This window comes from Seriola dumerili, unplaced genomic scaffold, assembly GCF_002260705.1.
Source record: "Seriola dumerili isolate Sdu_G_001 unplaced genomic scaffold, Sdu_1.0 BDQW01000262.1, whole genome shotgun sequence".
Taxonomy (NCBI): Eukaryota; Metazoa; Chordata; class Actinopteri; order Carangiformes; family Carangidae; genus Seriola; species Seriola dumerili.
The window spans coordinates 561,114-632,626 of record NW_019174517.1 but is presented as its reverse complement, the minus strand read 5'-3'; the positions used below and the strand labels follow the sequence as shown (position 1 = coordinate 632,626).

Sequence of the window (71,513 nt, the reverse complement as noted above, 5' to 3'; positions counted from 1 at the left end):
GAGAGGAAAAAGGTTGGTCTAGTAAACAACTAGAGGCTGTTCAATCGTGTGCCACACGATGCCCAAATATGTGCAGGATTTCACTTAAGTACTGGTCAAGCTTTAAAAATGCTGGATACTACACTTCCCATAATGCAATTCAGAAGGATCTCTTGACTGGAAAGAGTAAACTGATCTGGAAGTTTAACAGTGCTGGAGATCCCCTAGTCCCAAAGCACTACAGCCGCTGTTGGCACCCATTAGCTCTCCACCCAGGTCAATGGCAGGTCCTGAAAAGTCTTTGAAAACATTGTATTCAGTAGTTTTAAATATTTATTATTATTATTATTATTTTTTTTTTTTTAATTTATTTATTTTCTTGCTTGCTGTAGACAGTAACATTAGTTATAACTTTTGGCTGTCAGGGATGCAGTTTCTAGGAGTGTCATCAACTGTAGTCTAGATTTTGGCAAAATCTTAAATTAACAAACTAATAATTTATTCTATTTTAATTTGTGAATCCATGCAGCATTTTTCCCCTCGGAATAGACAAGCGAAAAAGGCGCCTACTCTCCTTTATAGGACCCACAGACTGAGGGACACAAAACTTGTAATCAGTCTGAGTCTCTTTGTCATAGTTGTGTGTCTCTGTGATAGTTTAAATATTAACATTTAATTCATACAGTGTCTCAGGCCCAGGGGTAATAAATAATTAATAATAATAAAAGAAATAATTGCAGCTGTTATTGTTAATTTTTGTTTGTCATTCTTTGAATGGTATGACTGTGACACAGGTGATGAATTGTCTGCTGTGCGGCACTGAAACATTCTTAAAAAGTCTTAGATTTAATTTGGTGAACACAGTGGAAAGCGTGCATGCATAGGTGTTGTAACTGCATGTGTTACATATGTTGGGTAATGTTCTCCTATTTGTGGTTTACCTGCTTGGCTGTCATTTGTGTGTTATAGCAAGAGCAGGAAGCAGAGGGGGAGGAGGGTGCAGCTCAGAATGACCTGGCAGAGGAGAAGTTACCAGGCTCAGGATCAGAGGACAGCGATGATGAAAATTCCCAGGTAACACCACACTAATACTGTCACTTCCTCTCTGGTACCACACACACAGTTCTTAACATGCACTGCAGTAATAATTCAATTGTAATTAGTATTGTATAATATTTAATATGCATCTGTGAAGCTCCTTGTATCTCAGTTTTTTTTCTACATGGCAGTTTCTAACCAACGTTGTCATGTAGTTATTTCAGTATATTCTCTATTCAAAGCGTTCTCTTTACACTGTGTGAGCTGTTGTGATGTGTTCACAGAGGAGGAGAGCGGGTGTGGAGGGCTTGATAGAAATCGAAAACCCCAACAGAGTGGCTCAGAAGTCCAAGAAGGTGACGCAAATTGAGCTGGACGAGCCCAAGCAGTTATCACGGAGAGAGAGGTGTGTGTCCGTCAGTCTGCATATTCACTGCAGGGTAAAACTGCACAAGAAAGTGATTTTAACTTATAATTTAGAAATTAGCATGACAATGCTATAGAGGACAATGTCAGCACAGCGTCATACACACATGACTATAACTAAAAGGCTAATGAGATGGGGTTTTTTTTAAATTAACTTTCTGTTATTCCAGTCAAAAATGTTTTAAAGTAACTTTATGTCACTATCTCCACCTTGACACGCGCCCACAGAGAAGAGATCGAGAAGCAGAAAGCGAAGGAGCGTTACATGAAGATGCACTTGGCCGGGAAGACGGACCAGGCCAAAGCTGACCTCGCCCGCCTCGCCATCATCAGGAAACAGAGAGAAGATGCGGCAAGAAAGAAAGAAGAAGAGAAAAAAGGTACGCGCCTAGAGTTGGGCAAAGCATTTAATTATCAACATGCAGTAAACAATGAGTGACCTAAGCTGAACCCTGATGGTGAAATTCTCTTTCATAATATTGGCGAAACTGCAGTACTCTGTAGAAAAGTAGGGCAGGTCACCTGGCCTGTTGACACCTGTTGTCTTGTCTTGCATCCAAAATAAGTCACAGAGCAGCTGAAGCAGTCAACATTATATAAAAATGACTTTATTTATTATTTTTAGAGACTAGAATCTGGGCTGTTGTGTGTCTGTCACACCTGCCTCATTATAAACCTTCCCCTGTTAATAGAGCAATAGTTTTTCGATTGACAGCTCGCTAAACCCCTCCCCTGAACACTGATTTTCCAATCATACCTTAGCAACCGTAACTATGAACGGCAGGCCTGTCAATCTTGGCATCTCTCCACATGTTGAAGCATTGTACATGGGGTTGTTGTAAGGGAGATACTCGGTGGGTAATCTCTTGTTTTTAACCACTTTTCAAAACTACAATAACAGATGTGCAAGGAATGGATGAAACAGTGGGTTTGTCTGTTCTAACGAAAGCTGCAAATGTTAGCATGCTGCAGCTGTAACCAGGCATTAATCCCAAAGCCAAGTGGTATAACATGCTACATTATTTTGCGAGGTAACGGCCTGAGTGAGTGAACAGCTCCTTTCATGCTCTGTTGGGTATGGGGAAGTGTAGACTCTGAGTTAATGTCACACTGTCAGACTGGTTAGTCCTCATCCCAAAACTGAAACATCCTCCTTGACAGTAAAAACAATAAAGCGTAAATCCAACAGTCTAAAATCAAGGACCAATTGTTTCAGAAATTACTAAGAATTTTTGCACATGTGCCGCACCAGAGTGGGAAACTGGCAAAGCAGTAACTAAAGGGTTTAATGAATGGACAGTCGCAGAATGAGACCAGTTCCTGATCTGCCCCTCTAAACAGGGAAGTGAAACGGCAGCCAGCCTCCATACTACCACTGTGTACAGTACATGTGCATGTGGTGTGTCAAGCTGATGGTGTGTATCTTTTACTTTCTTCTTACAGCAAAAGAAGCAGCAGCAGCAGCGGCTAGAGGAATAAACTCCCTGTCACTGAAATGATGCAGATTATTTATCAGAGGCGTTTTCACATGTTCCTGGACTGGCGCAATATATATATTTGACTATTTTTAAAGGAAGAGCTATGAAGAATATTTGACATTACTGTAACATATGACCATTTGGAAAATGGTTGAGGAGACACCAGTGGAGAGGGGCTGTGTATGTTGTGGCATGGAACAGTTGCCTCGTTGATCCCTCCAGGAAGTACAGCTACAATTGAGATTACATCGGTCTTCACATACACTTGGAATGAACCCCTTCTAACCTACGAGCTTGTACATGATATTAATAATGGTTATACTTATCATTGTACAATTCCGACTTTGCTAACTGAGCTTTGCCACTATGTTTTTCTTTTGGATCTTACATTGTATATAACTGACTCATGAAAATATTTCAGATTAATATGATGAAACCAGTAAAAGATGTGTGTCCATTTCTTCATTTGCTTTATTCCTTTATGTGAGAAAGCAGGCCTTTCCAACCTCCGGTGCAAGAGTCCACGTTGGCTCCACTGATGTGAAAGATGAAATAAGTCAATATTGCAGATATTTATTTTGGAAAAGAAGGAGTTGAATCTGGCAGTTCAGAGAAGGATTCGTAACAGCTTTTAGCTTGATAAGAGTTTTAGAAAATATAACTAAACAGTTAAATCAGTTAAAATGAAAATTAGTTAATTAGATTTATTTGATGGCTTGTCAAAAATGTCTTCAGACAGTGGGGGGGGGGGGGGGGGGGGGGATTTATACAGTATAAAACCCCTTAGACTAAAACTAATTTTGCTCTTAGTTTTATGGTTAAGAATAAATAACATAATTATGAAAACATTCATTCAAGTAGATGCTGGTGCGATCTTCCCAGTAATCACATTTATATCCACTATGAAATGTGCAATATGTATTACATCAGTCAGTCATGTCAAATACAAGAGTTAAAGTGAGTTTGAAAGATAATTAATAATTGAAATGACAAATTAAAATAAAAGAATATAAACTTGACAGTAGACCTTTATGGAAATGTTCTGATCCCTCAGGTCACTGTCCTGGACAAAACACAATCAATGAAACATGATTTCACATATAAATGTTTTATAAGACCTTTAGAGATTATTCTCTTAACATGTTACCATATCCTTCTCTAACTTTTACATTTTTTTTATGAATATCCCAAATAGCATACATTGATATTGTCAGTATAACTGTAAGGAAAAAAACTTCCTCTTGCATGTTTCAATATACTGAAGCATGCAAAACTAGGATGCAGTAAAGTATCCTAGGTATTAAATGTAAAAGTAATCACTGGGCAGAATGGCACCTTTCATAGTGTGACATAATCACCATTACATCATATTATTTGAATTTTATTACTGGTGTGTAGGTGGTATTTAAATGTTACAGCTTGTGGAGGTGGAGCTCATTTTAACTGCCTTGAATTTCTTTCACCTTGGAAAAATGGTTCTTGCTTTTACTAGAAAATATCTGGTGCATTCTTCAAACATATGTTTCCTCTTCAATAGTGATGGGAAACAAATAGAAGTGAGGGTGGTTCTTTAAAATGTATTATTGCATTTTTTTATCTATAAAACTACATCCCTATATGACTAACGAAGGCTCTAGTTCAACAGAAGAGACTAATAGTTCAACATGCCATAAGTTTTTTATTTATTTATTTTTTGTTTTCCTTTCCTTTATTCTAATGTTCCACACTCCAGTTCCGGTAGGTGGCGGTAATAAGTCTGAAAGCTTGTTGCCAACCGCCAATCAAATCAAAGGAAGAAAAGAAGCAGCAAAGCGTTGATTGGTGGAAAGTTTGGCGGACTTTCTCCTCGGGAGGAGGAAGTTTTACGATGAAGCCCCGGGGTCTGGTTTCAACTCAGCTTCACCTCTGACAGCCGCAGGAGTCTGTTCTCCACGGGTGAGTTAATCTGTTCATGTTTAGTGGGAACGAACAAATAAAAAAAGAAAAATACACACAATGGAAACTATTTGTTTAATATTTGTGTTGGTAACTGGAACCGGGGTTTGAACACAAGTTAAAGCTTGCTTTTAAAACGTCTTATTTGTTTGTTTTCCCGCGGTGTTGCAACGGCAGCACGTACATGAAGGAAGTCTTCCGGACAAAAAAAAAAAAAACTAGCTAGCGAAGACGTTGTTATTACTTTTTTACACGTGAATATTTTACCGTTGCAGATAAAGTTTCATTCTTTTAAAGTTCACCTTGCTAAAAGTTTATCAGACACGTCCATTTTAAACTGTTTTCTGCCCAAACCCCCCCCCCGTCGCTGAAAACTTAATGGGTCAGTCGAGCAGAGCAGACAATAACAGTAATAAATGTCATGTGCTCGGCTCTGCTAGCTGCTCGAGCTCTGTCCTGCAGTGACTTCACTTTGTAGACAGCAGCGGCTTCAGACAAAGATTTGGCAGCTGTAAACATCACGGAGCAGTGAGCATGTTATCTGAGTTACCAAATAACCTGGAGTCATGTCTGTGTAATGGTTCAAAGTTTAACTGATGGGGACATGTCACGCCATGGCTGAGGAGTTGCGACACAGTTACTGGTGGTGGTACATGTGCCCCCCCCCTCTTTGTCTGAGGCTTTTGGACTATAATAATGGATCTGTTTGTTAGCAGCACTCACTTTATACTTTTTACACACCAATCATATCATCTTCTATGATTGTAAAATTGCTTTTTATCTTTTTTTTTTATTACTCTGCGATTCTTATCTAATCTCTCAATAATGGATGTTTTTTCAGATCTCCAATTTGTGTGACCAGAGAATCAACGACCATGTCTGTAACAAACGGCCACAGTGTGAGCAAAGACACATGGGACGCTCACAACAAGATGATGCTGGAGCCTCTGGTCATCAACGACTCTGAGGTTTGTGTTTATTGGATTTTAAAGGTAGTTCACATCTGTATACTGTACAACAACCCCTTTTTAAAAAATGTAGCTTAAAGGACTTTTAAAGCTTCAACTGATGATTACTTTCACTATTATTTAGTCTAACTAGCCAATGCATTTTCTTTCACCAAAGAGCTTGTGTGCAAATTGCTCCTTTACCCTGAAACGACAGTATTTGTTTGTTTGTGTTTCAGGTGTTTTCCATCATAAAAAAAGAGAAGCACAGGCAGACGTACGGTCTGGAGCTGATAGCGTCAGAGAACTTTGCCAGCAGAGCTGTTCTCGAGGCTCTGGGTTCCTGTATGAACAACAAGTACTCGGAGGGATATCCTGGACAGAGGTACAAGAATTCATCAAGTTTGTCAAATTATTTAGTAAATACCCCTAAACCCTACACATTTAGTAATGAATGTAAAAAAAAACAAAAAAAACAAGTGTAAAAAGTATGGTGGTAATAATAATGAGTATGATCTCTGTGTCCAGGTACTATGGTGGGACAGAGCATGTTGATGAGCTGGAGAGACTCTGTCAGAAAAGGGCGCTGGAGGTCTATGGGCTGGACTCAGAGAAATGGGGTGTCAACGTGCAGCCATACTCAGGTATCACATATATACTGATTTTAACATTTAAAAGTGAGTCAGTATTTTGACTTCTGTGTCCTTTCATCATCATCATCATCGTCCTTGTTTCTCTCTCTGACTTGTCACACTGTTGTTGATGCTTCTCTGTAAGGTTCGCCTGCTAACTTTGCCGTCTATACGGCCGTTGTGGAGCCCCACGGCAGGATCATGGGACTGGACCTTCCTGATGGAGGTCACTTGACACACGGCTTCATGACTGAGAAGAAGAAAATCTCAGCAACATCCATCTTCTTTGAGTCGATGCCGTACAAGGTACAAAGCAATCATACGCGCTTTGTCAACACACACTCGTCCAGGAATCTATGTACAAGTTGGGGACATATTTTCCAAAGATGTGAACAATAACTGTGCACTGCTAGAGATAACATACTGTAATCATTGGTTAATCAAGGCGATGGTAGCAGCACAGACTGAGAATAGTTGGACTTCTCTCAAGAATATTTATGTTTAATTTAAACGGATGAACATAATGTACACAAATTTGTAGAGTGCATAATAAATATGTCAATTTACATATTAGATTTACCCAAATGTAAACAAAGTTTGTTTATATAATATACAAAAAATATAGAGTGCACAGCAAATGTTAATTTTACAGAGCACATCTACAATAAAGGAGAAAACTGAAATTCCAAAACTTGATAGAACAAAGACATTTTTATTCAAAGTGGTTTCAGGTTGATTCAGTCCAACAACCCTATAGCTGAAGTACAATTCTTTTAATATTTAGTGTTGTGCTTGTATTGTGTGTATCACATGTAGCTGTTAGGGTGTAATTGTTATGTTGATGTGCTATGACATCGTTTCCTGTTTCTACTGTCTCTAGGTGAATCCAGAGACCGGCTACATTGACTATGACAGACTGCAAGAAAATGCACGACTGTTCCACCCCAAACTCATCATTGCAGGTCCTTTCCTTTAGTGTGTACACACACACACACACACACACACACACACACACACACACAGTTTAATATTGCAGTAATTCAAACATAAATAAAATAAAAAAACATCTTCGTCGTTTTCTTCTCCAGGAACAAGCTGCTATTCCCGCAACCTTGACTACGCCCGCTTGAAGCAGATCGCTAACGAGAACGGTGCATATCTGATGGGAGACATGGCTCACATCAGTGGTTTGGTGGCTGCTGACGTGGTGCCGACACCCTTTGAGTACTGTGACATTGTTTCCACGACAACGCACAAGACGCTGCGTGGCTGCCGCGCTGGACTTATCTTCTACAGGAAAGGTAGAACTGGAATATGACGCTTGTGTCCAAACAAACCACTTGTTTTTTAAATTTTTATTTGTCATCAGTATTTTTATTTTTTTGTCTGAATTGGTGTTCTGTCATTTATGTAATTTTGCATTTTTCTCGCCTCTGTCTCTGTTTTATTCCTCCAGGTGTGCGGAGTGTGGACGCCAAGGGGAAAGAGACCATGTACAACTTGGAGTCTTTGATCAATCAGGCTGTGTTTCCTGGGCTGCAGGGAGGACCACACAACCACGCTATTGCAGGTACCCCTCTATCATCATTTTCCTCCCTTTTGCCTTTGTTCATCAGTTTTATTTTAACAGCCACTGCAGCATGTCGGCATCGATCTTATGTCTGTCTGTGGCTGGATGTCCTCAGGTGTTGCTGTAGCTCTCAAACAAGCCATGACACCGGAGTTCAAGGCCTACCAGATTCAGGTTCTTGCTAACTGCAAAGCTCTGTCCAGTGCCCTTATTGACCACGACTACAAGATCGTCACTGGTAAGAGACACAGTGCCTCTAAATTTAATTCAAATTTATCTTCTGTGTCAGTTGCCATTGTACATTGCAGTCACCTTGGAGAAAAAATTATAGGTATAGTTGAAAAGTCGTCTGTGAAAGCACCTTAGAGCTTTATGGTCTATGTAATATCATCTCTTCCTGTGTAGGCGGCTCTGACAACCATCTGATCCTGCTGGACCTGCGCAGCAAGGGAACTGACGGAGGACGAGCTGAGAAGGTTCTGGAAGCCTGTGCCATTGCTTGCAATAAGAACACCTGTCCAGGTAGTGTGTGTGTGTGTGTGTGTGTGTGTGTGTTAGCACTCGTATGCAATGATGCATACAGCGTTGTTTGCATGATAGTGTAGCCATTTGTGTGTGTACTCTCTAGGAAAAGACTCTATCCTTTGACTCTGAATTTAGCTTGAGATGTAGACGTTCATAATCACTGTAATTCTTCCCATTCGTCTTTACATAGGGGATAAGAGTGCTTTGCGCCCTAGTGGTCTAAGGTTTGGCTCTCCAGCTCTGACCTCCAGAGGCTTGATGGAGGATGATTTCAGGAAGGTGGCGGAGTTTATTCACAGAGGTAAAAGCCATTTTTCAAGCCAAGACATTTTCTGAGAGATGTATTTGAGCTGGGGATTAAACAAACATGATTTTTCAGAAATGAAATTGCAGTCCCCACTCTCCTTTCCCCCTGCAGGTATTCAGCTGGCCTTGGAGGTGCAGAGGAGCCTGGATCCTAAGGCCACTCTGAAGGAGTTCATTCAGGCACTGTCGCAGGGAGAGAAGTTCCAGCAGCGAGTGGCGGAGATCAGGGCTGAGGTGGAGGCTTTCGCCGGCCAGTTCCCCATGCCTGGCCTACCTGAGCTGTAAACATTGAGGGCTGCTGGACGGATGATTACAACAAACATTATCATGCCAATTTTGATGGTGTGTTGTTTCATATGTATATTTGAGCGTATAACTGTTGAATGTATCACTCCTCAAATCAAGACAGTTCTTATGACTTCACAGCAGGCATGGACACACACCTTATACCACAGTTTGAAACAGACTTGTCTTAATTATTCAGTATTGCTACAGTGCCTTTGCTGTTTTTAGGTGTTTATTTTGTCTCCCACTGTAGCTCCAGTCTCGGTTACATTTACATTTAAGCTTTAATCCTGTCAGAAATCTCCATTTCTTTTGTATTACATTTAAAATTCCAAAGTTTTCTAGCAGAAAGTACTGCTAGCACAAAACATGACTACTAGTTTCATACACGAGCATCCTATGTCATAAACTAGACATGTACAAAAAAATTTGATGGATTATAAAACAACTTTTGTTACATGTTATTAAATTAACAATAATGAATGAAATAAGAGTCTGCATGATCAATTTTAAAAACTTTTAAAGGTCCCATATAGTATGAAGGTAGATCCATGTGTTGTTTGATTATAAAGCAGGTCTATAATATTTATTTCATTAAGTCTTATTTATTTAATACAGCCACTATGGAGGCTAATTAAAGTGTGTTAGTCAAATTTTATGATAATTTGCTGTCCGGTCAGGACAGAAAACATTTCAAAATGGCTGAAGCAAACATTACACAGGGCAGCTTACAGAAATGTTTGCCAATTACTGGCCCCGAACATTTCAACCAACAGCAGAAATCAAATCCCAAGTTGAAGCTGAGTGTTTATGACCTGGGTGACATCTGCAGTACCATCAAAGTTTTTATGGTGACAGTCCGTTGTCCTGTGGAAAACAGTTAAGTGAGGTCAAGGACAACACTGTGTTGAACAGCCAGAACCCAAAGTACAGACACATATCTCAGTCTAAGATCAAAATAAAACAGCATTAAATCCAAGCATGAGTGAAAATAATGGAGCTTCAACAATTAGTCACCTTCTCAGACTTGAGCTTCTCAGATGTGAGAGTTTGATGCTTTTTCCTGTCTTACATTATAATGAGATCAATATCAAATCAGATGACATCACTATGGGAAACTGTGATGGACATATTTCACGGTTTTCTGATGTTTTATCACCAAACAATTGAAAAAAAAAAAAAAAAATTGGCAAATGAATCTATTGTAAAAAATATTCCTCGGTTGCAGCTTAAGTGAAGAAGAGACTAAATAAGAATCATGGCATGGAGGTACATTAGGTTTTATGCTAAATGAAGAGCAATTTATTCATTTCAGGGAGTGGTTTACTAAATTGTGCGCACAATTTATTTATTTATTTATTTATTTCATGCCATCTCCTGGGCTCCAATGATGTATCATTATATAAAATAAAGTCAGTCAGTCAGGTATTAAAGTGCATAGATATTCATACAGATGTTGGACTTTTTTAATATAACAGCATTTCACATTTTTAAAATAATATTAAAATAGGCATCAAATATTGGTTGTGGTTTTTAAGAAACGACATTTATGGATAAAGTATTTTGCTAACACTTANATGATGTATCATTATATAAAATAAAGTCAGTCAGTCAGGTATTAAAGTGCATAGATATTCATACAGATGTTGGACTTTTTTAATATAACAGCATTTCACATTTTTAAAATAATATTTCATTAAAATAGGCATCAAATAGTGGTTGTGGTTTTTAAGAAACGACATTTATGTATAAAGTATTTTGCTGACACTTATATAATTATTCCCAAGCGCCATTTTTTTTGTTTTCCATTTGGAGACCAAATTTTATATTTTTATGTTAGAGTTAGAACAGTTTGATTATTGCATGTTATCTAACACTGAAAAGCTTCCCAAAATGTCCTGATTAAATTACAATAAACAAAGAGATGTTCTATGGTCTCAATATTTGAATTGCAGAAAGTACAACTTTTAAAATGTACGTTAAATTTTTGGTGTAAGAGGTCATTACAAGGATAAATCTCGGTCTACTGTATATGTGAGTGTGAAGCAAACCTCTCGGTGATCGTTTGGTCGAGCCTTGTGACGTCAGGTTAGAGGTCAGAGGTCAGTCTGCGCGCCTCACACTAACTGTGGAGAACAGAGAACAGTTCCGTGACAAACAAGAAGTTACACACAGACCAGTGTCCACGGTGTTTCTTCAAAACAGCACCGTAAAGCTACAAAGGAACAGCAGCTACTGCGGTTTCTCGCCGGGGAGCTCGCTGATTGTTGTTCGAGTATCGGTTAGCCCGGCTAGCCTCGTTAGCCACTTTAGCTGGCTGATGAAGAAGTCACTAGCTAACTAGCTAAACTTTTAAACTAGCTAACAGAAACGGACATTTCTCGGACCGCGGTGCAGCAAACAAACGCGTGCAGACATGCAGGACCTACTGGCTAACGTGGACCACATCAAGTTCGACCTGGAGATCGCTGTGGAGCAGCAGCTAGGAGCTCAGCCGCTGCCCTTTCCCGGCATGGACAGTAAGTGCTGGGGTGCTAGCTTGTGTTTAGCCGCTGTAGGTAAACTATAACGGCTGTGGCTCTGTTTGTGTCAGCCTTGTGTGTCCTCAGTCTCTTGTCTTTCTTTTAAGTTGTAATATGTCTTCCTGCAGAATCCGGTTCTGCTGTGTGTGAGTTCTTCATGAGAGCAGCTTGTCTGAAAGGTAAAAACACATGACAACACTTCCACACCTGTGGGGCTCTTTGCTCTGGATGAAGTTGTGCTGCACCTTATGTAGTGTCACACATAATGAGAATAACTAAATAAATCTGAGTGACAGTGAGAAATCAGTGGGATGAGAAATGACTCTTTTAAAGGGATACTCCAGCAATTTTGTGTTTTACTTCCATAAAAGTGGGAGACTCACAAGATACAGATTTCCAATAATGTTCAAAATTGAAGCAGCAAAGATGCGTTCAGTGTCTAGTATGAGTCAATCTGTGACCTCAGGCATCCTAGTTTAAATTACTCATAACACAACTATTACCATCTTTTCATCAGAGCCTCCCTGCCAGGTAAACACACACGTCAGGGGAACATGTCAAGTATCATTCTCATGGTTAAAAATAAGCTGAGCTCTACTGATGATATGCAACAAATAATTCAACACAATACTTTATTGACAATAAGTGGAAGGAATGGTTCCAGGCAATTGTAATTGAAAATTAACAAAAAGTAATTTAATTTCTTTTTTAAACATCTTAATAGATGCATACAAAAAATGCTGGTAAGTCAAGCTCCTCAGATCTATGTATGGAAAAGTATAAAATGCTTCATTCTCTTGTAACCTGGCAGTTGATCTGAGCGACACACTTAAAAAAAAAAGAAAAGAGATTAGCAATTAGCAAGACTGTCCAGCGGGAATTAATCAGGACACTTGCTGCAGATGTCTCTGTTGATGGTTTTTTGTTTCCACTCTCAGGCGGCATGTGTCCGTTCCGTCACATCAGTGGGGAGAAGACGGTGGTGTGTAAGCACTGGCTCCGAGGACTGTGTAAGAAGGGAGACCAGTGCGAGTTTCTCCATGAATACGACATGACCAAGATGCCTGAATGCTACTTCTACTCCAAGTTTGGTTCGTTTACTTTTCACAATTGCACAGATGAGCTCAATGACTGTATTTGCCTTATGACTGTTGATCAGCATCCGCTTGTTAAAATGCCTAGAGTGTATTCCTTCCTCCTTTCTGCTGTGCAGGTTAATAATTTCATCCTGTTGTCTCTGTTTTCCTTTGTGTGTTGACCCTCGCAGGTGAGTGTAGCAACAAGGAATGTCCATTCTTGCACATTGATCCAGAGTCCAAGATCAAAGACTGTCCTTGGTACGACAGAGGCTTCTGCAAACATGGTAGGTCCCAGAATCCTCTGTTTATACACGGTCTAACCCGCTGGTTTGAACGTCTTCATCAGCATCAAAACAGTCTCTCTACGTTCTGTTGTGCATCTGTGTGATTTGATTTCTGTTCATCTTCCCATCTCAGGTCCCGACTGCAGACACAGACACACAAGAAGGGTGATCTGTGTGAACTACCTGGTGGGCTTCTGTCCAGAAGGAAAATCCTGTAAATTCATGCAGTATGTTATCCTTTTTATTTGATTCCTACATGATGCTTCTCTTTTTACCTTAATGATGATGATCAATTATGTAATTTAGTAAAATATTCATAGATAAACTTCAGCCTTCAGATACAGAGATGTAACAGTGAGATGTTCTTTTGCAGCCCTCGTTTTGAGTTGCCCATGGGAGCGTCTGAACAGCCTCCTCTGCCACAGCAAACCCAGAACCAGACAAAGGTGAGAGGATACAAGCACCAACACCCACATCTGGCTCTATAAACAATAACTGTGTAGATTCATTTCATTCATTGATGAGTGTGTGGTCGAAATCAAACAAGCCTTGACCTCAGTGCACCGCTGCGTGTCATATACCTGCCACTTAACAGTGTTTCTTGTGTCCTGCTGCAGCCTGTGCCGACCATCGGCCGCTCGTCGCTCTCTCTAATCCAGCTGACCAACTCCAGTTCAGGCCAGCGGCCGCAGAACAACATGGTGCCGGGTGCTGTTCAGCAAAATAACATGTCCGCCAACAGAGGGCCTCGTCCACTGGACCAGGTCACCTGCTACAAGGTGAGTGATCTGAACATCTGTCTGCTAATGTGGCCTCGTCTGCTCAAAATCCTTTCTTGACACCGATCTCTAAATATCAAGGCTGGCTGCTGCTGCAGGAGTGTGACATTTTGGAAAATAGATTTATTTGCTTCTGGTTGGCACTTTATTTGTTGAACTATTCCTTTAGTAGTGCAGCGTTGTTTCTATCTGACTGTTGCTGCTTTGATACAAGTGAATACAAACTGAAGGTTACGTCTTCAACTTAGCATAAAGCGGCTCATTACTACTTTAATTTTTTTTAAGGTGTGAATTTCTGTTTATTTTGAATTTAAAAATGCACGAACATTCAACAAAAATATCCACACTACAAAGATTTGTGTAAAAATCAGAAAAAACATTTTTTTTTACTATTTATTGGAGACTCTTGCACAATCAGTAGATTGTTTTTTTCTATTTTTTGCTTCACTTTCTATTCCCAGAAACATATTCTGAGTTATTGTTGCTGCCAAATGCCATTTACTGTTTCCCTGTGCAGTGTGGTGAAAGCTGAAAAGGACGAGGCTTGTAGCTTACATGAACTTAGGTTACATGACTAAAAACATACATGTCACACACTGTCACATACTAGAATGATTATTTAGTTTTTAATGTAAAGCAGATACACCACGCTAATCGTACTGCAGCTAAAATAAACCAGATCTTGTTTATTTGTGGAAAAAACTGAAATCGTCGACTGGCAGAAATTACATTTTTAATAATTAAGTCCTGATCATGAATACATAATTATTATCCAGCTTTCTCTCCTTTTAATATCTTCATCCTTTTGTCTTCCCTGTGTCTGCAGTGTGGCGAGAAAGGCCACTATGCCAACAAATGCACCAAAGGCCATCTTGCCTTCCTGAGCGGACAGTAACCTTCAGCCTCACGGTCCAAACGCCACAGCGCTGCAGGTTGCCGCCCCGAGGAGACGAGAGGACGTACCCTCTGTTCCACAGGCTGAAGTTCAACTTACAGACTTTTTTTTTTGCCTCTTCCAAACGGGATACATGAAAATGACAAACAGAAAAGACACTGCGGTCACGTCTGAACGACTTCACACGACTCTGGAGAAATAGGCGTTTAAATAGACACACCCAGGGTCCAGTCTGCAGCAACCGTCCCCACGGAGGTGCAGCGCTGTAACATGTTGTTTCCTCAGGTCACGTGACTGTATCTGTGAAAACAGACCAGCGATTTGAGCCCGCAACTTCTAGTAAATCTGTCTGACGATGTTAATAAAAGAAACAGAAATGTGATAAATGGAGCCCCCTGCATCACTACCTGAAACCTATCCCACACACACAATTTACTTTTCAACCATAACTGCATATTTGTTTCTTCATTTACAATCTTGGACATTATTTACCATTAAACGCAGAGGCTCTGTGTTTCTAGATCTGATCAGACATTAACAGAAAGTTCAAGTTTGCGGTGCTCAGCTCAAATTGTGTCTGAGGATAAGTTTCATTGTTGATAGTCAGTGACACAGTCTGAACATATTCTTACAATCTGTACAGTGTGTGCAAATAAATGTTCTTGTTACAGATTTACCTGTTTTACTTGCATTCATGTCACTGGTTCTAAAGTGTTATCACATGGAGTAACTGATAGTTGAGAATTTGTGACTAGACACCCAAACATGATGCACAACGTATGAATCTTTATATTGTTTATTGGTCACAACAGTCATATATTAACACAACAGAGCTGAGGATAGAAAGAGCAGGGGGAGCAGAGAGATCCATGTTCAACCCCTGGAGGTCTGATGGCTGCTGAAGGAGCTCAGTGGTACTTCCTCCAGCGATCGTGTTCTGGAAAGGAGGGACGGAGAAAACGGTAGACAGATGTTAAAAGCTCAGTTTTAAAAGTTTCTTCCATCACTGATGTGCAAACAATTTTAGCAAAAGGTAGAACATCTTAAATAGTAAAGTAAGTGTATGCATTTCTTACTGATGTGGTCGTATTCCCACAGGTAGCTGAGGGCCACGTAGCCAGCCAGCAGCATGGCCACACCACCGATGCCTCCCTTCCTCACATTGATGTACTTGTTGTAGTATCTGTCATGGCCTGGATGAGAAGGAGACCAAACAAAAGAAAACAGCATAAACCACAGGTGAGCTACCACATGGAATGACTTTAACAACATGTGAGTTAACATGGTAAAAGGGGAAACGGATGGGAGAAAGAAAGCTGTTATCTTTGCTCGTGATTAAAAATTCACTGGTTTGAATCCTTTGATAAACTGGGAGTTGAGGTTGTATTCACACAAAATCTTCTCCTGCCAAGACATCATGTTTTATGAATGAAGTCGCTCAAACATCCACATTATCAATGATTGACAGGTGACTGGTCTGTGTCAGTGATTGTGAATGCAGCACAGGAAACACTCATAGATTTCCTTAACCTTAACAGATTTTGTTTTCTTTTTAAAGTTGGTGATTAATTAATAATGTACGCATTATAAAGTTTTCTTTTTTTTTAAAAGTAGGGTCTAATAATATTTCAGCTGTGGTTTCAAGTTCATCACCGAACTGCATTTCTGCAATACTGGATCGTTACTGTTGGAGAACTGATTGGATCCCTATCAACTGGTCTGTCATCAAAATAAGCATTTAAAAATTAAATTTTATTGCAGACTTCCAAAACACAGATGCAATAATTAGCTACAGAATTGAACTATTGCAAGCAGGTCTTAATGACTCAGGAGACCTCTGGACTGCGTCTGACTTCCCTCAGACTTAAAGGATCTACTTCTAGTCCTATAATACATTGTGAACTAGGAGTCCTTGTGTGAATATGGCTCCTAATCTGCCCTTGAACCTTTCAGAACAGTTGCAAAATGGCAGCAGGGAACAAATGATGTGAATGCTGATGAGAATGAAAGTACAACTCACTATATGTTCCCTGAATATTTTGTTTCTGCGGCCGAAATTAAATTTAGTCACTTTTCCAACCAAAGATTTGAGCAATTTAAATCTTTGTAGTGGCTAAAAAAAACAAAACAAAACAAAACAAAAACCCAGAGTCAAGGACTTTTGATCCTCCACAAAGCATCAGTCAGAACACGTTAGCTCACCCCTGCGGAAGGCTGAAATGATGCCGTTGGGGGTGAAGTCGCGACCTCCGAGCCAGCTTCCCAGCTCACCCAGCTTCACATCCATCAGCCGCTTCTCAGCTAAGGGAACTGGTCACAAGTAAAGACAGCAACAACATTTCAATTACACTCTCAAGCCTGACTAAACTATTTAAAGTTCATTTTTCACTTATTAACTTATCAGTGTATTTTTGCCTCTTTGACTGAAAACTAAATCAATTATTGTAGCAACAGCCGCTTGTCCAGAAAAAGAAACACTACTACTCATTATTTATTTTAGGTAACCCAGGTGACACTATGCAACTACTCTGCATGTTGTCATGTATAATAACAATAACTTATGAAATTATCTCATGTTTGCAGGTAAAAAATAATAATATTTTCTGCGCGAGCTGAACAGAATATTAAAATCAGCAACAAATTCAAATAACTGTTGCTCGTTATGATTTTTCAAGCACGAATGTCAAACAATTGCTGGTTTCAGTATCTCAAATTTCAAGATTTCATTAGTTTTATGTGTTAGCAAACTGAAAACCTGTTCAGTTTTGCACTCTCGCTCAGACAAAAAACACAATGTGAGGGTGTCACCTTGGACTCTGAGAAACTGTGATGAGTATTTTTCTCTGTTTTCTGACATTTTAAAGGCAAATAACTGGCAGACTCACTGATGCCGACAAGAATCCTGGTTACAACGATTAATTCTTCTAAAGAAGTCAACGACTTCGTCATTTGTAAAGTAGTAAAGCAAAAGTATTCAGTCTCCAAATATAATACTAATACTGATTAATTTACAATGAAATACACGAAGACTCATTAAAATCTGCTTTTTAAACTTTCCACCTTTGGAACCAATTTTACACTGTAGGACCACATTTGACATTTACCAGGTGTATGCATCTAAACCACACCTATAATGAATGAAGTGTTATTTACCCGCCGTTTAAATGGCATTATGAAGCAAATCAAAGCCTTTCGTTGTTTATTTTTACGGTAAATTTGTGTTTTAGGATTAAAATTAACCGAAGAAAAACATCAGAGTTTTGGGGTTCACACCGGGTTTCCAGGCTACCGTGCAAGCTAGCCAAAAGAAACGGTTACACAATTTAAATGTGCATCAACATCATTATAATACATTCAATCAAACTGCGAGTTAAATTCAAAGTTTCTGGTCACTAAACACGACAGTTAACGGTCCAAAAGACTCATTTTTAACTGCAAGTTTGCCAATGACACGCAAAGTCCTTGACGTGACTCGGAGGATCGAGCGCGGCCTTCGGTCAGACCGACGCCTTCAGCGGACTCACTAACGGTCGGTCTGACGGGAAAACACTCGCAGGCTCCAGAAACACGAATAAAAACCGACGACAAAACCCAGAACAGAGACACTTAGTGATTATTTTAGCAGAGGACACGATGCATTACCTGGTCTGTCCGCCATCTTGACTGGTGCAGGGAGTTCGCAGCAAAGGCTGATGGGAATAAAACGAGAGATGCATCATGGGAGAAGGTGTAATCTTTTAATCTATCCACCAGAGGGCAGCAGAAGAAACCAAACCAGACTCTAATGATAAGACGAAAAGGATTAACAGCTTTTATTTCTAAAAAAAATATTTTAGTGGATTCTATGGTTTTTTAAATGGGGATTTTCTAGAAAAAAACTTTATCTGCAAATAATGAATGATCTTTGTTTTCTGTAAGCCAAAAGACTAACAAACCAAATATTAAACAGTGGGTCTGGGCAAACACTAAAAATATCATTTGTATATTGAAAGGAAAACAAGATAAATTAGAAAATGTTTGGGGACCATTTATTGTTTTTGTGACGTATGGATTTGGTGAATCATGAAAAAGAGGAGGAATGATTAGTTATGTGGGAGCTCTCTAGACAATAATTATGTGACGTTAATTAAAAAAATATTTTTATGATCCTTTACTTTCTGTTTAGAAATGCTTTATACTGAATAACTGATCTCTTCTTTAGTTTCTGAGAAGAAACTTGTTTCTGGTGCTCTACATTGTTTTTCATTTGTTTGTTTCTAAATGCTTTAACACATTGTTCCCAAACACCCCAAAGAGGTTAAAGGGTAATTATTAGGGGTCGTGAGACAAACAGGACATGGAAGCATAAAAGAAAGGACATTTACTGCACAAAATTTGATGTATTTTTGTCAGATGTTCCTTTAATCTCTGCTTTTTTTCTTGTGAATTACTGAATAATGTTACTTCTTCAGACGTCCCTATCTCTGAAATGTAAAGATTTCTTTACTTTCTTTGCCGCACATTAATACAAACTGAATATCTTTGAATTTTGAATCGTGAAAATGATGGTTTGCACAGGGGTATTGCTTAATATTAAGGGGTCCACTGCCTTAATGTAAACTTTTGTTTACACAGCTTTCAATTTCTTTTTTTCAGTTCAGTTTTCACAGAAAATTATCACTATATCAGAATAAGTTTTGCATTCATGCATCAGTATCACAATATAATTTATAAGACTTTATCTTAGGTATCACTTAGTATCCATTATATAGATCTTTCCAAGAAGGAAGTAGAACAGTCAGAGCAGAATGCATATTTGCATATTTAATCTGTGCCTCATAAATGAATGGCATAAATATATAATAATGATTGTTCTTAAGTGTTAGAATAAGACAGGAAATATATCATGTTCTGATTCCTCAGTTTTCTTTGTTGCACTTTTAAAGGAGAGAGTGGGTGTCAGATGTTGAGTATTTTGAAGGGTTTACTCCACCGGTGTCTCCTGCAGCCGAGTAGTCATGGTATCAATAATGCACCTGAAGATATAGTTTAGATCTTATTCAGACTGGTGTTTGTGTGTGTGTGTGTGTGTGTGTGTGTGTGTGTGTGTGTGTGTGTGTGTGTGTGTGTGTGTGTGTGTGTGTGTGTGTGTGTGTGTGTGTGTGTGAGAGAGAGAGAGAGAGAGTGAGTGGCAGAGGTGGTGCTGTGGTAGATCAGGTCCCCACTGAACACACCCACCGATCAATACACTCCCCTCTATCTCATCTCTCTCTCTCTCTCTCTCTCTCTCTCTCTCACACACACACACACACACACACACACTGAGTGAATTAGGGTGTGTATTAGTGATTTTGGCCTTCGTCCAAGACTGAGTAGCAACCTCTTTCCTTTATTAGACAGATTTTCCTGCTTCCCTCTAATGACTTTCATTAGATTGAGGACTCATACAGATGTCCAACACCCACTACGCTTCTCCTCCCTTTATCTTTCTCTCTCCCTCTCTTTCCTGTAGGTGGCTTCATGAATATTGTGTGTGTGTGTGTGTGTGTGTGTGTGTGTGTGTGTGTGTGTGTGTGTGTGTGTTGAACATGGATGAATCTTCACCAGGTTTAGTCTTTGATGTTGATGATTCAGTTCTCTTTACTGCATGTTGACCCAAATGTCTCTTCTCTTCTCTTCTCTTCTCTTCTCTTCTCTTCTCTTCTCTTCTCTTCTCTTCTCTTCTCTTCCTTTTCTTTTCTTTCTTTTTGTCTGTCCTGTATGGATGAAATAATAATAATTGTAAGCATATATTCTGTGGAGAGATGTGTCTTCTGTTTTGGTATTGGGCTTTAAAGTAAGTTTAATTACAATCAAAACTATGGTTACTGTTTTGAAAAATGATCTCCACCAAGTCTCTTAGATAACGCTACATTAAACAGAAAATGTCCTCTTTTATAGCTGTTAATAAAAGCTTTTAAAGGCTTTTATTACAGATCTATAACTTTGACACTGAATATAATATGAAATGGCTGTAATAGATATTTTAGTGGTGACAAATCCACAGAGAATCTCCCACAGCTCTATCGAGCTTTTTAGTGTCTTGCAGCTCATTGTTTTCGTTTTACGGCCTGCAACTTGTGTTTATTTTCCCGAGCATTTTATTTTTATACTAGTTCATATAGAACAGAAAATCATTCATACATTTGATCAGTCTTGATTTACTGTATATTTCTATATATTATAAAAACAGGCACCATTTCTTCACTAAGTCCTTAAATTCACATTTGCAAGACGAGACGATACGTTTTTCATCCAGTGGCTAATGGGAGAACTTCTGCGGTTTTTCCATTAAATCATAAATGATCATTCATTATATATGAGCTAGACAGCTATTTTTGTGCAACATTTTGTGAGTTTACAACAAGGTGACTAGATTTCTGAAATGAAAAACTGGGACATTTCCAGTTCAGAGGTCAATATATCATTAAAATATCCAATGTTTTTATCCATGAAATCAAAAAGGGGCACAGTCCCGGTTTCATGTATTTTGACTGTGGAAACTCTTGTACTTTGATAAACTATGTTGAAGGACCACTGATAAAACAACAGCTCCCTACCTTTGAAGCAGTCGATGAGTCCAATTGTCTATCTATTCCTCAATTATTTATATTCCTTAAGCCCGTAAGGGTCCACCAATTAAAAGAATCAAAGGCATTTCACATAAAAGTATTCTTGCGAATATTGTCATGTGAAATCCATTACAGACTGTTGGGCGACTTCTTCTTCTTCATTTCTTCCAACATAAAATTTTCGGCTGTTTTCATTAGTTTACCGCATGGTTATAAACTCCATGATGTCATTACACCAACTTCGGTCAAAGCCAGGCTAGTTGTTTCTGGTCTTTATGCTAAGCTATGCTAACTAATGGAGGTAGCTTCATATTTAGCATCAATTTTATAATCTAATTCTCAGCAAGAACGTGAATAAGTAAATATCCCAAAGTATCATATTACATTACTTTTAAAGTTGTGGTAGACAGAACACAAATGTTCCTGTCTATTTTTATACTAATTTGAATATAATCGATAACTTAATTGGGTGGGAACTCTCTCTCCTCTCCTCACGAAGGTCACTCACTCTGTTAAACCAACATCTTGCTTCTGTTTGATTTACACACAGCGCCTCTAATCCAATCTCACTCCGTGCTGTTGAGAAGCCAGCACACGCCTCCAGAGGTGGCAGATTCCCGAATGCACTCATCGAACACCTACACACACACACACACACACACACACACAGATGCAAACATGCAGAGACATAAACACACAATGGCAGACTGACACACTGAGCAGCCATGCAGAGATAGACAGGAACACACACACACACACACACATGTACACAAATTTGATTTGGGCTGTAAAGGTCACCAACAACACTGTAATATAATCTCATTTAGAGAGTAAACTCAGGAGCAGAAATGACCCTGTGGTCCAGGTTCACCTGCTTGTTTATTGGTTTTGTTTGTTTGCTGTAGCGCTGCCTAGGGCTTCAGTTCACTTCAGAGGAGTCTGTACCAGCTACACACACACACACACACACACACACACACACACACACACACACACACACAAAGGCACTATAGGGACGGATGATTTTATTCCACCTCAAGAGGCAGGTGCCCTCGAGGTCTGCCACGGAGACAGCTCTTTGAAGCTGATGGAGAGAGATAGAGGGAGAAAGAGCGAGTGAGGGAGGGAAAAAAAAAAGATGACGACCGCAAGTACAAAAGGAGAAACTGGCAGTGGAGAGAGAATGATGGTTGGAGATGTAGGATAAAGGAGAGGAAGTGAAAAGTGGAACTGAGTCCATGTGTCTGCACACGGCTCTGTAATACGCATGACCTTTAAGCAGCCACTCTCCCAGTCACTTCCTGTTCATCCATCTTTTCACAGGCCTTGTCTTTATTTCATTTCGTTTCTGTCCTTTTATAATAACGCCTCCCACATCGACCTCCCTCCTCTCTGTTTCTACTGCCTCCTCCTCCTCTCATGTTTCTTCTTCCTTATCTCTGTCCCGGGTCGAGAGGGTGGACAGACAGACAGACAGGCAGGCACACAGACAGGCAGGCAGACAGGCAGGCAGGCAGGCAGACAGACAGACAGGCAGGCAGGCCGGCAGACAGACAGACAGACAGACAGACAGACAGGCTGGCCGGCCGGAGGGATGGGTCGTCTGAAATGGGTTTATCAACTCTCCTATTACTACAATAATCTCATTAGAGATGTAGAGATCACCAGGGGAGCTGCTAAAACCAGCTCACTGGCCTGATGTGTGTGTGTGTGTGTGTGTATGTGTGTGTGTGTGTGTGTGTGTGTGTGTGTGTGTGTGTGTGTGTGTGTGTGTCTGACAGACAGAGAGAGAGGATACTACATGCGTATAAAAGCTCCACAGGGACCATTTCATTCATCACAGTGATAATGGCTTTAGCCACTAAATCAAACTTTCCCATTCACATTCACTCACACACTTAAATGTAATGGGCGCTTATGGCACACTGGCTAATCGCAGCCGCACTTGTGCAGAATATGAAATGGCACAATGTTTAACAGAGCTGCAGTACACCTCAGACTTATGTTTGGCATTAGCATCAGCGCTGGAATTAGTATTTGCAGAGCATTTAACTATTAGATAAAGGTGGTACGCACAGCGGTTTTAACCTTTAACCTTTACAACCTGCAGGCTGAATATGCGACAGGATGCTGATTTTGAAACCACAAAGCCTCATAAAATTAAAACTGAACAAAACATTTTACTGATTTGTCATATTTTGTCTTTGATACTTTACTTTGTCCTTTTATGTTTTTTTAATTGATTTTCTTTTTGAGACTCGGCTGAAATGATTGATATCACTCTTCTGTGCGTGTGTTAACTATAGAGCTAGCGCCAGGAGGTGGTTAGCTTAGCTTAGCGTAAAGACTGGCAGCAGGTGGAAACAGCTAGCCTCGCGCTGTCCAACAAGCTGTGAAACACAACTCTGACATAATAACCTTTTTTTTTGTTGATGTGGTGAACTTGTTAGGCCTAGCATTAGCATTAGCATTAGCATTAGCATTAGCATTAGCCTTCATTTGGAGTCTATTAACCACTCTTCTTTTAACTATGTTTTGGTTTCCACTAACTAAGGGAAATATTTGGCTGTTTAGCTGCTAAACTCTCCACTGTGTTCACCAGCTAGTGGCGCTAGCTGTGGCCGTCTGCCCTTTCGGTGATGAGCAAGTAGTCTACAGAGGGTCTTTAGCTTTTAACAGCTGCCTGCTGCAGCCAAACAACAGTGTATGAGAGAGAAGAGAGGGAAACAAATCAGTAAAAGTGCAGGTCATAAAACCAAAACAATGAGCTGAAAGAAAACAGCTCAGTAGAACTGAGGGGACCTACGAGGAACATCCTTACAACTAGTTAATTGATCCATTGTTATAAAAATATTGATTATAGCTGCGGTAATTCACAATGATGAAGGAACATATATATATTTTTAGTTTTTGTTTATTGGATTTTCTACAACACAGAAATGCCAAAATAATGATATAGAAAAAGATGTAACTAATATGAAAAGAAAAGAAAACAGAACTAAACATGACATGTACACGTTGGTCACCAAATAATCATTATATATAAATACAAAGAACAAGATAGAACACATACAGTATTTCAACACCACAATTATTCCTTTGGCACCGTTGTTCTTCCTTCTGATTTTAAACCTTCACACATACATAAGGAAACCTGTTACTAATTATCTTAGTTGAGAGGTGAGAGAAATGTATGAGCTCTATGTACAACACCACAGTTCATAAGTTTGTCAGACGGCTGGTGAAGCTGGGTTTGTCTGGGATCCTCTCAGTCGATCTCCCTCTCTCCTCCTCACCCCGAGCAGAAACTGCCTGTAGCATCTTCAGCTCCTCACTGTCCTCCATTTCTCCTCCACCTGGATTTATTAATGCCTGAGCCTCACATGAATTTTCATCGTTACTGCACTGGCATACTTAAATCTCTCTGTTAAACTGTGACGGCACAAGCCATTAAATAAAGAGCTGGAAATAGCTGATTTATTTATTTATTTATTTTTTTTTACAGCTGAGCATTATTCTCTCTGACGATTTTAAAGTCGGCAGCAAAAAACTTGCAGCTGCTGGAAACCTTAGTGTAAAATGTAAATTGCATTTTTAAATAATTGGGAAAAAGCTCCCAACCGCTTTCTGAAAGCTTATTTAAGAAGTATTTTAGTAATTATTGATCAGGAACTGGTGCTGGTACCTATACAGTTAATCACCAAATGTTTTCATTATTAATACATTTATATCGATGTGGACGAGTCACTGAGCTTTCTTTGTTTTCTCCATCATCCAGCGTTTGTACCTGCTGCTTCTTCATGTTTGTTAAGTTAGTAACCGATTAACCACCGTCAGTATCTTAATGGTCAAAACGTTTCATTTGGCAGATCAAATTACCATCATCATCACCAATCATCATTTATTAATGAGTTAATATGAGGCTCCTTTTACCAGTTATAAATAACTCAATTAGTGAGATTAATGAGTAGAAAGCATTAAATTCATGTTGCCAAATAGTGAACCTGCATCAATGTATGAAAACTGTTATATAACAGTTTATTTATGATTTATAAAGTATTAAAAACCGATTTAATAACATAATTATGAACCATTTATAAATCCTTTATAAGGGAAGTCTTATTTTACAGAGGTACTGGATGAATTCCTTAACTTGTCGTCAGGTTCATCAGTTCTTCATTACCTATAAAATCTGTATCTTGTTTTCTAAGTGACCGCTGCAGGACAAAGTGAACTGAGTGACGGTGGAAGGTGACGTCGACCTGGCCTCAAGCCTCTGCAGCAGATTAGACACAGATTGGTCCGATTGCTTCAACGCTGCGGCTGAGGACAGAGAAAAATAAAATTACAGTACACACACACACACACACACACACACACACACACACACATGCTACAACACACACAGAGGACACACACAGGCAGATCTGTGTAAGTGCAATGGTAAAGGGGCTGATTGTTACATAGCAACCTTTAATAAACATCGACTGTAAGATGGAGGCAGTGATAATGAGACACAGAGCGAGAGAGGAATGATTGAACTCTGGCGCTCTGAGTGTCTCTGGGCTTTGTTTACATGCAGGCGTTGAGTTTCAGAGCAGGGATTTGTGAGGGACGTATATGTGTGTGTGTGTGTGTGTGTGTGTGAGTGCACAGTGTGTTTAACAAAGCTTTATAAGCTTAAACTGACTGAAGGGAGAAAGCACACTCACATGTACAGGGATAAACCAGCATGAATACTTATTATCTCGGCCATGAAAGAAGATTTCTGCTGCAGTTCAGTTCTCTTGGTGTTTTGTATTGTATTTCGTGTATTAGTTCTTCTTCCATGTGATTTCAGTACATTGTTTGCATTCACATAATCCAAATGAGGACGTTTTCATGTTGGGGACCGACCAGAACTGCCTTTTATTAAAGGAGAAGTTCAACATTTTGTGAAATAGACTGAATTGCTCTCTTACCGAGCGTGAGATAAGATACAACCACTAAACTCTTTATATATATTTCTATATTTGCACATGTACAGAAATGCCAACTTGCATTTTTATGTTAATGTATATAGTATTTCTAATTTATCTTATTTATTCTAGATTCTGTTTTCATTCTTATTTTATTTCTTTATCATATTTCTCCCTTGTGCACGGTGAAGATGAAGCTACCGCTAGCAGCCAGTTAGCTTCACTTAGCATAACTATCAGCATCCTTTACATATTTATCTCAATTTCATGAGGAAAGGATGTAAGGTGTTACTGTAATCAGTGAGCCCTAGGGTTGCAGGTGGGCGAGAAAGTAAAAAAGCTTATTTCCCATAAATCTCATCCTATTTATCTAGAGAAGATTTAACGCCAACGTCAGTTTAGGATTTGGGTTTAGAATCAGTCTCAGCTCAGGGGGATAATAGGACTGATAGAGTGTAAAGGAAGGATTTAATCAATAGATGACCTTTTTATATGTGTACACATGACCTGTAGGTGTGTTGTATGTGTGTTGTATGTGTGTTTGCATGTCACACAGACAGTGGAGAAGACAGAGATGCTGTGCTGCTGCTTGTGTTGTCATGTAATTCCACTCAAGTACAGATCTCAGCCAAACATAACAATAGTGTGGATTTAAAGCAAAGTGCTTTCCAAGTGCTTGAGGCGCTTTCCAGTTTTCACAGCTTCTTAGATTGTGTGTGTGTGTGTGTGTGTGTGTGTGTGTGTGTGTGTGTGTGTGTGTGTGTGTGTGTGTGTGTGTTTGCATCTTTCTGTGAGAGCAGTGAGAGTTTGTGTGAGCGTGGGTGTGTATCTGTGCTCATGTTTGTGTGGCATACAGAAATAGGAAGTGTGTGAGTGTGTGTGTGTGTGTGTGTGTGTATTGTTGAGCTTGCTTTTGTGTTTGAAATAAAGAACTGGAGATTTCTGTTGTGAGTGAAAGACGCAGACAGTTCCCTGACTGTATGTGTGTGTCTGTGATGTGTAGCGTCCAAATGAAACAAAAGCTGAGCAGGACAGGGACAGTGACGACGGCTCACTGGTGACTCGGTTACAGTAAGAGTTTGAATTACAGTTTAATTCCACTGCAAATATTTTCTTCTTATTTTATCAAACATTATTATAAAAATAATACTATTACCAGAAAGTGAGACTATCCTCCTGTAAAAAAAAAACAAAAAAAACAAAAACGAGCCCATAGGTCGTCTGTGCAGCAAGTTATTATGACCCATGGTTGCGTTTTGTTGCTAGGCGACAGGAGCAAAGGGAAAAGTGCGGCGACGTAGTATAAAAACCGACAGTCCACGAACGTTCAACAAAGTTAACTACAGTGTTATGACTGTAACCATGACAACAAAGTCCGTCTGTTAAGGAAGTACCTTTTATTTCTTTTAACACAAATCACGATTTTTCCGAAACCTAACCAAGTAGTTTTAGTGCGTTAAACCTAACGAAGCCATGACCGTTATTTTAGTAACGACGGCGACGATCAGTACGCCGATACAGTCGCGTGTTTTTATTATGGTAACCATGACAACCTAGATCCGGTACAAAAAACGACCTATAGGGTTGTTTAGGTTGGAGGATATAGTATCAAGGGTCACAAATCTTGATAATTGTGGTGGCAGAAACTGTAGGATACAGATCCGTCTGTAGAGCGGTAACATTACTGGATAGATAGATAGATAGATAGATAGATAGATAGATAGATAGATAGATAGATAGATAGATAGATAGATAGATGTTATTATGATGATTGTTAGTTTTGGCAGTTACAGCTAAATAAAATCCAACATTAACACTAATACAATTGATTCAGCTCATTTAAACTCTGCACAGATTCTTTGTAGCTAGGTTATCTGGATTTCGCCTGACAAATAAAAACAAATCCAAAGACCTCAGCAAAAGCAGCTAATTCAGTCATCTTGGAATAATAAAATGAAGTCGGAATAATCATGTGAATACAGTATTAGAGGAGCTGAATTTTGTAGTTGATGGACATGGTCATGCTAGCTGTTTCCCCACAAAACTGAAATATTTCAGTCACAGCGTCCGATGGGTCACAGGATTCAGTGTAACACCAGCAAACAGTGAATCAGTCCTAACCTCTCACTCTACAGTCCACAGTGCAGCTATACGCTAGAAAATCCATTTCTTTATCTCTCAATGGAGTCTCAGTAGAGTCGCTCTGCCTCTTTCTTCCTCTGTACTTGTTCCTGCCTCCTCTCTCTCTCTCTCTCTCCCTCTCTCTCTCTTCTCCATCTCTGTACTTTCATTTCCCTCCAAATCCACTCAGCGACATTGCATACCAATAGAGTACACTCTGCTCCTTTGCTACAGAAAACCCTGCAGACTGTTACAGCTTCCTCTGCTTGCTCTTGTGTGAACTCTCTTTTCCTTTTCCCTCCCCTGGTACCCCCCCCCCCAGTCTCTCCATCTCTAAGGAACTCATTTCTCTATGCCTCTCTTTCCTCAGACGCTGCAGCTATATTCTCCCCTTCCCTCTGTGTCTTCATCCACCCTTCGATCACTGCATCTTCATCCTTGGTTGTGTGAACTCTCCACTTCCTGTTTTCCTCTTCATATCCCTCTGTCTCTCTCTCTCTTGCTCTCTCTCTCTCTCTTTCCCCACCTCTCTCCATCTGTCTCCATCCCTCGATCCCTCTGCCTCTGCGTTTACACCTGTCTCTTTCCTTTCATCCCTCCTCTTCTTCACCTGGCTCACACATCATTACCTCCTTTTCCTTCTCCTCGTGCCTATTTCTCATGCTCCTTCCCGTCTAACCGTGTGATAGGATTACGGCACAATCTGTCTCTCTCTCTCTCTTTTAATTCTTTTGTCATTTTTTTCGGTGCCTCTGCTCTCATTTCCTTATCATCATTTCTTTAATTTGCCCGTTCCCCTGCCTTCCTCCTTATATTTCAGTCTCAGTCTGTCTATATCTCTCCCTCCAGAGGTGAGCGGAGGTGGTGATAGGCAGTAGTACTATCAGTATGCAGAGTCATGGCGCTGTGGCTCTGCCGTCACTGATTGAACCAGCAGCTAAATATAGACGCTGTTGAGGCTCAGCATCTTTACCAGGCTGTAGGGAGGGATGGTTGAGTGGATGTAGGGATAGACACACACACACACACACACATAAAACCACACATGTGAGGCCGTGAGGCAGCGTTACAGACTTACAGACACTTCAGTCAGTTCAGTCCCCGCAGGGTATTGGTCGGACAGAAAAATAATTCCACTGAGTGAAGGAGGCGTAACATGGTCTGACCTTTTTACACATTCATAACAGGGAGCTGCTGAGAAAAAATATTTATGAAACACACACACACACACACACACCACCAGTAAATCGACAGTAAGTCATTCTTTTCTGGACAGATTGCTGTAGGCTAAAACAACATTACTATTCAACATGCAGCATAAATCCAGAGCTGCGAGTCTTCCCACAAGCTGGGCACACACACACACCCACACACACACACACACACACACACACACACACACACACACACACACACCCACACACACACACACACACACACACACACACACAGAGAGGGGCAGGAATGCAGCCAAATGGAAAACCAGACAAGCAGGATGACAGACAGACAGACAGAAAGACAGAAACCTGGCAACTCAATTATAAAACAGACAGACAGGTGAAGCGAGAGGCAGACAGGTAAACAAACAGGCAGCTAAAGAGATAAGCAGGCAGACAACCAGCAAACGACGCCCTCATGATCCACAGGATTTTATGCAGATTAAAGTCGGCTAAAGAACATGTTTCTGAAACCCCTGCTGTGCCATAGGATATGTTTGTATGTCTCATAAAGAGAAAAGTTTGGATGATAAATCACAGATTACTGTTGATTCATTGTCCTAACACTCTGAGTTTTTCTTTGCTGTAGTTTCGTATCTTCTTGTCACTGTCACTTTATTTCCTTTGATATCAAAAGGGAACTAAAAGGAAGTTGGAATAATTTCTTTAGCATCAAAGAAAATACAGCAATTTCATTAAGCAATATTTTATTTTGGATAATATCCCAGTTCACTTTCTTGTTGAGTTTTAGATTAAGGGATCGATACTGCTGTCACAAATGAAGTGGCAGCCAGCAGGTGTTAGCCTAGCTTAGCATAAAGACTGGAAACAAAGGGAAACAGCTAGCATGGCTGTCCAAAACCAGCACCTCTAAAGCTCACTGCTTCACATGCTGTACCTTGTTTGTGTACCAGTTTTCTGTTCGACTGTTTCCGGTCTCTATGCTAAGCTAAGCTAAGCTAAGCTAAGCTAACTGAGCGCTGGTTGACAGATATGAGAGTGGTATCAGTCTTTTCTCATACATGAATGTATTTAGAACAGGTGGCAACAGGTGAAACATACCCTGGGGTCTAGGGTGTCTACAGTGAAGCAGAAATGAATAATAATAATCCTTCAAAACAACTTGCTGTTACATAGTTTATAGTTAAGTAAGTGTCTAAGTTTATAAGAACATTTGTATGTGTATATATATTAAAAATGTGATGAATTCTTACATAGAATTCATATATTTTCTATGTAAAAACTATGTGTTAACATTATATATTTAATTCATTTATGCACATTTATTAAGACAACATACATGTTTAAAAAATCTATATGTTTATTCATGTTTTTCTTATTCATTTCTCATAAATTTTAAACATGTCTAATTTCACATCCTGAACCTACTGTTTATAATCTCAACATATACTGACAGGCTGTGGGATGGATATATATATATATATATATATATTTATGTAACATATGTCAATATATGACATTTCTAATAGGTTTCATAATATTTTTTTTTACATATATGTACATATGAAATAAAAATGTTTATTTCATATATGGAACATTTGCATTCACATTTGCATGTAGGGGAGTTCCAGGAGAGTCAGTTGAGTGTGAGACGAGTCTGTTGTTATGACGACAGCTCTGTCTGTTGCTTCACTAATGTACTGGATGTTTTGTCATGCTTTTCTTCTGTCCTGTTGGATATAGTGAGGAACATTGTCACTGTGTTGTGAGTGACAGCGGAGAACTCATGCTGTTGTTGTTGTTGTTGTTGTTGTTGTTGTTGTTGTTGTTGTTGTTGTTGTTGTTGTGGTGGTTCGTGGATCTCACGTTGACTTGCATGCTGCACTTCAGGAGTTTTGATTATTAATCTTGGCATGAAGTAAATTCTGTGTCGAGTCGTGAAAAAGAAAACCAAAAACGAAAAAGTGCTTGTTTTCGTATAATTACAGTTTGCATTGGAAGGTTCTGTGTTTGAACCCTGGTTCAGCTGCAGCCTTTCTTTGTTGAGTCTGTTTCCTCCGGCTGCCTCCCACAGTCCAAAGACATGCAGGGCAGTTTAATTGGCCTTAGATTGAATAGTTTGTCTGTATGTGTCAGCCGTGTGATGGACTGCCGACCTGTCCGGGGTGCACTCTACCTCTCGCCCAGTGACCCACACTGACCCTCGGAGGATAAAGCGATAGAGCTAATGGATTGATGAATGTCTTTGCATGGACATTTCTGTCATAGGTTAATGAAAACACCTACTTATTTGCAGGAAATTGATACCTACAGCAAGAAGCCATCCACTGAGGGAGTTTAATCACATCTTTAATACTTCTACCCAAGCCACTCCTCGGTCTTTTGTGTCTTCTTCCATCATGGCAGACTTCGCTGGATTCTTTTTGCCTTGTACAATATCTGCCAGGGATGTATAGGATGTTGATGTAACCCATAATATCAAAGGGAATGCTCTGTGCACATAATCTTTAAAAGATCGGCATGACATTACTCGTAGATACAGCGAGGAACAGCTTCAGTTTTCTGATGGGATAAAACCTTTTTGCACGACGCACTGCATCCTTTGACACGGTACATCTCTGATGCGATCTGTGAGGTTGAGCCAAGCGTTAGGTGAACTGAATTTTGCATTAGTATCTTACTGTGTGTCTTTTATAAGACAGTATAAAAACACACTGTAAGAGGGATTCAAACCCACAACCTGCGGCAGCAGCAGCAGCAGCAGATCCTGGGTCTGTTGAGCTGCATCGACGGTTCACCTAAAAACACAGCTATGCCATTTAGCTAATTCCCATCTTGCTCTGCTCCTCTATGGCGACGGTGGGTGTGCAATATGACGGAGCCCCTGCCAATAATAAAGCATTAGCATATTGAAGTGAACTGATAAAACTGTCAGTCACACAGAGGCTCCAGCGCCAGCATTGTGTCTGTGTGTAGGAGCGAAAGCCTACAGAAAAAAGACATAATGACCCCCCCCCTCTCTATTGTTCTTCTTTTTTTTCCTATCCACTGTGTTCCTTATCTGTTGCTTTTGCAGCACACATGTACTTCACATATCGTTCCAATAAAGAAAAAGAAAAATAATAAAACTGGGGGGAAAAAAAGGGAAAAAACAGAGAAAGGAAAACAGAATCTCTGATGAAAAACCACAGTTTTTAATATTCCTGCAGGTCCTCCTGGGGTTTATGAGCCCAGCCGGGAAATCAGTGACTTTAACGTGATCTTATCATATTTTATGCCATTTCTGATCTCTTCTGCCATCACTATAATATTCCTATCTGACTTATTGCTGTGGCATTTGAATAACCTTTTAAATATAGGCTATACTGATGTATGGGGTGACGTGTGTAGCTGCTGATCAGTGCAAACTTCATGTATTCTGTCTTTTATCTTCTTATATTTATATCTTTAATGGCAGTTTTACAGAATCCTACTTTCTAGGATGAATAGAAAAAGAAAAATCGCTCAATAATTTAAAACGTGCGCTGACTGTATTCTGCATGGACAAAGAAAAAAAAGTTGTTTAACATGCATTTGGATGCTCTCATCCTCCTTTTTAATAGCGCTTCTGAAAAGACTGATTGCGAGAGATGAACAGCCAGAGGCAACACCCCCTCCCCCCCTTCCTCTTCCTCGTTCTCCTCCCCCCCCTCCTCCTCTTCCTCCTCCTCCCTCCTCCTCTTCCTCCTCCTCACCCACCTTCGCTCTCCTCATCCATCCATCCACGCTTCCCTTTTCTGTGCTGCCGGATGGTGCGTTTAGGAGCGCACGCAGGACGGCACCGGGGCTTCCCTTCTGTCTGCTGGAGACGGGCTGAGGAGGGACCAGGTCCGACCGGCAGAGACCACCTCGCGGATCCCGGGGGGGAAGGTCTCCGCTTCTGCGAACACGACAGAGGAGGAGACACGCGGGGGAGGTAAAGGGGCCGTTAATAACCTGTTGTCTGTGTGTTTGTGTTCTTTTGTTTTTTTTTTGGTTGAAGGGTGAAAGCGCCGTTGTGGTGGTGGTAGCGGACACACACACACACACACACACACACACACACACAAAGCACGCGCACGGATTTAAAAGCGACATTTAAACCTGCCTGGACTCGATCACGATGGTTTTAAATGCTGATTTGGAAAAAAAAGAGAAAAGAAAGTGAGCTGATCCTGTGTGAAGCCTCTACTGCGTTTTTCTCCCCTTCCTTTGATTAATTGCACATTTTTAACACTCACGCGCCTTCATTAGCAGAACACGTGAGGTTAATTGATGTGGAGTTGGTGCATTTTTTATCCACTGATTTACCTCCAGCCCAGGTGATCAGGTGCTTCCGTGATGTTGCTCAGTGTTGATGGTTTTTTATTTATTTATTTATTTATTTATTATCATTTTATAAGTAAACAATAGAAACTGCAGCGTGACATGAGACTGCAAATCAATTACAGTCGCTGGTTGGAGCCTTTTGATTTGAAGAGGGGGAGGGAAGACAGAGCGCCGCCTCAAGTCTGGACATGGAAACTCTGCAGAAACGCGTCTCTCGTGGCCGGTGATCAGGAATCATTATTGGGTTTAACAACAACCCGCACAACCTCCACGGAACCAGCGCTGCCGCGTCCAGGAGAGGGAGTCCTCTGTTTAATCACCTGTTTCCTCTGCATCCTCTGGAGCTCAGGATGAGCCCACATTACTGGGATGATAACCTTCTTACATCATCTGATCCTGGAGGGGGGGGGGGTGGGGGGGGGTGGGGTTAATATAGGATCTCACCCTAAAAACAAAAAATAAAGCAGCTGTGTTGCTTCATTTTCTGGGCCAGAGTGGAAATCTAACGCTCAGGGCATCAGAGGTGAGCAGACACCATGTGTGACTCCCTGTGTGTTTGTGTAACCACACAGGTCAAACACAATAGATGAGCTTTTGTGTGTGTGTTTGCATATTGAACAATGTCAATACCCATTCATATTGATCTAGCTTGCAACAATATAATTTCCCTCAAGGTTCCCTGTTGACAGGAGTGAATGGAAGCAGCTGTGACGACAGGAAGGACACCTGCTGATAAATGTTTAAATCCAAACACAGGGAGTTTTTGCATTACACTGTCAAATGGGTTTAATAGTAGGCGAAGATGTTCACAATAGAGATGAAATACTTAGTTGATTAATCAATTAGGCCTAGTTGATCACATTTATCTCCACGGTTTATAGCTGATTGATTGTTTCAGTCATTTTTTTAAAGCCCAGATGGCGACTATCCTCCTCCTCCTCCTTTTGTCTCATCTCCATCCCTGTAAATGAAATGTCTTTGGGTTTTGGTTGTTTGTTGTTTGGACTAAAGAAGCTGAAGAAGAAGCTAGTAGCTTGTGATGTGCATCTTGCAATATTTTCTGATGGTTTACAGACCAAACAACCGATCAATGAATCAAGAATGTGATTTATTAACAGACACGGAGTGAGTCTACTGATTTGTCTGTTATTTGATTAATACATTTAGTCTTAAAATGTCAGAAAATAGTAATAAAGGCCTGTCACAGTTTTCTTACTTCACCTGCTGACTTAACTTAAACAAGTAATTGATCATTTAAACTGTGATGAATTAATTTCGTAATCAATTTTCTCTTCTCCTCTGCATCGTACAGTAATAATATAATATAATGCAGTGCCTGTTTATTGAATGCAGAGGTGCATTTTCACTGACCTTGTCTGCCACCCAGTCATGCCACCTCTGTTTCTCTCATTTAATATGCCTCTCACACAAACACACACACAGCAATCTTATGTTTCTTTGGGGTGTCTAACCTTGTGTCTTGTCACTTTCTTCTTCTCTTACATTTTAATTCTGTTTGTGCTTCTGTTTCCTGTTGTTTCCTCCTGCAGATCCTCCATCATCTGAAGGTCTCCCGCCTCTCTTCCAGGGCGTGTCACTGGGATTGTGTTTACCATGCACACTCCCCACAGTGCGTAGCTTGTACAACCGAGGGGAGTGTTAAGTGTGTGTGTTTGTGTGTGTGCGTACTTGAAGTGAAGACATGGGGTCAGTGGGAGCAGAGCGCCGAAGGCCCACGCCAGTCCAGACGCCTGAAGAGAGGGATGTGTGGCGGGATGGAAGCAGAGCTGGATGGAGGGATGTGGGGAGGGAGGGCTGGAGAGAGGGAAGAGAGAGCAGCGTGGTGCAGAGCTACAGCTTCGACTCGTACCAGCTGGAGGAGGAGGAGATCAATAAAGACGCCCCTGAGCGAGGAGTGCTGGCTCTGTCCGAACCTGGTGAGGGAGTTTCTGTTCTGACTAACTGTGTTTGTGTTTACGTGTGTCTACGTGTGTGTGTGTGTGTGTGTGTGTGTGTGTGTGTGTGTGTGTGTGTGTGTGTGTGTACTGCCTTTATAAATAGACAGACAAGAAAGGAAGGAACAAGATAGATGTTTCAACAACAACAACTTATCAAAGTGAAAAACCACAACGACAGAATATCCTTCTACTCTAAAACACAGAGATAGAAAAGAGTTATTTCACTGGTTTCCATTAAATTCAAAATGTCATGTTTTTAATTAATTTAACAGCTCTGTTTCTTAATGCGTTTAATAGAGCACCACCAGCACCACATTTTTACATTAAACTCTGTATTTGTAAGGATGCCATCTGTGAATTAGGGATGTTGTGATGTTAGACCATATTCACTCGGCGGCCATTTTACTCTGATGTCACGCTGAAGGTGGGAAGCCTGAATTTGTCAGATGTTAAAAGTAAAGACAGGCCGTCACTGGAAACATTGAAAGCTAATGCTAGGCTAGCAAACGTGAAGTTTGCAATTGACATAAATGTCAATGTTAGTGCTACTACAGTTGTCAGATGACTCATTAATCCACTGGCTTGTGCAAACATTAAACATTAACTAATATTATATGGTTTCATAATCAACCTGCATCAATGACGCAGTAATATGAGAGCGGAGCAAATGCATCGCTGCTAACTTAACCGGGTGAAAAGATAGCAAGGAAGCTAACATTACATTGCTAGCTTGTTTACATCCGGTGTGTTTCACTTCCATGCTGAACTAAACGTGTCGAGATCAGCGTTGATATTTCAGAATTACTTTATTTCTTTCCTATTGTATCATGTAGCACTATCAAACAGTAATGTTGGCTCAGGAGTGGTTGAATGCTAACATTAGCTGTTGGCTAACGGTAGCTAAGAGGTTATCAAATAGGTTGTTTTAGATTGAAATATGGGTCGAAGTCTCTTCGGATTTTTCTTATCTATTGTCTTTTCTGTTGCTCATCGATTGTGACGCGTCAAATAGAAACAATTCATCAGAGTCACTATGTTTATGACGTGTAACCTGGAACACAGCAGTGCAACATTATCCTGTCACCCAGAGGAAAATGGCCGCCGTGTGAATTTGGACTATAACGATATTTTTGCGATAATGTTAGAAAATTTGAAGAGGAAAAAACCTTTCATTCAAATTCATCCTTAACTTTGTTTTCATGGTGTTTTTGGCTTTTTTGGCAAATGAATTAGACTCAAATACAAGTGTGACAAATAGAACAATTATACATTAATGGAGAGTGAAAAGGAAACCAGATGAATTGATAAACAAAAGTAAGTAAAATACCATGGTTATTGTCAGTACAGGTATATCGTGACAGTTTTTCAGGCAGTGGACTGATGTCAATTAGTCCCATCTGTTGTTTAAGCACTCCCTGTTTAACTCAGTGTCCTGTGTTAGCAGTGCTGAGTTTACAGGATTCGTTGCTTTGAGTTCTGGCAGCCTCACCGCGACCAGACCCGTCTCTCAAATGTCACTCAACTGCTGCCATGGAGAACACCCACAGAGAGGCTCGAAGATAAAGCACAGTTTATGCTAATGTACCCGAGAAATGTTTTATCCACTTTAGAAAAATGGGAAAATGATGCACAACAGCTGAGGCAAAACTCCAGTCGCCACCAAAAGGGCAGATTAGTTTTTATTTTTTACATTTTGCATTTAGTCGGCTTGTGCAGTGTGTGTGTGTGTGTGTGTGTGTGTGGTGTTGCTTGTGTGTGTGTGTGTGTGTGTGTGTGTGTGTGTGTGTGTGTGGGTGTGTGTTTATGTGACGATGGTTGAGGCCAGAGTGAATGAAAACAGTGATGGGAGCACAAAGGATGTGTATGTAAACCATTATGGGCAGGCCTGTTAACAGAATAATTGCTGTGTTGCCTGGTTACTCAGGTTGCACAAAGGGCACGTTAATCAAATCAGAAGTGACCGAGGACACACAGCGAGGGCCTTTGCCTCTGTCTCTCTCCTCTTGTTGCTGTCAGTCTCCATACCTCAGTCTGCAGGCAGCAAAAAATAAAAGGAGTATGCTGGTTCCACACGGAATGAGTCTGTCCTTTTCCCTTACAAGCTCAGAGAAGGCGGACAGACTTCATCCTGGCCTGTCGTTAAATATATTTTTCAGACGAAGGTGGAGAAGTCTGACATGTTTTCCTCCGCGCTGCCGACGTATGTCCGTCCGTCTGTCAAGGGTCAAAGGTCAAGGTCACGGTGATCTCACGAAACAGGACTTTGGCCTAATGAATGCAATATCTTGAACTCCTCAAGAGAATCCCTTCAGATTTGGCACAAACGTTCACTAGGACTCATGAACCTCATAGACCTCTGAACCAACATGTAATTCCTTCAAATAAATTCAAACGTAACCCAATCAGTCAAATGAAACAGAGAGCTGTGACTGACGTGGCCATGCATCAGTGATCAGAGTCTTTATACTGTCATGTGCGGTGCTGCACTTAGTGTCTTGAGTATAGACAGTCAGACAAGGTTGATGTTGCTCCACTTGTTTGTGCTGCCTTCACTGCCACTTGTGTTTAGCTCGCGGGTAAGTCTGAGTTTGCTGTTGCTGTAGAGTAAGGCTTTTTACAAAGTCGGCAAACAGCCTTATCTTTGTTTGTAATCTTGTGATCTAAAGTGTAGAACCCAAAATACCTCCACAAACTCTAGTTCCTAAGTGCTTTGGTGTTGCCCTGTACCTCCTCCAAAAAACAGCCCCAAAATATGAACATTAGAAAATAAAAATCCATCCTAAAGCACTTTCATGTTGTTAGTTCCTGCTCTGAAATGTCAGTGACAGTGTGAGCAATGCTGCGGTGTCCTCTTCAACGGATTCTCTGTTAATGAGGTTTGACTTTCTGCAGGCACAGATCTTTTCCTCTGTCTGTGCGTCCATGATGACGATGTGTCACTCAGTGGCGGTTCCAGCTTGCATGGTGCCCTGGGCAAATGAAAATCCTTCTGTACATTTTTTATAATAATATTCCTGTGATATTATTCCTCAAAACAAACCGTTAATCCTGCAGATATTTCTGAAAATATTCTTGCAACAAATTATCATAACTTTCAAAAACTAAATAAATGATAAATCCCATTATTTACAATCATAAATACCAAGACAAGAAAGAAAAGCCAAGAAAAGCTTCTGTCTCTCTTATATACAGACAAATAACAGACAACCAAAATCACTAAGCTGCAGAAATCCTTCATCCCACAAATAGATTAACAAGAGAACCTACTTATTATTATTATTACAACCTTCAAACAAGACACACTCATTCTGAATTGCACAACTGTCATTTGAAGTATGACATTTCTTGCTTTCATCATCAGTTAGTACCAACATTAAATACACTCATAAATACCAGAATAAAGTAACACATCTCTCTATATTTCTATATCTATATATCTGTATATAGGCCTATAGATAAATAGATACCAATATAAACAAGACACACACAGGTGTTGGTGTGCAGACTAGTTTATTATTCTTAATGACTTCACAGTATTATGAATGGACTGTGTTTACGCACATTTTCGCACAGAATCATTTTCCTTGAACTTTGTACAAATATTTACTGTAATATTTACTTTATTTACATCGACGCTCTGTTTTCAATAGACTCACATGGAGTGAAGCAACATGACACTATGAGACTATCCAAATCTTTTCCAACTTTACGCAATAGTTTATCGACAGAAGTCAATGACCCACAAAGACAAATAATATATATAGATATAGAAAACCAATTCTATATCTATATATCACGATTTCACAGGATTATTAATGAATTGTGGTTTATTTTGTAGTTTTTCCTGGTGTGACTAATTTGACTAATTGCATTATTTCTGTACAGAGATAGGAATGCACTATTTGATAGATTTCCCCGCCCCCTCCCCGTCTACCACCACCTCTGAGAGCGAGAGAGTCCTTCTCACCAGAGGCTGCACTAACTAGAAAGGGAGCCTGCTCTGATCCACAGTGACATGATCACTGCTCGTGCTAACGAGACACTTTGCTTCATTCTGAACAAATGTGCTGCTGTAAGCCTGAACTGCTTCACATGCTGTGTGTCAAGAAACAACAGACCCGGCAGAAATGCAAATATGGTCGTTAAAACAGATAATTAGTTATAAGATAATCACAAAGATTACTGCTGAGCTAAGTGCAGACTATCACCCATCAACAGATGAGGAGGAAAATCATTTATCAACCCCAGTTTGCATAATAATTAATTGGACGAATCATTAAGCTGTGACATTAATGATTGGGGTTTTTTCTCCTTCAGTCTGCTGTAAAATCTAAATGCTCAAAAAATCATTTGGAGCCATTAATAGTCGGCTCACAGGATTAGGAAAGGATTATAAACAGTTATATAAAGAACCTGCACATTGCACTTAAACCATGAAACTGAATCAGCTGCACAACACAAAAGTCCTACTTGTGACTGAAACCACTCGTGCAGATAGTCCAATGATTCACCCACAATTCCTGTGATCAGTCTTTAACCAGCACAACAGGAACAGCGCGAGCTGCTCCATCAGCAGAGCCGCAGCTACGCCTCTGCTCCGCTCTATCAGCATTCATCCTGATTAGCTTTAATGAAGACGGAGTGCGTTGGCTTCAGACCTAATTCTGATGTTTTGAAGTCATTTTTATTCCCGCTGCTTGAGCATGATTTCATACTCTTTTAATTCTCTAACCCTTGACTCCCTCATTCCGGTCCCAGACTTTGAGGAGCCGATCCCTGACGACCGTTACCATGGCATCTACTTTGCCATGCTATTGGCTGGAGTGGGTTTCCTGCTTCCTTACAACAGTTTCATAACAGATGTGGACTACCTGCACCACAAGTTTGAAGGTATAAATATACATGAGTACAAATAAACCCACGCATGTTCTTACAAAAACAAACAAAAAAAAGGGGGATGCATGAATTTTACAGACACAAGCACCTGGACAGAACGCATTCATGTCCAACTCCCAGGAGTCACGGCTCTTGTGTGTGTGTGTGTGTGTGTGTGTGTGTGTGTGTGTGTGTGTGTGTGTGTTTCAGGCACGTCCATCGTGTTCGACATGAGTCTGACGTACATCCTGGTGGCTCTGTTGGCCGTCATCCTCAACAATGTGCTGGTGGAGAGGCTCAGCTTGCACACCAGAATTACTGTGGGTAAGTCAGACAGGGACAGACAAACCTCTAATTGTGAAATGTCTCTCATTATAGGAACTTATACCGCTACTCATTTATTAATGACCCTGTGGGAACCTCAGGGCTCATCAGAGCAGAGTACACAGAGCGAAAATGAGAAGACAGTATAAAGAGGAAGAGAAAAAAATAATAATTCTCCTGTGTATTTTAGTCACAAACTGTCTCAAACAAACTTTGCCAAAGACTGTGAATTCACAAGGGTCTCTCTTTCAAGATCTTACATCATCCTGAGTTTTTTAGCTATCATAACATTTCACAAAGCTATTAAAGCAAACCATTCACATATAAGTATTCACATCTAGGCAGATTTGACATCAGGTTTGTAATAAACTGAAGTGTGATACTACAGAGATTAAATGTGCTTCAAAATTGTTCATTTAAAAGCCGTTTTTTAAAGATACTGCGTCTTTGAAGTGTAAATAGTTCTTCATAGGACATAAGTAACATAAAAATATTAAAGCAGTTCATCCTATCTGTATATAACAAATCATTTTTGAGCAAAAAGTTTGCGAAAAAAAAGTTCTTTAAAAATGTATGTTCCCCGAGGAGAGGTTGGATTTCTCTGCACATATACGCTGTAAGTAAGAGCAAGGTTTCACCACTTTACCCTCTGCAGCTCAAAATAGCTCTGCTTGCATCCTTGAGGAGATGTCTTTTGAAGTGTGTTGTCTGCACAAGAGCTCGTCTCTGGGGGATAATGAAGTCGGAATCGAACTTCAGTCGAAAGCGCCAATGTTCGCACACCGGCTTTTGTCAAATATCTGTTCATTGCAATCACAACATGACCTAGTTCAGAGACGACTCCTCACTGTCCATCTGTCTGTCTGTCTGTCTGTGTTTTTTTGTCTCCAGGTTACATCTTAGCTCTGGGGCCGCTGGTCTTCGTCAGCGTGTTTGATGTCTGGCTGGCAAAGTTCACCACCAGGCAGGCGTACATCGTCAACCTGGTGTCAGTGGGAGTGGTGGCCTTTGGATGTACAGGTACTACTAATGCTTATCTATCTATCTATCTATCTATCTATCTATCTATCTATCTATCTATCTATCTATCTATCTATCTATTCGTCTGTCTGTCCGCCAGAAAAACAACTGCTAATTAATGCTAACGTTGCTCCATATCTGCTGGATTTATATGTTAGCCACTGCTAGCTAACAGTCGGGCTGCTACTTTGTAGGCAGCTGTTTTTAGTGAATTAGCTCTAACTGCCCACGACAACACGGCCAACAGACCAAGTCAACAGCTAGCTGGTGAAAATGGAGGAGCATTTAGCAGCTAATGTGCCAGACATTTGCCTGGTGGAGACAAAAACAAAAACTAAAAAGGAGAGTGAATTTTGGACGTACATTAGCAACTGTTTGCTAACATATTTGCTAACACAAAGTCAGTGTGTTTACAACTTGTCTCACTGACCAACTGGTCAAATTATCAATACTTGTAGGTTTACTGTAAAGAGTAGAAACATATACTCCAAAACCTTGAATCCAAGTGTTTTTATTTGCGTGTAAGACATTTTGAATATAAAATTTGCAGAATATTTTGATAATGTTGACTTTATTGCACGTCAGGATTTATGGCAAGTCTCATGTGGTGGATATGGATGTTATTACTTTATGTTACATACAGTAGATGCAGCTGTAGATCTGATAAAGATAAAGACAGAATATGTAATATACTGTAGGTACATACATTTTCAGACAGTCAGACTCACTGTGGAGCTATTAGACTGGACTGTGCTACTGTAAACATGTTGATAATTTGTCCACCTCCTGTACTGTGTGCATATGGACTACAATGTAAATGTATGTTATCCATCAGAGCTGTCAAACGAACGAGCAGCAGTGTCAGCACAAACACAAACACAGAAGAGGCTTGAGTCATCGGCTGCTGCTAATGACTTTCATACATTGAGCCAGTTTCCTTGTTGTTACTGTGAGTGTGAACACAGAGTCTTTCAGCCGACAGAAATAACAGTTTAATTAATTGAGGTCTGGAGGTCAGAGCCGCCTCTCTCTAGTGATGAGTGGAGGTTCATGAAGCGACATCTCTAAATAAAGTGTTGTTGTTACAGTGTTGACTGTTAGGCCACTGTTTGCTCTGATAACCACTTCCTCCTCCCTCCCCAGTGCAGCAGTCCAGTTTCTATGGTTACATGGGGATGCTGCCCAAGAGGTACACACAGGGCGTGATGACTGGAGAGAGTAAGTACCGTCACTCAGACAAAGATCTCCATCTTCTGTATTTTCCTCTGTTCTTACTCGTCGACCTGTCTGGACTCCACCCCCTCCGGTTTCTCCAGGTACGGCCGGGGTGATCATCTCCCTGTCCCGCATCTTCACCAAGCTGCTGATCACTGACGAGAGGAGGAACACGCTCATCTTCTTCCTCGTCTCCATCAGCATGGAGATGCTCTGCTTCCTGCTTCACCTGCTGGTGCGGCGCTCCCGATTCGTCCGCTACTACACCAACCATGCCCAGGGCAAAGGCCCGGGCAAAGGTCATGACCCACGTGACAACGGGACTGGATACAGGGTTCACCATGACGTCACTGCAGAGGAAGTAAGATTTGTAAGTCTGTGGACACTTTCTTGAACATGCTGTGTTTGTGCTGTGTATTCAAACAAGCTCATCGGTCGTTTGTGCAGCAGGTTATTATGACCCATAGTTACGCTTTGTTGCTAGGCAACATGTAGTGGCCGTAGTAATTATGACAGGAGCAAAGGGAGAAGTGCAGTGACGAAGTGTAAGGAGAGGTTAGGTATGGATGGATGGATGGGTCAACAAAACACAGTAATATGACACAGGGGAGCGGTGTTCGATTCCCATCTGGAAGCAGCAGTTTATGAAAGTTAACTACGATGTTATCATTGTAACCATGACAACAAAGATAATCTAATGTTGACCCAAACAAAACCCTTAGCCAAATTAACAGCGGACAGTCATGTATTTTGACTATGGTAACTGTTGTATTGTAATAAACTATTGTGAAGGCCGACTGAAAAAATGACAACTCCCTACCTTTGAAGCAGTCGTGAAATTCGTTTGAAGTATGTTGGTTTTTGTTACTTTATTGCCCGGATATGAACTCCTAACCAATGAGTGAGCCAGCTAACCTTTTCTCTGCTCTGAGACTAAAAAAAGAAAGAAAAGCAAAATCTGATTGGATAACTCTATTTTGATGGTTTTAGCTTCACTTCTGAAGCTGCTAGCAGCCAACCCCCTGTGTTAGCCAAAACAAGCGCGATAGACGTCTGTTTTTAATTACAAACGGATAGGCCACCAAAAACAGGGACAGTCCCGTTATGTTGTTATGTGCTGAGTTTTAGTGTCTGCTGCACTGGCAGTTTGTCATGATTAACTTTATATTTAAGACATTTTGCTTCAACTTAATATTTTATGATTTAGTCGCCTCTGTATTTTCTCAAGTCTAGGTTTTCAAGTAATACTGAGAGATCGACTCTTCCACTCCACGTGGATCAGCTTATACATGTTTGATTCATCCGATCCTTCAAAAATGTTGCAACAACAAACTTTCTGAACTCAGACAGGGAGGAAATGTCAGGCTCCTAGAAAACGGATGTGTCATGCAACTCAATTTCTCTGCAGAGAGTGTGTGTATGTGTGTGTGTGTATCTCTTGCATGTGTAAGTGTGAACGTCCACAGAGTGATTGAGGGTTGTGTGTGTTATAAAATGCAGAATCGTTACATCTACATTTACATGTACAGGATGTTTTTTTGGCTGCCACTCACAAAAGGGAAGCGTTGAGAGAGGAAGAGCAAGGGATTTTGGGAAGAGTTATTAGGGATGAGGCGTGCAGAGACAGTGGTGCGGGTGGTGCAGAAAAAAGGATTGAGACAGATGGTGTTTTAGAGAGAAAAGGGGAGAATGAAGTCTCCTGCGAACAGACAGAAAACGAGAAAAGGTTGTGAGAAAACTGTTGAGGCAAAGAGAGGCGAGAACATGTGGAGGGGTGGGGGTGCAAGTGCAGAGAGGCAGCCAGCCAAGAGGAGGAAGAGGGAGGCATCATGACGAAAAATGACACAACTGAAAGAAACAGAAAGTGAGCAAGGAATGGGAGGGGGGAGGACACAGAGCAGGACACCGGTCCCGACAACGACGGACAGAAATGATGGAAGAGGAGGAAAATCCTCTTTGTAGTCACGCTTGAAGCAGCACTTAGTTAGACTGAAGACATGGAGCTAATGTTCCTCATCATGTGTGTGTGTGTGTGTGTGTGTGTGTGTGTTTAGAGCCTTCAAAGGAAAACATGGCACTTCAGGGTGTCGTCATTTCATATGTGCATGATTGTGTGTGTGTGTGTGTGTGTGTGTGTGTGGGTATATATGAGGGATGCCCTGTATTTTACAGTAGTGTGTGTTGGTGTTGGTGGTGTGAGTGTGATGTTTTGTTGGGGGGGGGGCTGATCCAGGCGGCTCTTTGTTCTGGTTGCCATGGGAAACCGAGGCAGCGCTCTATATTATGGAATAATCAAGAAGAGTGGTGCCCTCTGGCCTGCAAGTCCCACTAATCAACTAATGGATCTGTGTGTGTATGTGTGTGTGTGTGTGTGTGTGTGTAACTATTTGTGCACACCTGTGTGATGTTCATATGAAGAAGCGTGTGTTTGAAAATAAGCATGAGTAGAAGAATGTGCCTATATATTTGGATGAAGAGAAAATGTGTGTGTGTGTGTGTGTGTGTGTGTGTGTGTGTGTGTGTGTGTGTGTGTGTGTGTGTGTGTGTTTGTGGCTCCTGGGCTTATTTGCAGTCCTCTCTGCAGTCTCTTTAACATAATTACATCAACCTGCAGCTACTCATAGTCGTCCTCTAATAGCCGCTGCCATAAAAAGCTGATGTCATGCAGCCGGGAAGCCATTACCAATGAAAGAGAAGTGAAAAGACGAAGTTCAAACACAGACACAGAATATGTTTATTTACTGTGTGATGTCTTCCTTTAGTGTTTTCTTAATGAACTGTTAATGCCCTTCAAAAAGCCTTTGAAAGTGCTCTCATGAAATGAACAACAACATGATGATTTTTCCCCGTGTGATTTGATAGTTCATATAATATTTTCAATACATTTTAAAACCATGAGGAGATTTTACCTAATATTTTATGACATTAAGATGTGAACTTTAGCATAGGGTGACCAGACATCACTGTTTTCTGGGGACTGTCCCCGTTGTTGGCGGCCTATCCCTGGAAATGTCCCTGTTTTTAAGTGTGAATTAAAAAACGAACATTGCGCTTGTTTTGGCCAACAGAGGGGGCTAGCTGCTAGCTATAGCAGCTTCAGAAATGAAGTTAAAATAATCAAAGTAGAGTTAAACTGTTTTTTGTTGCGTCTAGGCAGAGAAGAGATTAGCTGGCTGAGTCATTGGTTAGGAGTTCATAGCCGGGCAGTAAACTAACAGAAACAAACATACCCTAAGCCCCCAGCCGAAACTTGAAAAAAAAATTTTTATGTTGGAAGAAGTGAAGAAGAAGAAGTTGCCCAACAGTCTGCGATGGACTTCACACAACAATATTCACAAGAAGACTTTTATGAAAAACCCTTTGATTCTTTTGATCTATGGACCCTTACGGACTATAAATAATTGAGGAATAGACAGACAATCAGACTTCATGACTGCTTCAATGGGAGGGAGTTGTTGTTTTATCAGTTGTTCTTCATCATAGTTTATCACAGTACAGTTACTGTGGTCAAAATACATGAAACCGGGACTCTCCCTCTTTTTCATTTCATAGATAAAAACATAAGATATTTTAATGATATATTTTATCTATGATCTATACAGTATATATATATATATATATACTGTATATATATGTATATATCGACCACTGAACTGGAAATGTTTCCACTTTAAGAGTTGTTTTATTTGAAAAACTGAAGACTGTGTGTGTGTGTGTGTGTGTGTGTGTGTGTGTGTGTGTCTCTTCAGGGAAACGGTGGGACGGGACCGTCTGCTCCAGAAGAAGGCGTTGAGGAATTTGTGGGTGGTACCTATGTGCGATTTGATGCCCCAAAAGCCAAGATAAGGAGGAGCTGGCCCGGTGTCCGAGGTTCTCTCAGTTTTAATCTCGTATACTCACTGCTCAATTACCCTCTGACTCTAACAGATGGATGTGAAATTTAAATGCATCCCCTGGTGATTGTCGGGAAGAGGGCTGTGTTCTCAGTGAATTTGCCTGCTCAGCGGAGAGCTTCAGGTTTTTTTTTAAACATCGCCCTGTGTTTGTGTTTCTTCTCCAACCAAGACATGATCCTGCATCGTTACGTGGTGTCCCGTGTGATCTGGGCCTACATGCTGTCTATAGCAGTGACCTACAGCATCACTCTGTGTCTGTTCCCTGGACTGGAGTCAGAGATACGAAACCCCACCTTGGGGGAGTGGCTCCCCATCCTCATCATGGCCACCTTCAACATGTCGGACTTTGTTGGCAAGGTGAGGCGCAAGTGGTTTTTTTTTTTTACGTGTCATGTAACCCGTGTAACTGTCATAACTTACCTGAATTCTTTATCGTTCTCATTTATTCTTTTTCGTACAAATCATAACAGGAACCCTCCTTTTTCGAATCATTTTCTTTATCATTCTCATAAATGGAGTTACATTTTTTAAAACGTTCATAAAACACAGTAAATCACGTACTGACAACACCATGTGACACCCAGCTGGACCGGAGCTTTATTTTGTCCAACCTGGAGAGGCTGTCTGAATGTAGTCCAAACCTCACTGCCACAACACACCAATACAGATTACTACTGCACTATGTGAAACATTACAGCTTGTGTAGATTGCACTAATAAAAACAGGATATAGTGATTGACAGGGACCAGGAGAGTGTGGTGTAAAAAAATAATTATAATAATAATAATAATAATACAAATAAGCCTCAGACACCTGAAGGTAGGGTTGCAGCATCCTACAGCTTTCCTCATTACTCACATGTTACATCACATCATGCAGAACACACACTGAGTGTTAATCAGTATAATTTTTTTCAATTTTGAAAATTACTTCTGGGAGATGGAGGGGTTGTACATAAAAAGGGGGTTGCTGTATCAACTTACAGGTTACAGGTTGTGTCTGCTGCCCCCATGTGGCAAAAAAAAGATAGTTATTGAAGGTTTACATTAAAATACAAGCGTTTAAAACAATTTTTAACTTAATACGTCTTAGTTAATGAGCATTTGTAGTAGCACTGTCCTTTTATTCAGGCATTCATAGCCTCAGGTATAAAATCTCTGTGAGGTTTGTTGAGGATACTTTCATCCAGCTTATATCTGTGATTTGTGTAGTAGAGAAACTGTAAGTCTGGTTATTCTCTAGTATAAAATCCACTGGATCATCATTGTTGGTAACACCAGAAAACATGGGAATGATCCTTTATCATCCCTCTCTCCTGGGATTCTGGGATTTAATTGTATTTTTCAAGCTTCTATGCACTACAGAAGCTTTGAAGAGACAAAGTCACACTGAAGTTAACCTTGTGAAATTGTTGAAGGAGTCGCCCCACTTATTAAAAACCTGAGCGTAAGGCCGGGGAAACTCTGGTTTATTTTTGGATAATTGCTCTTAGCTCAAAGGCGCTATCTGAATATTCAGAAATGAAACCTTATCAAGTGTCCTTAAGTCATAATTTTGACTTTGACAGGAAAAAAGTTGATTGAGATTGTAAGCTTTGTCTTTGTCCTCACAGCAAATTTTGCATTTTGCTGAAATGGAGTAAAAAAAAGGAGATAAGGAGAAGAGAAATTAAATAGAAAGGAAAATTAAGGTAGCTTAGAGGTAAAAGAAGAGTTGTGATAAGAATTGGGAATATAATAGGAAAGAGGGAATAGAATAAAGTACATTTTGATTCAGTTGTTGTGCTAGCGGCCTCCCAGTGAAGCAGCTGGTCGAGCCTCCAGCATCACTGAAATGTCCCCTGCTCCTCAGATCCTGGCAGCGCTGCCGTACGACTGGTCTGGAGGCCGTCTGCTCTTCTTCTCCTGCCTCAGGGTGATCTTCATCCCTCTGTTCGTCATGTGCGTTTACCCGGCCAGCTCACCCACCCTGTCCCACCCTGCCTGGCCCTGTCTTTTCTCCCTCCTCATGGGAGTCACCAACGGATACTTCGGGTCCGTGCCGATGATTCAGGCTGCCGGCAAAGTGCCGCCCGAGCAGAGGGAGCTGGCAGGTGAGTTGTTCACCTCGATGTTATCGTGTTACCTTTGACACACTGTTGCTCATGTGATCAACAGGAAATGGATCAAAACAATGTTGATAAGCTATTCAGCGTTTATCATATAAAAAAACAAACATTTGCTGGTTCCAGCTTCTCCAGTGTTGCTGCTCTCCAGCTGCTGCATATCATTGCAAACTGAATATTTTTGAGTTTTTATCTTGTTTGTTGATCAAATCATCTCAATTTTGCTGCTTCAACTGATTTCCTGATGTTTTACATAATCGACTAATCTAAAAAATCAAACCAAAAGATGAATTGGTTGAAAATAATCACTAGTTGTGATCCTGGATGAAAACAAAAGAGATGTAATGTCTTAATTAATGAGCTTTACGGTGCTGGTAGGTGGATTGTGGGACCGAGCCTCGTTAGCTGTAAAAGTTCCATCTGTCGTTGTTACAACAGCTTCATATTATTGTCAGTGTGTTTGTCCGTTATTGATCATATATGTTATTGATCTATCTCATCTTATAAGTGTTTGTTATTTTTATTCCCTCCGCGCCGGCGACAGTCAGAGCAGCAGCCATATTGTTTTCAGGTTGTCTGTCCATCCGTCCCATTCTCGTAGACACGATGTCTCAGTAACACCCTGATGGAACTTCTTAAAATTTGGCACAAACATTCACTAGGACTCAAGGACGAACTGATTAGACTTTGGTGGTCAAAGGTCAAAGGTCATGGTCACGGTGACCTCAGAAAACATTTTTTAGCCATTACTCAACAAACTAAAGAAAATTTCACACAAATGGTTCATATTTCACATGACTTTGGATAAACAGGGATTTAACCTGGAACTAGTCTGAGTGGCGGAGGGATACAAACACGAGGCAGTGATTGTAGTTTATGGTTTGTCACGCTGTTTCACCAAAAGATAAATAAATAAATAAAAGTTCCAGCCTACCACTGCTCACTCTGGAGGAGCGACTCTCCTGTTCTCTCTCTGTATCAGCTCCACACTCATTCTCTGATTCTCTCTCCAGGGAACACCATGACGGTCTCCTATATGACGGGCCTGATGGTGGGCTCCGCTGTGGCGTACGCAGCTTACAGCTTCACCGCTCCAGGGACGGGAACACACTTCTCTGTGCTCAACACACACGCGCCTGCCAACGGTACAGGGTACTGAATGTCTACACACAATCGAAACACACGCTCAGAGACACGGACGTATAAACACACATACATGTACACACACCTGCAGCCATTAACACACATAAGATCTTGGAAGGAGAAGCGGGTACAGACTGACGGACCTCTGACTGAGAAGCAAAAGAGACAAAAAGTGACATTTGGCATTGGAGGAAATGATGTTCAACAGTGAAAACGTAGCAGGTTTCTCCACCCACTCATTCTCCAGCCTGGTGATCCAGTGACCTCCACCTGTGCCGCTGTGATGAACTTTCCCCTGGAGGTGGAGAACAGGAGCTGTGCACCTGTCAGCCCTTTGAGTGTCTCACAGCGTAATTATTGTCTGCATGTGTGTGTGAACGGATCGGCTGACATTTGTACAGCTATACAGTCAAGTGATGTGTCGCAGCAGGGAATTAACGGTTCATAATTTTCAATGAGACCTCTTGTCTCGGATCACATGTGTTATGTTTCATGATTTCTTTGAACTGTCGCTGTTTGAAATAGAAATATGATGTTAGCGTGGATTTTTCTGGACTGTTTCCTCATTATAATCTCCGATGAAAATAGGACTGCAGCTCACGGTGATGTGATTTGGGTAATGTGATCAAAATCCTCTGACTTTAAGGGAGTTTTTTTAGCTTCAGTAAAATTTTTCTGAGTAATAATGGGATATGAAAGGGATTTAAATAAGTTTTTGTTGACTGAACAAATACACACACTATATACAAATGTATGTAGACGTCCCTGAGTTCAAGATGAGTCATAGGAAAATTTTGTTGAACTTTACAGAAAGAGAAAAAAGGGAATTTGATATAAAACATATTTAGCATGTTACAAGAGATAACTGAACCGTTACCACAGCGACACAGAGTTTAACCTTGTAAAAGAAAAAAAAAAAGTATCTTTAATTTTACTGTGTCTTTAAAGGAGCTAATTGTAAGTTTTGGTATTGCTACATAGCTAGCGTTAGCATTACCAGCTGTTTACCTACCAGTCTAGAAGAAATGTTGTGAGTTCAAACTTTATTCCTGTACTCAGAGGTGGAAAGTAACGTCAATGTTAACTCTTGTCTCTATCACGTCTGTTCTTCTACTGACGTTAGCATGCTAACCAGCTAGCCTCGGCCTGTCTCAACGACTCACTGTAGCTTCAAATCTGTCCTGAAGACTTAGTGCTGCTCAGAGGATTTATAACCTCTTTTGCTATAAAGACAACAATGGCCGAAACTCTCGTCAAGCGACACACACCACCACTTACAAAACTTACAAATAGCCCCTTTAAGAAAGTTACAGACATTTTCTGACTTTATTTTCCCCTTCCAGTCCATGTGTTTTGTCTCTGTTCAGCTTGTTTGTCTAATCTGAACTGAAAAAGCTTCTGTCGTACTTATTTTCATTTTTATTTTTATTAGCCGTATATAGTATATACTTTATATCTAAAAAAAAAAAAAAAGTCTGTTAAGAAATAACGTTAAACCCTTTTTGTAGTTGTTATGATTATTTGCATTGTCACTGGCAGCTGCTCGTGCCTGTTACTCTAACGCTAAAAGAAGAAAAGAATGAGCAGATTTCAGAGAACAAAGTGTTGGTATGATTTTTCGTAAATGGTCTGTGTCCCCTCTTTGTCCCTCTGAACTGTGTCTGTGTTTAACGTCCATGTAATGATGTGGGATATTATGGGGGAAAAAAACAGTTAGTGCCAAACAGTCCGCCTGTTTCTGATCAGAGTTAGTAGCTGAGAAACGATTGAATGTAAAGTTGTAAATATACAGAATAAAATGCACTCAAGGCAGTGAAGAGCTTTTATTTTATCCATGTGAAAGCCCCTAGGAAAAATCAGATTCGTATTTTTTGTAGCTTTATTTAGCAGAAAAAATCCAGAAAGCACCTATTTCCTCCCCAGCTTTTTAGTTCCTCCACGTTTCCGGTTGGATTTGATTAATTTTTCAGCGATAAGAGGATCAGCAGAGTTCAGCGTTTATACATTATGGAGAAAACAGGCCTCAGTGTAGAAAGTGCACTACATTATGTAGGTGACGGCTTGAATGGAGCCCACTGTCGGCGCCGCTTGAAGAATGGTAGGGCGCCATTTGGGAGATAACCTCATTACTGTATGTATGTCCCGTTGTGCTGATGGTGCCTTTCTGCCCGGGGCCTCTCCGCTCTCAGTGAGCTGCTGGGTTTGATGGTGTTTTTAGTTATTTTTGGTCAGACGTGTCATTAAAGGACACGGAAAGTCTCTTTACGCCTGTTTCTCTCTTTCTGTGGTGGAAACTACAGGGACATTTTGAGAGAAGGGAGATCCCACTTTTCACAAAGTATTGCATCACTGTAATTTTCTTGAAACCAGCATAGTGATTTTCCATCGCTACAACCAGTTCAAAACTTTAAACTGTTCAGTGGAGAAAATGACACTTTTGTTTGAATTGATTGTTGAGACACTTTCAAACCTTATTAATAACCTATTGCAAGAACAACTGTGTGAACATTTTTTTCAACTGGCGATGAATAATTTATCATTTCGCTAGATATTTTTGGCGTTAGCTGACACTTTTATCCATATTTTTTTATCATGAGTTTAACAGCAGAAGGCTTCATAATTACATACAGCCGACTGCAGAGAGTGCAAAGCATGGTGGAGCAGAAGAGGAAACATAATCATTAGGTGACGTCTTTGCCCCTGATAGAAAATGGAAAGTGACTCTGGAGTTTGGAGGTTATTTCACTGCTGGGGAATGACATTCACTCTTCAGCTGAGTTGACTGTGCTGTTACAGGCAAACACACTGGCCTGTTATTTTATGTGGAAAACAACTTTTAATTCTGTATTTTATCTCATCCCCAAGGTCTCATATTTGTCAGCTTGCCCTGTGACTTCCTGTTTTTTTTTTTGTTTTTTTTACAGCAGCCACAGCCTGAGATAACGCTCATTTTTCTCACCACTAACAGCAGAGAATTTGTGCAGAAACCATCTCATACTGACTATTTTAGACTGCACACTGTGAAATATCTGTATGGTGTTCAGAGAACGGTGTTGCATAGAGATGCTACGCTGTTTATATGTATATATATGTCAACTGTAACATAAGATATTTTGCAGATGATATTTGTGACAAAAAGACAGTTTAAGAGCTTTAGTGATTCAAACTAAGAATTGGGTGCAGTGAGCTGAATTTGGCGTTTTTGCTGGTGTCATTATTGCATGACGGTCGGGTGTCTGATCCGCTTTTTTAATGCAAAATCCAGATATACAACAGAAGGAGTCAACAGCCTACTGACTACACCTGCCTGGTGGGAGGGAAATTACTACTTCTACTTCTGCCTAAAAATAATAGTCATTGCTTAAAATGCCACTAATATCTCGCACCAAAACGTGCAAATTCTCCAACAATGTAAACTGACATTTTATTTTGTTGTACATAAGCTACATGATTTCAGTTTAAGATAATGAATTTTCCCAAAAGAGTCTATTTGTGCCCAACATTGTACCATCAGCAGCGCTTAATAAACAGTTGTTTACATCTTCGTCTGCCGCCTCATTTGTGTGCGTTGTTGCTATTTCTGCTGTTGCATATTTACATGCCATGAAAAAAGGCTGTTTTTACATATTATGGTTTAGATCAGAGCTTCTCTGTCAAAACAGGAAGCAACCACATTTAGTCAGTGTGATTTTTTTTTTCTGTCTAAACAGCTGTCAGCGGAAAAGCTCTGCACCACAAAACCTCCCCAGATAGCAAAAGAAATCTGGCCCATACTTGAGGCCACATGCTTGATTTCTTCTGGCCCAGTATACGCCCTGTTCCACGGCCCGAATCTGGCCCATATACAGCATGGTTGTAAGATTCCACATAACTGGATCTCCTGGCTGTCAGTCAGTACCTGAGGACAACAGCTACACTCTGCCCAGATGTGGAAGTATATGGGCCTGACTCGGGCCGAGGACCCAAGCGTATGTTGGACCATAAGTTTCTTTTACTATCTATCTACACAAAAATCTCTTTTTTTTCAGGCATTATTATAGATAATTGATCTTTTTATTACAGAGAAGTATCTGAGTTTATATTTGAATATGAAACATCAGTAAAAGGTTAGATCCGGTCAGCTGTAAGTTGGTCACGTGTCTTGGAATAGCAGAGCTGGAGTCAGTGAGCAGGTTGTTGCAGCCAAGAAAAACAAAGAGACAATAAATGTAATGTTGTAATCTTCAGTCTGATGACAGGAAGCATCTTCTCGCCTGAAGTGTCATCGAACATGAGTCTCAGTTCTCACTGTAGGGATCAATGAATGAAGTGAAGCCAGTGTGTGAAAGAAATCTGTAGTAGCTGCTTCTCTCCAGCAGAGAGCGCTGCTGCTCAGAGAACGACTCGGAGAACAGTGCAGCGCAGCACTTCAGGTCCAAACATGAACCAGTGGGGAGAGTTTGTAACACAGATCAGAAGTTGTGTCTTTATTTAGCTTCATATCTGTGTCAAACACCTCTGACAGAATTAGAGAAAGAGCTTCTCTTTTTTTGACCTTTGACCCTTCAGCTGCAGGACAGTGTCTCTACTCAGGCCACATGACCACACAAACCCAAAACAGATTCCCAAAACTTCTCCTTCAGATCTTCTACTGCATCTTGTGCTCATAGTGATACAGAGGTCAAAGTGTTCTGGTGGAGCTGCACCTCTTCTTCTGTGTGTGCATGTACATGCTGTATGAATATCTGGGTGTTTGTTTGTGTGCACGCTCAGATGAGTGTATGAGTGGGCCTGTGTGTGTGTGTGTGTGTGTGTGTGTGTGTGTGTGTGTGTGTGTGTGTGTGTGCTAATTTTGGATGTAGCTGCAGGGAAAGAAAGTCTCTGGTGTGTGACAGAGCAACTGATCATTAGTCATTCTGCTCCACATACTGTAGAGAGGAAGAGAGGAGGAGGAGAGGCAAGATGGAGGAGACGAGAGGGTAAAAAGAGAGTGGAAGGGTAAAAGAGGTCTGGTAGTTTGTTTTTCACTCTGTGTGCTAATGCTGATGAAGCTCAACGCAGCATTACTGCTCATGCTGAGCGACATGTGCTTCATAAACCCACTGCTTCCTTTCACAGATTGTTTATGAGATTTATCTGTCTGCATAAACATGTTTGTGAAGAAACTCACACTGGTACCTAACGTCATCAGAAAAATTAACTGATGCTATTTAATCATGTTAGCTAGCGTTAACTAGCAAGCTAGCCTTGGTTTCTGTCTTCTGTAGGTTAGCAGTCAGGTTGCTAGCAGGAGGAAACATAAAATCGTGGATATAACAAAATATGAGTTGAATTTCAGCATGAATTAATTATTTTGTAGTAATCAGAGCAACTGATGAGGAAACAGGTGCATCTTCAGGGTATAAAATGATAGTGTGATTAATTATACGCTATTATGGATTAATGTAAATTATTGACTTACATTTAATGTAACCAGAATCCACTCATTGTGATATTAATGTGTAAGTTAATATAACACAGGATAATTTCTTTTCACTCTTTGATCTGTTACTGTGCAGTTTTATTTTAATGTAAATACACCCATACATACATTTTTTGTATAACTATGCTATGATTTCTTTATGCCATTCTATACTGTGACTTTTTACGCCTTAATATACTATTACTTTTTTATGATTTTTTATGCCTTACTATACTATGACTTTTTAATAACTTTTTGTGCCTTACTATATTACGATGTTTTATGACTTTTTATGGCTTACTTTACTATGACTTTTTATATCTTACTATACTGTCTTTTTTATGACTTTTTATGGCTTACTACACTATGACGTTTTTTTGACTTACTATACTATGACGTTTTATACCTTACTATTCCATGACTTTTCAATGAATTTTTATGCCTTACTATACTATGACGTTTTTACGACTTTCATGCCTTCCTACACTATGACTTTTTTATGCCTTACTATACTATGTCTTTTTTATGGCTAATTACATTATGACTTTTTATGCCTTACTATATTATGACATTTTATGCCTTACTAAACTATGACTTTTTTATGACTTTTTATGCCTTATTATTTTATGACTTTTTAATAAGTTTTTATGCCTTACTACACAATTCCTTTTTTTATGAATTTTTATGCCTTACTTTACTATGACATTTTCATGACTTTTTATGCCTTATTATACTGTGATATTTTTATGCCTTACTACACTATTACTTTTTTTTATGAATTTTTATGCCTTACTTTACTATGACTTTTTATGCCTTACTATAATTTGACTTTTTAATAACTTTTTGTGCCTTCATTTATTATGACTTACTTACTATGACGTTTTTAGACTTTCATGCCTTACTATACTATGTCTTTTTTATGGCTAATTACATTATGACTTTTTATGCCTTACTTTATTATGGCTTTTCAAGCCTTTTTATTTTATGGCTTTTTATGCCTTACAATACTATAACTTTATTATGACTTTTTATGGCTTACTAAACTATGTCTTTTTTATGACATTTTGTGCCTTACTACACTATTACTTTTTTTGAATGATTTTTTATGCCTTACTATACTTTGACTTTTTTTTGACTTCTTATGCTTTATTATACTATGACGTTTTTTGTCTTATTATACTATGACATTTATATGACTTACTATAATATGACTTTTTTATAATTTTTTGTGCCTTACTTTATTATGACTTTTTATGACTGTTTATACCTTACTATAATATGACTTTTTATGACTTTTTATGCCTTATTATTTTATGACTTTTTAATAAGTTTTTATGCCTTACTACACAATTCCTTTTTTTCATGATTTTTTATGCCTTACTATACTTTGACTTTTTTTTATGAATTTTTACGCCTTACTTTACTATGACATTTTCATGACTTTTTATGCCTTATTATACTGTGATATTTTTATGCCTTACTACACTATTACTTTTTTTTATGAATTTTTATGCCTTACTTTACTATGACTTTTTATGCCTTACTATAATTTGACTTTTTAATAACTTTTTGTGCCTTCATTTATTATGACTTACTTACTATGACGTTTTTAGACTTTCATGCCTTACTATACTATGTCTTTTTTATGGCTAATTACATTATGACTTTTTATGCCTTACTTTATTATGGCTTTTCAAGCCTTTTTATTTTATGGCTTTTTATGCCTTACAATACTATAACTTTATTATGACTTTTTATGGCTTACTAAACTATGTCTTTTTTATGACATTTTGTGCCTTACTACACTATTACTTTTTTTGAATGATTTTTTATGCCTTACTATACTTTGACTTTTTTTTGACTTCTTATGCTTTATTATACTATGACGTTTTTTGTCTTATTATACTATGACATTTATATGACTTACTATAATATGACTTTTTTATAATTTTTTGTGCCTTACTTTATTATGACTTTTTATGACTGTTTATACCTTACTATAATATGACTTTTTATGACTTTTTATGCCTTATTATTTTATGACTTTTTAATAAGTTTTTATGCCTTACTACACAATTCCTTTTTTTCATGATTTTTTATGCCTTACTATACTTTGACTTTTTTTTATGAATTTTTACGCCTTACTTTACTATGACATTTTCATGACTTTTTATGCCTTATTATACTGTGATATTTTTATGCCTTACTACACTATTACTTTTTTTTATGAATTTTTATGCCTTACTTTACTATGACTTTTTATGCCTTACTATAATTTGACTTTTTAATAACTTTTTGTGCCTTCATTTATTATGACTTACTTACTATGACGTTTTTAGACTTTCATGCCTTACTATACTATGTCTTTTTTATGGCTAATTACATTATGACTTTTTATGCCTTACTTTATTATGGCTTTTCAAGCCTTTTTATTTTATGGCTTTTTATGCCTTACAATACTATAACTTTATTATGACTTTTTATGGCTTACTAAACTATGTCTTTTTTATGACATTTTGTGCCTTACTACACTATTACTTTTTTTGAATGATTTTTTATGCCTTACTATACTTTGACTTTTTTTTGACTTCTTATGCTTTATTATACTATGACGTTTTTTGTCTTATTATACTATGACATTTATATGACTTACTATAATATGACTTTTTTATAATTTTTTGTGCCTTACTTTATTATGACTTTTTATGACTGTTTATACCTTACTATAATATGACTTTTTATGACTTTTTATGCCTTATTATTTTATGACTTTTTAATAAGTTTTTATGCCTTACTACACAATTCCTTTTTTTCATGATTTTTTATGCCTTACTATACTTTGACTTTTTTTTATGAATTTTTACGCCTTACTTTACTATGACATTTTCATGACTTTTTATGCCTTATTATACTGTGATATTTTTATGCCTTACTACACTATTACTTTTTTTTATGAATTTTTATGCCTTACTTTACTATGACTTTTTATGCCTTACTATAATTTGACTTTTTAATAACTTTTTGTGCCTTCATTTATTATGACTTACTTACTATGACGTTTTTAGACTTTCATGCCTTACTATACTATGTCTTTTTTATGGCTAATTACATTATGACTTTTTATGCCTTACTTTATTATGGCTTTTCAAGCCTTTTTATTTTATGGCTTTTTATGCCTTACAATACTATAACTTTATTATGACTTTTTATGGCTTACTAAACTATGTCTTTTTTATGACATTTTGTGCCTTACTACACTATTACTTTTTTTGAATGATTTTTTATGCCTTACTATACTTTGACTTTTTTTTGACTTCTTATGCTTTATTATACTATGACGTTTTTTGTCTTATTATACTATGACATTTATATGACTTACTATAATATGACTTTTTTATAATTTTTTGTGCCTTACTTTATTATGACTTTTTATGACTGTTTATACCTTACTATAATATGACTTTTTATGACTTTTTATGCCTTATTATTTTATGACTTTTTAATAAGTTTTTATGCCTTACTACACAATTCCTTTTTTTCATGATTTTTTATGCCTTACTATACTTTGACTTTTTTTTATGAATTTTTACGCCTTACTTTACTATGACATTTTCATGACTTTTTATGCCTTATTATACTGTGATATTTTTATGCCTTACTACACTATTACTTTTTTTTATGAATTTTTATGCCTTACTTTACTATGACTTTTTATGCCTTACTATAATTTGACTTTTTAATAACTTTTTGTGCCTTCATTTATTATGACTTACTTACTATGACGTTTTTAGACTTTCATGCCTTACTATACTATGTCTTTTTTATGGCTAATTACATTATGACTTTTTATGCCTTACTTTATTATGGCTTTTCAAGCCTTTTTATTTTATGGCTTTTTATGCCTTACAATACTATAACTTTATTATGACTTTTTATGGCTTACTAAACTATGTCTTTTTTATGACATTTTGTGCCTTACTACACTATTACTTTTTTTGAATGATTTTTTATGCCTTACTATACTTTGACTTTTTTTTGACTTCTTATGCTTTATTATACTATGACGTTTTTTGTCTTATTATACTATGACATTTATATGACTTACTATAATATGACTTTTTTATAATTTTTTGTGCCTTACTTTATTATGACTTTTTATGACTGTTTATACCTTACTATAATATGACTTTTTATGACTTTTTATGCCTTATTATTTTATGACTTTTTAATAAGTTTTTATGCCTTACTACACAATTCCTTTTTTTCATGATTTTTTATGCCTTACTATACTTTGACTTTTTTTTATGAATTTTTACGCCTTACTTTACTATGACATTTTCATGACTTTTTATGCCTTATTATACTGTGATATTTTTATGCCTTACTACACTATTACTTTTTTTTATGAATTTTTATGCCTTACTTTACTATGACTTTTTATGCCTTACTATAATTTGACTTTTTAATAACTTTTTGTGCCTTCATTTATTATGACTTACTTACTATGACGTTTTTAGACTTTCATGCCTTACTATACTATGTCTTTTTTATGGCTAATTACATTATGACTTTTTATGCCTTACTTTATTATGGCTTTTCAAGCCTTTTTATTTTATGGCTTTTTATGCCTTACAATACTATAACTTTATTATGACTTTTTATGGCTTACTAAACTATGTCTTTTTTATGACATTTTGTGCCTTACTACACTATTACTTTTTTTGAATGATTTTTTATGCCTTACTATACTTTGACTTTTTTTTGACTTCTTATGCTTTATTATACTATGACGTTTTTTGTCTTATTATACTATGACATTTATATGACTTACTATAATATGACTTTTTTATAATTTTTTGTGCCTTACTTTATTATGACTTTTTATGACTGTTTATACCTTACTATAATATGACTTTTTATGACTTTTTATGCCTTATTATTTTATGACTTTTTAATAAGTTTTTATGCCTTACTACACAATTCCTTTTTTTCATGATTTTTTATGCCTTACTATACTTTGACTTTTTTTTATGAATTTTTACGCCTTACTTTACTATGACATTTTCATGACTTTTTATGCCTTATTATACTGTGATATTTTTATGCCTTACTACACTATTACTTTTTTTTATGAATTTTTATGCCTTACTTTACTATGACTTTTTATGCCTTACTATAATTTGACTTTTTAATAACTTTTTGTGCCTTCATTTATTATGACTTACTTACTATGACGTTTTTAGACTTTCATGCCTTACTATACTATGTCTTTTTTATGGCTAATTACATTATGACTTTTTATGCCTTACTTTATTATGGCTTTTCAAGCCTTTTTATTTTATGGCTTTTTATGCCTTACAATACTATAACTTTATTATTACTATGACTTTTTTACGACTTTTTATACCTTACTATACTATGTCGTTTTTTTGACTTTTTATGCCTTACTATACTATGACTTTTTTATGACTTATTATACTATGACGTTTTTATGACTTTTTATACCTTACTATACTATGACATTTTTATGACTTTTTATGCCTTACTATAGTATGACTTTTTTATGACTTTTTATACCTTACTATACTATGACTTTTTTATGACTTATTATACTAATACTTTTTTATGCCTTACTATACTATGACGTTTTTATGACTTTTTATGCCTTTCTATACTATGATGTTTTATGACTTTTTATGCCTTACTATACTATGACGTTTTTATGACTTTTTATGCCTTACTATATTATGACTTTTTATGCCTTACTATACTATGACGTTTTTATGACTTTTTATGCCTTACTATACTATGACTTATTATACTATGACTTTTTTATGACTTTTTATGCCTTACTATACTATAACTTTTTTATGCCTTCCTACACTATGACTTTTTATGCCTTACTATACTATGACTTTTATATGGCTAATTACACTATGACGTTTTTATGCCTTAATTTATTACGGATTTTCAAGCCTTATTATTTTATGACTTTTTATGCCTTATTATTTTATGACTTTTTATGCCTTACTATACTATGACATTTTTATGACTGACTATATTATGACATTTTGTGCCTTACTATAATATGACTTTTTATGATGTACTATACTATGATGTTTTTATGACTTTTTATGCCTTAATATACTATGACTTTTTTGACTTTTTTATGCTTTATTATACTATGACTTTTTTTGACTTACTATATTATAACGTTCTTATGACTTACAACACTATGACTTTTTATGACTTTTTATGCCTTACTATACTATGACTTTTTTATGGTTAATTACACTATGACTTTTTTATGCCTTACTTTATTATGGCTTTTCAAGCTTTATTATTTTATGACATTTTATGCCTTACTATACTATGACTTTTTAGTAACTTTTTGTGCCTTACTATACTATGACTTTTTATGCCTTACTGTAATATGATTTTTTATGACTTTTTGTGCCTTACTTTATTATGACTTTATAAGACTCTTTATGCCTTATTAATTTATGATTTTTTATGCCTTACTATACTTTGACTTTTTTTTTACTTCTTATGCTTTACTATACTATGACGTTTTTATGACTTACTATACTATGACTTTTTTATAATTCTTTGTGCCTTACTTTATTATGACTTTTTATGACTGTTTATGCCTTACTACACTATTACTTTTTTGACTTTTTATGCCTTACTATAATATGACTTTTTATGACTTACTATACTATGACATTTTTATGTCTTACTGTAATATGACATTTTTATAATTTTTATGCCTTACTATAATATGACTTTTTATGACTTACTATACTATGACGTTTTTATGCCTTACTGTAATATGACTTTTTTATAATTTTTATGCCTTACTATAATATGACTTTTTATGATGTACTTTACTACAACATTTTTATGACTTTTTATGACGTACTATAATATGATTTTTTTATGACTTTTTATGCCTTACTATACTATGACTTTTTTTAATGACTTTTATGACTTCCTATACTATGACGTTTTTATGACTTACTATACTATGACTTTTCAATAACTTTTTGTGCCTTATTTCATTATGACTTTTTATGACTTTTTATGCCTTACTATACTATGTCTTTTTTATGGCTAATTACACTATGACTTTTTTATGCCTTATTTTATTATGGCTTTTCAAGCCTTAATATCTTATTTAATATTTTTGTGCCTTACTTTACTATGACCTTTTCTATAACTTTTTATGCTTTACTATACTATGTCTTTTTTATGCCTTACTAATATATGACTTTTCATGCCTATACTATGATGTATATATGACTTTCTATACTATGACTTCTTAATGAAGTTTTTATGCCATAATATACTGTGATATTATGTTTTATAAATATAACTGAATTGATTAAACTGAAGAGCAAATGTAAATGAATTAAGTGAGGATGAGAGAGAAACACAAATAGGTTATATATGCGGCTGAATTGACAGAGGGGGGTAGAAATAAGTGAAAAATAGCAGAGGAGCATCAGAGAGATGGGAGCAGGGAGAAAGAGAAGGACGACAGAGGAAACAGAGAAAAGAGTGTGAGCATAAACAAAGTGAAAGAAGGCAGTAAACCGATGACAAAATGAAGAAAAATGGCTAAAATTGGAAGGTTTGCAGGGATGAGGAGAGAGAGGAGGGAGCAGTGATGGATGAGATGGGAGAAAAGAGAGAAAATCAGAGAAGAAGGGATCGGCCAGAGGGACAGACAGAGGCATCTTTGTGTGTGTCACAGTCCACAGATTCATCTCATAAGTAGGACGGATAGAAGACAATAAAAACAGTCCGTCACTGTATTCACTGTATAACAAGATATAAAAATGAATACAAAACATCCTGGGTGTTGAGTCATGGCTTCCTCCTACAGGTGGCAGTCTTGATCTTCCTATTACCTTTATTTTCTGTTTTAAAACTTGTTATTTTACACAAATAAAAAGAGGAAAGAAATGAAATACAAACAAATGATTAAGTGTGATGTAATGGTGAGAACCATGGCATAAAAGATTTTGAAGAAGCCCAGGACAGTTTCTCCTGCTTTGACATATTTGCCGCTTCCATAACACTAAAAATTACAATTAGTTTTACTGGTCCACAATATTGTATTTACATCTTTACTTGAAAACATGCTTAGAAAGAATATTAAATGTAAATGTGGAAGTATTTGCTTGATCCCTTGGTAGGTAGTCTCTGCAGAGTTTCCTGTCACCAACAGCCTCCAATAATCATAAAGGATTGGGCAGCATGTAGCCTGAGAGGCAAAACCCAGGGGAAAACTTTGTAACGCACTTTCTGCTGCTCCAAACAAACGCAGGCAGAGTGTCAACATTGTTATCAGCTCTTCCCTTCTCTGGATTATGGTAGCGCAGTCAGAGGACACTGTTGAGAGACACCTTAGAGACTAACTCATGTCCCCTTCATCCTCGGTGTAAATTATGCTCTTACTCCTTCATTAGGAGGAGCTGGCAGTCTGGAGCTGGATTCAGCTGTCAGGTATTCAGTGGGCATCACCTCGTCTTCACAGCTACAATGGGATTTCATTCACACTGTCACTCCTGTCTAAATACCCACAACGGCAGCTGTGTATGTGTGTGTGTGTGTGTGTGTGTGTGTGTGTGTGTGTGTGTGCGAGAGAGAGAGAGACAAGTAAACATGTCTGAAATACAAAGACTGTGATGTTTCATTCATTACGTTGTCAGCATGAATAATAGATAGCTAATTGATATGCAGTACATCACACATGCACACGCATTCACATGCATGCACACACACATACACACACACACACACACACACACACACACACAGACTTCCATGTGGGATCAAACTCTGAACTAATATTTGTGAGGCTCAGTTGTCATTTCACATTCAAATTTATCACAAGAGGCAAAAGAACAAGAGAGAGAGTGTGGGGCGAGAGAAAGAGATCAAAGGCCAGACAAAACAAACTACACACACATATACACACAAACACACACAGTGCGTACATATATATTACACAAAAATGAAGAGGGTGGAAAATAATAACTATTCTTACCTCTGCACCTCTTTGTCATGTAACATCAGAACTGACTGTCACTTGATTAGATCCTTGATCGAGTATTGAAAGAGCATGTGTTATAGAGTAGACTTAAGGTGCTCTGTTAGATCTAATATACAGTATATATATATATATATATATATATATATATAAAAAAGTAATGGGGAAAAACATCTAGTCTGGCTTAACTACAATTACAGCCCATAGATCCAAAATGTTGTCTTTACACTTTGGTTTTTTTATGGATCAAACAAACAAATAAGGCACAACTTATTAATCAATGAGCTTTAGAAGCGTTAGAAGACGAATCACTGAGCTTTGCAGCGCCAGGCTAGCTGTTTCCCCCTGATTCCAGTCTTTATGCTAAGCTAAGCTAATTGCCTCCTGTCTCTAGGTCCATACTTGACTTACAGATATGAGAGTGATATTGATCTTTTTGTTCTCACTCTCATAAGAAAGTGAATAAATCTATTTCCCATTTCTCAGCTCAAAACACCAACAAAACCACTAATTGTTTTTACACTTCAGTTTTTGTTTGGAGTGAACAAACAAGATGTAACATGTTGATTATTGAACTTTAGAGGAGCTGGTAGGTGGATTTTGTTACCTGCAGAAAATGGATGGATTAAACTGCTAAACTAACCCTGGATTCAAGACATCTCATGTTCATGGTCTCTGACAGCAGGCGGTCCTGCACTGGACATCCAGTTTGTGTCCTGTAGACCAGCTGATGTACGTCTGCATGAGCCAGGAGGAAAACAGGTGGAAATAACACAAGTCACGTAATGTGAGAGGGACAGAGCTGAGAACTAAAGAAAGACAGACAGACAGAAAGACGAAGGGAAGGACGAGGAGTTGGAAACAAATACTCAAAAACTTCTGTTTTATTTTCTTTCTGACAAACAGACTTGAAGGACAAACGCAGTCCTGAAAGTTAGTGAACAGGCTCCAGTCTGAATAACAAGCCTTTCAAACTGTTTGTGCTCAGTGTGCGTTTGAACGCCCCCTCACTCAGATACCTGTCTCCTGGGAAACCGGTGACACACACACACACACACACACACACACACACACACACACACACACACACACACACACACACACACACACACACACACACACACACACACAGAGCTGCCTGGAAGAGCTGAGGACTGAGGAAAGAAAGAGAGGTGGGAGGGATTCAACAGTAATGAGTGCAAACACACATATACACAGGCGCATGCGCGCACACACACACACACACACACACACACACACACACACACACACACACTTGCATTTTGGCTCCCTCTGCTCCTTGTGTTCAAACTGTAATGAAGACTCAGCCAATAGAATGCCTCGCTTCCTGTGATGTCGGCCAATCAGAGACCTGCATGCTGACACACCCACAAGAGGGTGTGTAGAGCTCTGCTGAGGTAGGATGGAGAGAGAGAGAGAGTGCGCCAGTGTGTTGGGATGTGTGGATACCTTTTGGTGCTGGTGTACTGTATCGAGCATGTGTGTGTGTGTGTGTGTGTGTGTGTGTGTGTAAGACAGAGGAAGCTCCCAGCAGGTTCTGATGTTATGCTGATGTTGGTCCTTTGGGGGAAACAGAGAGGTGGCCGAACCCCTGACTGCTGCTCTCACCATGAAACAGGAACACACAGTCAGTTCATGTCAGCAAAGATTTAATTACACGTGGACACACAGGAATTCAGAAGACATACACACACACACACACACAGACAGACACACACACACACACACACACACACACCCTTGCCAGCTTTTTGAGGGCAGTCATGAACGGTGAGTGGTGGAAAATGTGTCTCCTGCGGTCAGCTCTGCAGCTCATGAGGAAGCTGAACTTTCCTCCATTTTATCACAACCAGCAGCTTCATTACTGAGCTGCCAAAATGGAGGCCTGATGGAGTCCACTGTTGATTAAAGGGGCAGGCCACACAAACTGAAACCAGGCACAACAGCAGAGAAAAAACAAAACAAAACATGAGAGCAGCTAATTTTGGTGGGTGATCTGCCTCCTCTGGTGACAATGAAAACTGCAGGACACAAAAAGGTGGCCAGATTTCTGAAATTAAAGCGAGGACATTTCCAGTTCAGTGTCAATATATCATTAAAATATCCAATAAAAAAGGGGGACAGTCCCAGTTTCCTGTATTTTGACTGTGGTAACTGTTGTACTGTAATAAACTATGGTGAGGGACGACTCCCTACCTATGAAATAGTTGTAAAGCCCAATTGTCTGTCTATTCCTCAATTATTCATATTCCTTTGGTCTGTAAGAGTCCACAGATCAAAAGAATCAAAAGGGTTTTTCATAAAAATATTCCAGGTTGTGAATATTATCGTGTGAAGTCCATTAAAGATTGTTGGCCAACTTCTTCTTCTTCTTCTTCCTCCAACATAAAAACAATGTTTTCAAGTTCCGGCTGGAAGATTTTAGGTATGTTTGGTTCCGTTAATTTACTTCCTGGTTATGAACTTCTAACGAATAAATGAGCCAACTAACCTTTTCCCTGCCTAGACACACCCAGTGCAAAGCTAGACGTCTCGTTTTTAGTTCACAGTTAAAACCAGGGACATTTCTGGAGACAGCTCCAGCCGGGGACAAGCCACCAAAAACAGGGACGGTCTCCGGAAAACCCTAGGACACAAGGCAATGAGGAAGAGATTAGCGCTAAAGTGCATTTAGCTGAATATTTACTGTGAACTATTCTGTTTAAAGAATTTTTGAGAAAAACAAGGTTATTCGCTTTCTTGCTGAGAAACAGATGAGTAGATTGATACCACTCTCAAATCTGTGTGGTAAATATGAAGTTACACTTAGCTTAGCTTAGCGTAAACACCAAAAAACAGCTAGCACAGCTCTGTCCAAAGGTAACAAAATACACCCAGCAGCACCTCTAAAGCTCACTACTGAACATGTTATGGCTTGTCTGTTTAATTTGTACAAAAACTAAAGGGTAAAGTAAGTATTTTTTGATATTAGTGACCCTCAGAGGTGCTGGGTGTATTTTGTTAGCTTCAGACACAGCCATGCTAGCTGCTTCCCTTCTGTTTCTAGTCTTTGTGCCAAGCTAAGCTAACCGGCAGCTGGTTGTCACCTTATATTAATAAAAAGATCTTCTCATCGTCCAATAAGCAACTTTTCCTTTTGAAACACCTCTCAGATGCTTTGTCAAGATGTCATGTAAGACTAATTAAACACGACCGATCAAAGAGAGGGATGAAAGGGAAACGTGCAGCACTTTAGCACTTTAGAAGGAACATAAATGCCATCAAAAAGCTCTGACATCAGAAAAGAGAAGAGCTGAAAGAAATTAAAAAATGCATCATTTTCATGCCAGAGACTCACAGAACAGCCAAGGTTACAGTTCCATCTGTTTATTGATTAACTATAAAATATTGAGTTACTAAAACAATTTAAAAGAAACACTGATAAACATGGTTGCTGTCTGTAAAAAAAAAAGAAAATTTTTTTCTTACACATACAGTATAGGGCGACAGAATATATCTGGTTTCAGATTTATCTCTAAAATGTATTCTTTTTTTGCATTTTTACAAGATTAGACATGTGTACAAAGTATATTCTGATAGCTTTTTCTCCCCTCGACAGTGAAGGATCATTTACAAAACTTAGATGATTTTTCTATTTATTTTCAAAATAATCTTTTTTTTTCTTTTTTTTCTGTAACAGGACGATAACGATACTGAAGGAACAGCAGACGAAGAACCAGCCTCCAGTCCACCTCTCTCTCTCTCTTTCTCTCTCTCTCTCTCTCCCATTCTCTCTTTTGCCCTCTCTCCCATTCCTCTCTCTCTCTCTAGCAGCTAGCTCCCAGTGCCTGTCAGCAGTATTGCTTGAGAGGCGTGGACGATTGTTCAGAGAGGGGAAGCAAGGGGGGAAAATTATTACAGAAACATGCAAAGAAAAGAAAAAAGAAAAGAAAAGAAAAACAAAAACAGAGAAAAATAAATCAGAGAAAAAAACAACAAACAAAAACAAAGTAAAACACGTAAATGGTGATAGAAAGAACATGTATAAAGTCAGGCTCTTAAAACATGACACCAAATGAAAATGAAGGCGAACTGGGGAATAAGTGTGTGTGTGTGTGTGTGTGTGTTGGACCCTGTTTGAAGGCCTAAGGCTGGGCTTTGGATGGAGTTAGGGGACAAATAGAGATCGGTAGGCAATAACACACACCATATAGGGTTACAAAGGTGTTTAAGTGTACGTGTGTGTGTGTGTGTGTATGTGGTAATACAAGGGGATAAGAGTGTGATGTCTTATCAGTCTCTCACTCTCACACACACATACACAGACAAAAAAGTGCTTTAGCAGCTCCAGGGGTAAACAAAGATTCAGAACGGAGCACTTTAACTTGTTCACTCTGCAAACACTGGTACGACCTGTCTATCCATTACACTCCCACGGCCGAGGAACCGACCGCAGATACGTTTTCGGCCGACTTTCAGTCAAAACTTTTGAACTCTCGTCTGCAGACATTTGAGTTTCAGGCAGGAGATCTTCTGTCTGGTCTCGGCCCGAAAGGAGTCGATATATAAGAGCAGCAGCTGGACGAGCAGCTGGGGCTTTAGCAGATAAGATATTCTGGCATCAATTGATCGAGTAATCTCAGAAAACAGCACATAGAGTCACTCTGTACCTGTTAAACCACTTTCAGTACTAACAACTAGCAGCAAATTACCAACCTTATCTTTACTGGGTGGCTATCATGTCTGGATTTGATATAAATGTGCACTGAAATGCTGCTGTACTGGCAGACGTCTTTTGTCATTTAGCGGGAAAATGTCACATTAACATCTTGGGTCGTCCTCCAGACGTCACGCAGCCATCTCAACGTGAGTAAAAATATGATATAGCCTACAATAAAATCAGACACATCCAGAGAAAACCAAAAGATCTCAAGATAGTAGAAAATATTAAACCTATTGAATATCAACAAGACAATCTTCAATCTCTGCAGTGAAGCAGAGAGAGGGCAACGTGGTACGAAACATACAAGAAAATCAACATGATAATCACAGATATATAATGTATATACAGTATACTATATACTGTATATATATACTGATATATCTGATACACACTCTATACACAATAGTGTAGCTAAGTGGGTTAAGAGCTCAGGAACGGAGGGTTGTTCAAACTATGAATCACAAAGAAGAAAGATGTTTCCCAACATCAGCAGACTGGAGAAAATACCAATCTGACTTCTCCGCAGCACCTACAGGAGCCGAGGATAATGGCGGGAGTAGGGGGGGGGCGGGACCTAAGAGAGATTTGGCGAATCATCATAAGGCCTGGGAGAGTAAGGCCACCCAAACGCTCACAACCCTGAGCACGACATTCAACAGTCTCACTCTAACAACGGTTAAACTAGGCACATAGAAAAAATTCATAAGCAGCTAAGAGAGCCGAAAAAAGAACACACTTCGTGTCAAATACAGGACCGTGCCGCTGGTCTCTCCGTGAGCGTGCTGTCTGTCTTGTGGCGCGAGGAGGCGGGGGGCGACGGGGCGTCACCGGCGCACTGCAGAGGAGAGGCAGCGAGAGCGGCGGGAGGGGGGTGGGGTTAAGCAAATACTCTAGGAAGACATACACGACTCCCAGTCACACGGTCTCCTCTGCAGCGGAGCTCATTCAAAGTGCACTCATGTCAAATACGATTGCTTGGAGGGCGAAGTGTGATCATAAGAGGTTAAGATGGACGTCCATAAAACAGCAGAAGCAAAAGAAATATATAAAAAAAAAAAGAATACATCTCACACAGGACATTTGGAGGTTGCAAACGCTGCAGAGAAACTGAATAAATGAAGCCAAACTGTGGACGATGAGTGTTAAAAATTGAATTATGTTGATCTAATCAGAGCTGGCAGCTTCATACTGCACATCGGTGCTGTGACCTTGATGCATCTTGGACTGACTGCAGTGTTTGCAACCCTGGAAACACCTTTAAAACAAAAACAAAAAAGGAAAAATCCACCCTCTGGGAGTCCTGCACTGTTATACCAGCTTGTCTTGTTCAGTGCTTTCATGGAGTTACTTTGGAAGGTTTCACTTTACTTTGTTAACCCGTTTTTTTTTAACACAAAAAAAAAAAAGAAAAAAAAGGGATGTCCTACATTTCCCAGAATTCTTTTCAACACCACCCGGACGGGCCTAAAGCGGCACCTCCTCTCGGATCTACCCCCCTCCCCTCCCTCCCCCCGGTTCTGTTGCTCCACCTCAGTGCAAAACGGTGAAAACAACAGAACGCAAGATGCATCGCCACCAGCAGCTGGTTTTTTGTGTCGTAGTGTTTAAAGTGTTCGTGGGTGGATTTTTCCTTTCAGAATGAACTCAAAGATGAAAATGGGAAGTGCTTTTAATAGTACACAATTCCTTCCTCTCTCTTTAGCCTGAGTCTCTGAGGGAGTCAGAAGTTTGAGTAGCACACGGGCAGCTGCCCGGGTTAGGATTGTCAAGGGGAATTGAAGGGGTTAAATTAAAGGAGCATAGACTCTAAGTGTTTTTAAGTGCTTTCTGTTGGACAGCAAAAGGAGGGAGTCTCTACCTCTCTCTCTCTTTCTGCGCATCTC

The 71,513-nt window shown here is 39.0% G+C and overlaps 5 protein-coding genes across 6 annotated transcripts in view; 4 read left to right on the top strand and 1 right to left on the bottom strand.

Annotated features, from left to right (window-relative positions):
- The window catches only part of pdap1 (PDGFA associated protein 1), a 3,939-nt gene extending 573 nt beyond the window's left edge, over positions 1-3,366 (top strand). The window contains exons 2-6 of the mRNA XM_022757050.1: positions 1-12; positions 949-1,053; positions 1,302-1,423; positions 1,672-1,823; positions 2,887-3,366. The exon at positions 1-12 is cut by the window's left edge and continues 80 nt beyond it. Coding sequence (XP_022612771.1) covers positions 1-12; positions 949-1,053; positions 1,302-1,423; positions 1,672-1,823; positions 2,887-2,942 — 447 coding nt within the window. The 3' untranslated portion in view covers positions 2,943-3,366. The remainder of the gene's footprint in view (positions 13-948; positions 1,054-1,301; positions 1,424-1,671; positions 1,824-2,886) is intronic.
- A 1,399-nt stretch (positions 3,367-4,765) lies between these two features.
- shmt1 (serine hydroxymethyltransferase 1) lies at positions 4,766-9,609 on the top strand. The gene is made up of 12 exons (XM_022757057.1): positions 4,766-4,856; positions 5,698-5,824; positions 6,043-6,188; positions 6,332-6,447; positions 6,581-6,741; positions 7,316-7,397; positions 7,524-7,736; positions 7,892-8,005; positions 8,121-8,243; positions 8,411-8,527; positions 8,721-8,831; positions 8,949-9,609. Exons 2-12 carry the CDS (start codon positions 5,732-5,734, stop codon positions 9,119-9,121), a joined length of 1,449 nt encoding a protein of 482 aa, XP_022612778.1. The 5' UTR covers positions 4,766-4,856; positions 5,698-5,731; the 3' UTR covers positions 9,122-9,609.
- Positions 9,610-11,205: 1,596 nt separating this feature from the next.
- cpsf4 (cleavage and polyadenylation specific factor 4) lies at positions 11,206-15,346 on the top strand. The gene is made up of 8 exons (XM_022757038.1): positions 11,206-11,640; positions 11,772-11,822; positions 12,582-12,734; positions 12,911-13,006; positions 13,140-13,233; positions 13,380-13,452; positions 13,624-13,785; positions 14,612-15,346. Exons 1-8 carry the CDS (start codon positions 11,538-11,540, stop codon positions 14,678-14,680), a joined length of 801 nt encoding a protein of 266 aa, XP_022612759.1. The 5' UTR covers positions 11,206-11,537; the 3' UTR covers positions 14,681-15,346.
- A 114-nt stretch (positions 15,347-15,460) lies between these two features.
- On the bottom strand, positions 15,461-18,395 carry atp5j2 (ATP synthase, H+ transporting, mitochondrial Fo complex subunit F2). Its single transcript, XM_022757037.1, has 4 exons — positions 18,323-18,395; positions 16,883-16,990; positions 15,757-15,873; positions 15,461-15,617 (listed from the first exon to the last, which is right to left on the bottom strand). Exons 1-4 carry the CDS (start codon positions 18,336-18,338, stop codon positions 15,589-15,591), a joined length of 270 nt encoding a protein of 89 aa, XP_022612758.1. The 5' UTR covers positions 18,339-18,395; the 3' UTR covers positions 15,461-15,588.
- Positions 18,396-33,333: 14,938 nt separating this feature from the next.
- slc29a4 (solute carrier family 29 member 4) lies at positions 33,334-51,427 on the top strand. 2 transcript variants are annotated; one of them, XM_022757063.1, is made up of 11 exons: positions 33,334-33,482; positions 35,425-35,811; positions 40,591-40,722; positions 40,918-41,031; positions 41,923-42,051; positions 43,195-43,269; positions 43,368-43,627; positions 47,016-47,136; positions 47,332-47,519; positions 49,014-49,254; positions 50,280-51,427. In XM_022757063.1, the coding sequence occupies exons 2-11, from the start codon at positions 35,577-35,579 to the stop codon at positions 50,423-50,425; spliced, it is 1,641 nt and encodes a 546-aa protein (XP_022612784.1). In that variant the 5' UTR covers positions 33,334-33,482; positions 35,425-35,576; the 3' UTR covers positions 50,426-51,427. The 2 variants fall into 2 exon arrangements, with proteins under 2 accessions (XP_022612784.1, XP_022612782.1); XM_022757061.1 differs by having other exon boundaries at positions 43,368-43,636.
- Positions 51,428-71,513: the final 20,086 nt, after the last annotated feature.

What these genes read in the sequence shown, in the direction of transcription:
- shmt1 (XM_022757057.1), top strand. Translation starts at nt 5,732, where the DNA reads ATGTCTGTAACAAACGGCCACAGTGTGAGCAAAGACACATGGGACGCT. An exon ending in CCCCAAACTCATCATTGCAG is followed by an intron (nt 7,398 to 7,523) that starts GTCCTTTCCTTT and finishes TTTCTTCTCCAG; the next exon opens with GAACAAGCTGCTATTCCCGC. An exon ending in CGACTACAAGATCGTCACTG is followed by an intron (nt 8,244 to 8,410) that starts GTAAGAGACACA and finishes CTTCCTGTGTAG; the next exon opens with GCGGCTCTGACAACCATCTG.
- cpsf4 (XM_022757038.1), top strand. Translation starts at nt 11,538, where the DNA reads ATGCAGGACCTACTGGCTAACGTGGACCACATCAAGTTCGACCTGGAG. An exon ending in GCCCTTTCCCGGCATGGACA is followed by an intron (nt 11,641 to 11,771) that starts GTAAGTGCTGGG and finishes GTCTTCCTGCAG; the next exon opens with AATCCGGTTCTGCTGTGTGT. An exon ending in CTACTTCTACTCCAAGTTTG is followed by an intron (nt 12,735 to 12,910) that starts GTTCGTTTACTT and finishes TGACCCTCGCAG; the next exon opens with GTGAGTGTAGCAACAAGGAA.
- atp5j2 (XM_022757037.1), bottom strand. An exon ending in CATTTCAGCCTTCCGCAGGG is followed by an intron (nt 15,874 to 16,882) that starts GTGAGCTAACGT and finishes CTTCTCATCCAG; the next exon opens with GCCATGACAGATACTACAAC. An exon ending in GTGGGAATACGACCACATCA is followed by an intron (nt 15,618 to 15,756) that starts GTAAGAAATGCA and finishes CCTCCTTTCCAG; the next exon opens with AACACGATCGCTGGAGGAAG.
- slc29a4 (XM_022757061.1), top strand. Translation starts at nt 35,577, where the DNA reads ATGGGGTCAGTGGGAGCAGAGCGCCGAAGGCCCACGCCAGTCCAGACG. An exon ending in GCACACCAGAATTACTGTGG is followed by an intron (nt 41,032 to 41,922) that starts GTAAGTCAGACA and finishes TTTTGTCTCCAG; the next exon opens with GTTACATCTTAGCTCTGGGG. An exon ending in GGTGGCCTTTGGATGTACAG is followed by an intron (nt 42,052 to 43,194) that starts GTACTACTAATG and finishes CTCCCTCCCCAG; the next exon opens with TGCAGCAGTCCAGTTTCTAT.